Genomic DNA, 72089 nt, shown 5'->3' with positions numbered 1-72089 from the left:
TGGAAGCAGATGTAGATAGCAGCATCACCTCAGAGCTCTTGCCCACTACCCACTTCTTTGCAATGTGAAGCAGATATAAAGTAATTGGGTAGAGCAAAAGCACAGATGAAGGATTTGGACCAGTAAGAGAGATTTCTGTGAGCCCAACATCAGTGGTAGGCAGTAAGTAGTCTGAGAAATGTATGTCATACATTTTCACAATAAGTGAACCAGAGTCTTCAGTTTAGCCACCCCACACACACCAGTGAATTCCCTGCCTAGGTAGGTTAAGGAAGACAGTCCCGACTGTTTAAATGAAGTAAATAAAGATGGATGTGATTTGAGAGGGAGTCATTATAAAAAAGAAGTTCATGAAGGTTTGGAAAGAGTGACTGATCCATGAGTGAATAAAAGGAAGAAGAAGCAAGAAACAGGTCTTTAGAAAGAAGGACAAAAAGAGCTGGACTTGAGGAAATCCACATAGAGAGAACACCTGGCAATGAGGAAAGACAATTAATGATGAGATCCCAGGAAGAGGAAAGGGAAAGTAGAAATCAAGTAGAGTCTTCCTTTCTCTCTCTCAATCTCTCTCTTTTTCTGCCAGTGAGCAGTTTTTTTTCTATAGTGAGGAAGAGAATCGTGAACTGTGAGTTTGGAATAATACCAAGGTGAGTTGGGGCAGACAGATATTAACAAAGATACAAATGGAAAACTGATTTCTTGGAGGAAGACTAAATGTGTAGATGGACTGAGGGATTGACATAATATTTCTTGGGAGCTAGAGTGATCAATAGCCAAACCCTCAGAGATACCTTGTGTAGCCCTCTTTCTATACTCAGTCCCCTGCCTCCAACCTTTGGCTGGAAAAGGATCTGGACAGTAGTTTTTATAAAAAGATAATGCCAGATGCTAAGGATGACTTTCTCATGGATGATATGTGTGGGCTTATAAAGGTGAAGTATAAGCAGGTGTTAACTCTGCAACCTGAGCACCAAGAGGCCTTCAACAGATGGCTTGTTTGTAAGATGTTCCAGATCTCTGCCCTACAGCCTGTTTATCCAGCAAATGAAGTCATTTCCATCCACTAACCTTTCCCAAAGTGGAATGGGATTCTAGGATATGGAGTCAGTTTCTCATATGTGGGAATGTGCAAGCAAGGCCTTATTAATGAACAATTGTGAAGCACATTTAAAAATTAGAAAAAAACTTTAGTTCATGTTTAGCTTTGGCAACTTGTTGGCTCTCAGTTACCCCTTCTGAATCTAAATTTCTTTATCTGTGCAATGAGGCTCAATGATGTCAACTTCCTACTATGATATGATAATGAAACCAGAAAATGTTGTCCCAGGTCTCTACCAGCTATCTCTTTGTCCCCTTAAAATAAAGAACACTCAGATCACTAAAGGAATAGTTAACTTTATGGAAGATTTAATTAACCAAATATTTTATTTTGGTGGTCATAAATTTTAATTAGGACATTGTATCTACTTTCTAATATTCTGGAGCCTGGTATTAAACACCGTCTGTGTTATGATGGGCTGAATTGACACTGACATTACAAGCCTCATGTTTTCACTTTTATTCTGTCTATAAACTGAGACATATTTCCTCATGAAGCATAGAGTTTCTCACGCTGGAAGCCTCCTAATTGAGATTGGCCCCATCAGGAACTTAATGGAGTAAGTCAGAGATTGTCTTTGATGCCATATATAATTCTGAAAGTCCGTGATTGTATATATATACTAAGCACTCACTTGATGCATCTTGGACTTAAATGATGTGACTGTATTCAGCCTTTTAAAGACTGAATTAGAAACAGCCAATGGGGGAAACGGACTTGGTGCAGTGGTTAGGGTGTCCACCTACCACATGGGAGGTCTGCAGTTCAAACCCCGGGCCTCCTTCACCTGTGTGGAGGTGGCCCATGCACAGTGCTGATGCGCGCAAGGAGTCCCGTGGCACGCAGGGGTGTCCCCCACATGGGGGAACCCCACGTTCAAGGAGTGCACCCATAAGGAAAGCCGCCCAGCGCGAAGGAGGGTGCAGCCTGCCCAGGAATGGCACCGCACACAATTCCCGTGCTGCTGACAACAACAGAAGCGGACAAAGAAACAAGACGCAGCAAATGGACACAGAGAACAGACAACCGGGGGGGGGGATTAAATAAATAAATAAATAAATAAATAAATAAATAAATAAATAAATAAATAAATAAATCTTTAAAGAAAGAAACAGCCAATGGAAAATAATCATTAAATAAATATATAGACCTTTCAGAAATCACTGATATGCTTCCTGTTGAAAGTTTAACAATGTATCCAGATCAATACTTAGATAAGTAAAAAGTAGAATGTGATTAATACTGTAAGAAAGAAGTAAGAATTAGGATGTTAAGTAGATCTTCTCCTGATACAGTGATTTTTGGAGATGGTTAGATTACTTTACCCATCTGGATTTTATGACACTTCCAAGAAATAAAATTATATTTTTTTCTTGAAGTGGGCAATTATTCCTTATGATATTGTTTTTTAAAGATAATATTATATTTATAGGATACATTGGTGGTATTGGAATTTCTCAGAAAAAGGTTATCATACATTCAAAATATGGGGGGGGGACTAGGTTTCCTTATTTGTAACTGAGAGACTTTACTCCCTGATATTGTGTACAATTATTGGTGTGTGAGGGCATGTCGCTGATTTATATATCCTTATATTAAATCTTAAAAGATTTGTTTAAGATACAAAATGTACCTTACACTTTATGATTTTTGTGGGTTTGACATTTTGAATAATTATTTTCCCATAAAGGAATCTCAAAATAAGGTTAGTAAATGTTTACGAGAAGACTTTTTCCACATAGAGTTTGGGGAAATTATTTTCATCTTATAAATGAATGCACATGAAATCCTTTTACATTTTTCTTTTATTCATGTAAATGAGACACCCTTCATGTTCAACTTAGCTTGACTAAATTTATAAAGCCCATGTAATTGACATACCCCTGGGCCTTTCCCTAATGTCTTCCAGTATTTTTCCACTAGCTTGCTCTTGTCCCAAAAAACTCTTTTGATCTGTGAATAAGGTCATTCTTGCATATTTAAAAAAAATTATTTCAATTTTATTTGACATAATATATTATTACTTCTTTTTTTAAAGATGTATTTATGTATTTATTTCTCCCCTCTTCTCCCCCACCCCAGTTGTCTGTTCTCTGTGTCTATTTGCTGTGTGTTCTTCTTTGTCCACTTCTGTTGTTGTCAGCAGTACAGGAATCTGTTTCTTTTTGTTGCGTCATCTTGTTGTGCCAGCTCTGTGTGTGTGCAGTGCCATTCTTGGGCAGGCTGAACTTTCTTTTGTGCTGGGCGACTCTCCTTAAGGGATGCACTCCTTGCGTGTGGGGCTCCCCTATGCGGGGGCACCCCTGTGTGGCATTGCACTCCTTGCGTGCATCAGCATTGCACGTGGGCCAGCTCCACATGGGTCAAGGAGGCCCGGGGTTTGATCCATGGACCTTCCATGTGGTAGACGGACACCCTATCCACTGGGCCAAGTCCACTTCCCTTATTACTTCTTATTGTCCTACATTTTCTTGTCCATATTCTCCTCTTACTGCTTGACTGGACAATGAGATGAAAATGAAAAGGAGGTATAGTTTATCTAATATTTTCCATGCTTCAAAATAAATGCCATGTCATAAGATGGAGAAAAAAGATTAAAAAATAATTCTGATATATTGAAGATAGTTCTTCTACTTTCTAAAATTTTATCTTTTGAAGAAACATAAATCACAACAAATGTTACATTAAAAAATACAAGAGGTTTCCATATGTCTAACACCCCATTCCCCCACTCCTTCCACATCAACAACCTCTTTCATCATTGTGGCACATTCACTGCATTTGGTGAATACATTTTGGAGCACTGCTGCACCACATGAGTAACAGTTTACACTGCAGTTTACACTCTCCCCCAGCACATTCAGTGAGCTGTGGCAGGATATATAATGTCTAGCACCTGTCCCTGCCCTGCAATATCGAATAGTTACAAGTTAGGTCAGTTGTGTTTTGTTTAACACTGATTTCCAGAAGAAAATAAACTATCACTATGGTTTGTTGCAATTGTTTTTCTTCAAATTTTACTGCTTCAGGATGGAAGGACTGATGACATCTGAGGATTCTAACTTCTGATTGAAGATCCAAACTCAGTGGGTGTTTGGCACTAGATGTGCACAAAAGTATAGCGCTCTTTCCAACTCCTTCTCCCCAGTTAGGAATGTAATGGGAAAGGGCAGACCCAAAGTACAGAAGAGAGGATTTGATAGATCAAAGACTGAAGGGAGAGCAGTCTCCCCCTTTTTTTTTTTGTGATAGGAGAAAAGCAGCCTTGCAGATACCATGGTAACTTCTCTCCCATTTGCACAGTCTCTGCATCAGAGCCCTCAGTCTAGCCAGACAGAATGTGCCCTGGGAATGATGTGAAGAATACCCCGAACCTTCATCTGAAGGGATAGAAATAGGAAGAGATTTGAAATGGTAATAAGAAGGCATTTAGAGGTTAGGAAGCTATTCCTGAGTCTGGTATGCAGGAATGAGAGGAGTGATTAGGAATTCAATGACTGGGGATTAATGATGCAAGACCTAGAGACAAGGAAATCCACATCAAAAATAAATAAAAATAGAATAAAATTTAGAAAGGAAAAAGCCAATGTTAAGATATGAAACCCAGGGATTAAAAAAAGAAGGAAAAGGGTCTGCCATTGAGGAAATGGGTCCAGTGGCCATCGCACTTGTACTTAGTAGGGCATGAAGTGCTCTTGAATCTGCCTTAAGTTTCTGAGGGAGCAGAAGTGGGGGTTATAGGTGGGATGGGTAGCAACTGCCAGATTGAGGAGAGCATCATCATAGTGAAGGGCAACCCAGGTGTCAGTAAACCAGAACTAACTTAATTAACACACATTTTGCTTCACCTGAATTTAGATCCTAATGTCTTTGGAGCCTGAATCTTGTAAATAAGTTAATTTTAACTATATTTTTTAGAAAATTTTTTCTTTTTAAAAATGAGATAAATAGATCATGCAAAATGTTACATTAAAATACATAGAAGGTTCCCATATACCCCACTTACACACCCACCCTCACTCCTCCCACATCAACATCCCCTTACATCAGTAAGGCATATTCATTGCATTTGGTGAACATAATCTGGAGCACTGTGACACCACATGGACCATATTTTACATTGTAGTTCACACTCTCCCCCAGTACATTCAGTGGGTTATGGCAGGATATACAATGTCCTGCATCTGTCCCTGCAATATCATTCAAGAAACCTCCAAGTCCCAAAAATAGCCCTTTATCACACCTCTTCCTCCCTCTCCCAGCACTCAGCAACTCCTGTGGCCACTGTCTCCACATCAGTGATACAATTCCTTCCATTGCTAGAAACACAACAGTTCTAAAGTAGACTACCAACAAGTCCACTCCAATCCAGATTATATTCCTCCATCCTGTGGACCCTGGGATGGTGGTGTCCACTCCACCTCTAAATCAAGAGGGGGCTTTGATCCCACATGACTGATGAAGGTGATTCTTCTGCTTGCAGTTGTAGTTTCTTTTGTTTCCCTGGTGTAGTGGTTGACCATTCTCACCTCCCTATCAGCTGACCTGGGTAAGTCCAACTAACTGGAGAGTAGATGTTACAACCCTGCTGAAGTTCAGGGCCCAGGTGAAACATGGTCAGTCTAGAGATTAAAGTCTCCTCAGCATACACAAACCCCAGTGCCAATCACAGGTTCAGTAAAAGTGACAGAAGAGGCATGTGTTGAGCAGTCATATCTGACTCCAACTCTATCACACTCAGGAGCATAAATTCCAAAGTTGGGCACACTCACAAGGAACTGAACTCCAGAGCCCTCTGTCATGACTGTATAACCTCTGTGTCTCTGTATACTTCAGGATCACCACAACCTGAGTTTGTATCTACTTTGGCTATCTCTGAGATCCTACTGAGATGTGCATAAGCATGACCTCTCTGAAGACCTCTCAACTCATTTTGAAGGCTCTTAGCTGTATAAACTGATTTGTCTTTACCATTTCCCCACTTATTCAAGATCTTTTTCTAGTTGCATCACCAGCTGGTGATATGTAGCAATCCCTTGGCACCAGGGAGGCTCATCACTTGGAGTCATGTCCCATGCTGGGGGGAAGGTAATGCATTTACATACTGAGTTTGGCTTAGAGAGTGGCCACATTTGAGCAACATGGAGGCTCTCAGGAGGTAACTCTTAGGCAGCCTGCAAATCTAGGCCTAGTTGGAATTTTTCAAGCACACAGGCTCATAAGCATAGTCATCAGTATCAAGGGCCACCATTGGACCATCGTTCTTCACTGGTCTTTGCCCTTACACTTGGGGAATTGTTGCTGTTGTATTGGGGAATACAACAGAGCTGACCAGGATGGGAACTCAGTACTCCATCAGTTGTAAATGTTCTCAGTTTTTCTCATTTGATTCTTGCCCTGTATATGAGGTAAATTTTTAAATTGCAATTTTGTGCAATTGCTTAATGTCTTTTCTTCTTTGCAAACCATGATCTGCTCTGTTTGATTTTGTGAAGAATTTTCTCCCCAGCTCCTATGATTTATTTAAATTCTCTCCCTCATTTTTTCCTTATACATTGAGTTCTGGCATGCTATCTTATAGCATTTCAATTACCTGCCCCTTTTTTTTGTGGGGCTTTTCTGCCCCCCAATTTCTTACTCATTTTGGCAGCTTGCCCCATGGACCAAAACAGTACTTATCTAGAAAAGCCCATTTTGTGTTTAGGTGGCCCAGCTACCTAAGGTTGACTGAGTGTGTGTGCCTCTTGTCAAAATTTTTGTTGTGGTTTCTTTTTCTCTCTTTTTTGTTCATCTGGATGACCATTTTTATGTTGCACACATTGGATACATTGGATACTGGGTTTCTGAGGTATTGTGTCCCTGTGCCTGGATATGTAGGGGGTTCTCTGTTGCTGCTGTTCTCTGTTGCTGCATCCATGTCAAGGAGTGCCTGGGCCATACTGCTTTTATGTCTTTCCCAAACTGCTTGAGACCATGTGGGACTGAGGTGTTTGGACTGAAAGAGCTTGAACAGAAATATCCTAACTGATCTTGGAGATACTTTCACTTTTTCTTCAATTAAGTATTTGCACATTCTTTCTCCAGTCTTTATTATCTTTGCAGTTCCAAGCATGTCAAATTTGTCCTTTAATTACTTGAATGTGATGGTAAAAATTTTCAGAAGATATATTACCATAAGGAAGACATTTGCCAATGACTTTTGACAATTGTGCTAAATAAAAGCAGTAAGGAAATAATCATGTTTTCAAGAAATTGTATGGTAAAAACTGGATATCCACAAGCAGAAGAATGAAATCGAGATCTTAAACAAAAGAAAGAAAAATGTAAAATTATTAGATGATAACATTGGGGGAAATTTTCATGACCTGGCATAGTTATGATACTAAAAGAATGAGATACAAAGTAACAGAAATACATAAAATTGAATGCATTAAATCTAAAAACTTCAGTACCTCAATGGAAATTATCAATAAATTAAAAAATACAGGGAAACGGATTTGGCCCAGTGGTTAGGGTGTCCGTCTACCACATGGGAGGTCCGCGATTCAAACCCCGGGCCTCCTTGACCCATGAGGAGCTGGCCCACGCACAGTGCTGATGTGCGCAAGGAGTGCCCTGCCACACAGGGGTGTCCCCGCATATGGGAGCCCCATGCACAAGGAGTGCGCCACATAAGGAGAGCCGCCCAGCACAAAAGAAAGTGCAGCCTACCCAGGAAAGGCATTGCACATATGGAGAGCTGACACAGCAAGATGACACAACAAAAAGAGAGAGATTCCCCTGCCGCTGACAACAACAGAAGCAGAGAAAGAAGAACATGCAGCAAATAGACACAATGAACAGACAACTGGGGCAGGGGTGGCGGGGGGAAGGGGAGAGAAATAAATATTAAAAAATACAGCTTACAGAATGGGAGAAAAAGTTCTCAAGCCACACATATCTCATCTGTGTTTAATATTAATATACAAAGCATTTTTACAATGCAGTAAAACCAAATGATAAAGAACCCAATTTAAAAATGGCCAAAGTGCTTGAATAGGTATTTCTTCAAAGAAAACATGTTCAAGGCCAATAAGTACACAAAAAAAGAAGCTCAAAACATGTCTTGGGAAAATGAAAATTAAAGCTACAATGAGATACCACAAAGATAATTACTATCCAAAAATTGATAGTTTGCAGAGAAATTAGTGAATGTTTGTTAGGAATGAAAAAATATGTGGATATGGAAAGCAATATGGTCATTTTTTTCAAAAAATTAAATTGAGAATTACCATTGGGGCTAGCAATCCTATTTCTTTATATACCCAAACTGGGTCACAAATAGACGTTTGTACATCTATGTTTATAGTAGCATTATGCACAACACCCAATATCTGGAAACAACTCAAATGCTGATCAATGAATGAATGAATAAGCAAAATGTGTTGCATACACACAATGAAATATTATTTGGCAATAAGAAAAAATGAAGTTATGAGACATGTTGCAACATGGAACACACTTGAAAATATTATGCTCTGTGAAATAAGCCATACAACAAAGGACAACAATTTTATTGTATCACTTATAAGAGGTGACTAATCAGCAAATTTTCAGCAATGGAAAGCAGACAAGAGTTTATGGGGGAAGAGGTAATGGGAGAAGAAGGAATGTTTAAAAAATGAAATGCTCAAATACTGATGGGATATTTTTTTAAAATAAAATATGGTATATCTATATAATAGGAATGCTTCTCAAAAATGCTTAAAAACTGATCAATACTTCAAAAATACAAAATATGGTATATCAATAAAATGGGATACTACTCAAACATAAAAGAATGAAGTTCTCATGCATGCTGTGAGCTATAGCATAGATCAATCTTAAAAACATTATGCTAAGTGAACCAGACACCAAAAAACACATACTCTATGATTTACCTCATAGGAAATGTCTTGAATAAGCAAGTCCATGGAGATAGAGAATAGATTAGAGATTAGGAGGGTTAGGAATGGAGGAGGATTTACAGATTAGTAGATACAAAATTTCTGTTTTAGGTTATGAAAATGCGTTGTAAATGATGGTGGTGAGGGTAGAACAACACTAGAAATTAATGACACTGAATTATATCTTTAAAATGCTTACCATAGAAAATTTTATATTGTATATAATATATATAAACATTGTTATATGTGTATGAGAAAAGCATTAAAATGAATGTTAGCTGTTCTTAAGAACCTCCCTATGAAAACATTTGAGTGAATTTGAGCATCAAAAAATTTTGTTAATTTAATATATTATATCACTATGAATGAAAAAGAATCCTTAAATCCACTGTGATAATAAAAACAGTAAAGTTTGAAAGGGAAAACTCTCCTTTACCAAGGAATGTGAACTAATGCCTATAAAATGAACAGAACAATTCAAACTACCATATGATTGATTCAGGCAAATAATTATCAGTAAATGATAAAATAATTTGGTCTTTTGTTATGCAGTTAATAAGGCAATCTTGCTGAGATTCAGGGCTCAACTGTCATATGAACAGACTGAAGATTTAAAAATATGAGAAATATATTATTTATTAGGTACAGTAAAAACTGTAAGTTCAAATAAAATGAGTAGAATAATGATGATTAGAGAAATTATAAATGACCCTAAATCTGTTATATTGGGGAAACAGGTTATCATATATTTCAAAATAGGGTCCTCTTAGGAGATGTTGATTTCCTGTGAAGCTGTGTGCTTTGCCTACACTGTCCGGATTTCCCCCAAATAGGAGTACATTTGTCTGAGGCTTTAATTGTTGCAGTTAGTGAGATCTGGCTGAGACCTCCAGAATTACGTCCCAAATCTCTTAGATGTTAAAATTCTTTTGTATTTAATATTTCACCCTTTTGGCCAAGGTCTTTTACCAAATGCATTGCTGGTTGGCACTTGTTAATAATCACTTGGTGCCAAGGAGGCTCATCCCCAGGAGTCATTTCCTACTTCAGGAATTTGCTGAATTTGGCTTAGAAAGAGGCCACATTTGAGTAACAAGGAGATTTTCAGGAGGTAACTATTAGATATTAATTATAATTGAGCTAAGTTTCATTTTTACAGGAATTATGTCCTTAAGTACAAGCATTAAGACCAAGGACTTCCCATATTGGCCTGTTTACTTGTATTAGGTGCTGCATATATATATGTTTGGGAGATTTCTGCCACTTTATTGAGAAAGTATCAGTATTCCCCAGAATAGGAGTTTAAAATTTTCTTGGCTACTTTGTGGGTCTCTAGCAAGAAAACATTCATATGCCATAGGGATATGCACTAGGTGTATTTCTCCCCATATATCCCCACACTATGAACACACTGTACCAGTGACATATCTTCACCATAGACCTTGAAAGAATATTATGACCCCATATTCTTAACCACAATCCTCAGTATAGAAAAGTTCCACAAATTTAGTAACTTAAAATATCACCATTTATTTTCTCACAGTTGATATTTCAGAAGTCTCATGGACATAGCTGGTTCCTCTACTTAGAGCCTCACAAGTTTGAAATAAGCTTCAACCAGCTTAGGGTCTTATCTCTCTGCTCTCAGAAAATACCTCCATGATAATTCAGGTTGTTGGAAAAATTAATTTCCTTCTCAAAGATTCATGTGACCCCTTTTATCTTCAAAGCCAGCAAGAGCACATCAAATATGACTAATGCTTCAAATGTATGACTTTCCCTTCTGAGATATTTCTGAGACTTCTACTTTAATGGCTCATATGATTACATTGGGCCTGACAAGTTTATCCAGGAAAAGCTCCCTATTTTAAGGTCAGACAATTAGCAGCATAAATTATGTCTGCAAAGGATGCAACATAACATAAACATGGGGCAGCACCAGGTTTGAAGATCTGCATATGATATCATGAGACTATTGAAATTTTGGTCAAATTTATATATATAAATTTTATATGTATATCTGTTATATAAAAATTACATATATATTTGTTGTGCTAACAATTTTATTGTCTGGTTACTTCTTTGATGGTGTCTTTTAAGTAAAAAGCAAGTAGAAAACAATTAAAATTTGCAATGTATTATTTTCATATAATAAAGCATTTGATCTACTTTAAAAATATCACATTTAAAATTTTTTTTTTTTCAAATCAGTCTTGGAAAATTTAAGTAATTCATGACATATGCAGAGCTTGAGGAAAAAGACAGACTGTCACCTCTTTCTCATATTGAGTGTCAGATATCAGTCAACAGACTTTCCTGCCAAACCAGCTGTGGTCACAAATGTACCTGATATCCCAAGAGCAGAAAGGCTATGGAATCCAATATGCAAAATCCAATGTGCAGGCCTCTAATATATGCTCAGCTAAAGAGGTTTTAAGTATATTTAGGGCAAGCAAGGTTTTTACCTCATATACTGAAACTAGACTCTATCAATGAATATGATATTAAAAATGTGCATCAATGATGGTTAGAATGATTTAGTGACCACTGTCTGCCCCTGCAAATTTTATCCCCAACCTTCATGCCTTCTTTCCCTCCACAATTGTGATTTTTAGGCATTCCTTGAAGGTCCACCTGCCACCTCACCTCCATTAAGTTATTCTAGACTTCTTCATTGCTCCCTCAATGCCACCCTTTATCCTTTTTGATCTCCATCCCTCCAAGGTTCATATTCCAGAATTAGCCCAACCTTCTGAAGTTCCATTGCCTCCACAAACTTTGTCCTCCTGCCTTCCTTCTCCCCTACCCTATAATCTCAGTCTATTTCCTGTGTCTTTTGTTTCTGTTGCCCTCAAGCCCAAACCCTTGACCATAAGGCATCCTCAGGTCCCATATGAATACCATCCACAACCCTGCACCATTACTTCAATATTTAGAAGCCTAGTGTCTTCTCTAGGGACATTTAGGTCTATGATGCCAACTAGCTTCCCCACATCCTTTCATTGCCCTTTGCACATTTTGCATCCCCTTGTCATTGTTGCTCATAACCTCCATCTCCATTTTCCACCCTGTATCCTTCCCTTGAGCACCTGGTCTTCTTCCTAGCCCAAACATATTTCTCTTCTCCCAAATATGTTCTTTAACTCCTCAAAGCTATTAAATTTCTTGTTCCTCGTATTCATACTTGCCCTTTCCTATGCCTTTTATCTTTCGCTACTTTCTCTTTCCCTGCATTTTTTATCCTCCTGTGCCCCAGAATCTGTATCCATATATTATTCCTGTGTACCCTTTCCCCATGCACTTTTTGTTACCCTGTTCTATCACACGCCCCAGAAAAGTCATTCCCCTCAATGCTCCAGCTTTCCCACCAGGAAACCTTGATCTATAGTCTCAACACTCACATTTTTTAATGCTTTACATGCATTGTTGGTGACTGTAAGCTTGGGAAGATCAGAAATATGGAATAGGCACCTCCTAGACTTCAAGAGGAATGGAGATATCACTTTTCTTTCATACATGAGCATGTTACTGAGTTATGTATACACATGGTGACTGTGTGAGTGTGATTTTATGAGCGTGGGCATGACTGTATAAGTTTATATGAATGTGTATGATTGCGAGGGTGTTTTTACATGGTAAGTGTGTGCATGAGTGTGTGTGACTGAAATTGTGGGAGTGTGGATATGAAGATGTTTAAGTGAGAGGGTGGAGCAAGATGGCATCAGAGTACGTGCACCCATATCCTAACTCCTACAAAAAAATGGCTTAGTGGGGACAAACTTCTGCCTGTGTGAGCTGTTTTGGGAACCCACAAAGCAGGAGGCTGCTGGACATCCATCCAGAGATGGCATGACAAGGAGAGTGATAGCTCAAGGTAAAACCATGGGTTTCCATCTCTCCCCCAGGACAAGAAGCTTCTGGCTTTCCTGAACTTCGCAGGTCACACAGCCAGAAGAGACAGACTCTGAGAGTGGGAGGGTTCTGCTGAAGGGTGGAGAGGAGCCCTATGAGTGCAGGTTCTATTGTCTGGTCCCGTTTTTTTTTAGCTTTGATGAGCATGCAAGCTAGCTTGAGGAGAAACCAGGAAGTGGGGAGATGCAAATCTGCTGAGGCATCCGATTTACCTAAATGCTGTGGGATAGGGACCATTGGTCTGGGAGAAGGTGGAGCGAGGCAATTAACTAATTCTGTGCAACACACCCTAGGGAGGGGGACAGAAGGTAGGCTTCCAATAGCATATTTAGGGTTCCCGGCAAGGTGTGGTGGCCTCTCTCAAAAGACTGAGAGTAATTATTTTCCATGGTGATTTTGCTCACCAGGGTCCCATTTGAATTTTGGAGGGGAGTTCTAACATGGGCTTCCTGCTGCCCTGAGAGAGAAGGAAGTGAGAAAGGGAGAAAGAGGCAAGGACAGATTCCTAATTAGTTTATTCAATTGCAAAGAGTCCATCCTGCCCCCTGGAATGAGACTTTTTTTGAGGAGCAGTTTGACCATGAAGGAGGGTTTGGATCAGTGGAGGAGATTCAGCCTTGAATGTGCAAGATCTTTGGTTGAGTTCCCAGGTCCTCTTAGAGAAGTGACCCACTGGTGGGATATTAGCTGATACTTTGAGACAGGGAAACCATTGATACTATCCTTGTATTAGCTTCTATTGGGCCTCTTATTTTCCCTAAAAGAGCTTAAGAGGGAAGTCTGGTTTATTTATTTTGGTTTTTTTTTTTACTCCTTTCTTGAGGGCTTGTGTTTGTTTGTTTGTTTGTTTTTTGTCTTTTTATCTTCTCTTTCCTTCTTCCTCATCTCCCCACTTTTTTTTCTTTCTTTCTTTCTTTGTTTTTTTTTTCCTTTTTCAATTAGAAGCTGCCAGCTTGTTTATTGTTTGCTCTGCTTCCTTATCCTCAACCTCTGCTTTTCTGTGTGTACTGATTTTGGCTGCCAGTGCTCTTTTCCCTCCTACATCTTTCTATCTTCCACTTTCTATTGTTTCTCTTATAACCCTGCCTTTGTTTAGCTCCCAATTTTTCTGACATTTTATTTCTAATACTTCTATTCTGTTTTCAATGTTTTATTAACTCTTTATATTATTGCTCATTCTTTTCTCTTTCCCTATCTCTCCTGATAACAGTGATTTTTAATTCATACTACATTTTTCTCCATATTCAGTTTCCCATTTCATTGTAGGTACTCCACTCTCTTATTCCTATAACTATACTTGCTTACATGAGTTTAATAGTTATTCTCTTAGGTCTTATATGGCTCATCTGCTAACATTTACAACCAGTACTACTATTATACTTTTTCTTTTCTTACCTCTTTTGCTTTCCCTGACCCTAACCCTTTTCCTTCAAGATAACTTAGACAAAAAAGGTAATAGAATAAAGCAAAAATAAAGTCAAAGAGAAAAATTAACACATATACAAAAACAGGATCTAGAAAAATCTAAGACTAGAGGGAGAAGTTAATCAACTAAACAAGCCCACCAAGATAAAATGACCAGACAGCAGCAAAATAGTACAAACCAAACCAATAATCAAGAAGCCATAGTCCAGTCCAATGAACAGATTAAAAACCAGGGAGAAGGGCAGAACATCCAACAACTAATCAAAGCTCTCCAAACAAATATCATGGACAAACTTATGAAGTGAAGGAAAGATTAAGGATATTAAGAAAACACTTGGAGAGGAGGCAGGGCAAGATGGTGGCTGAGTGAGCTTACCTGATAATATCTCCTGTGAAGAAGCGGCTGGGCAGCATTGGAGGTTCTTTGGGACCAGGCTGTTTCAGGATTTTTGCAGGAACGGAGGTGTCTGGACATCAATTTGGTGGGAAGGTAACAGAGAAAATATGTCTATAAAATATACACGGAGGTCCCAGCTGCATGCAGAAAGCTCCCTCCTTGGGTGGGTTGAGCCCCGGCACCACGTGCTGTGCTGCCGCGGCTTTTTGTTTTGTTTTGTTTTTTGTAGTCTCTGCAGTACTGGGCAATTGATAAGCCCTGAGCAGCCTATTGGAGGGTTAATAAGACAGGAGGCGCTTGCAGACCGATTTGGGGAGACAAACGGGAGTTTTATTGCGAAGCGGGGGAATTTTTGATTGCGGACACAAAAAATAGCACTTCTGCCTAGAGCCCCACCCCCACCCCAAACCCAGCTGCTGATCTACAGTGGACTTAAATTGATAACAATAAAGAGACACCATCAGGGTCTGGCAGGGTGGGAGACGTTTGGAAGCTGATTAGGGGAATATTTTGTGAAGCATGTGAATTTCGGGTTTGGACTCTGTTATTACCATTTCTGGCTGGAGCCCCACCCCCGGGCCTGGCTATTCATCTGTGTCATTAAATTGGCTGCAGTGTAGAGGCGCCCCCACGTGGCCGTTCTGGGGGATCACAGGGTGGGAGGGGTCCTGAAGTCAATAGATGATGCATCCACAGAATAGACCCCAGTGAGTGAGTGAATTGTGGGGTGCAGACACACAGGATAGAGCTTGTGGATGTGACCTCACCCATAGGGCTAGCACCCAGCTGTGGGGATCCCTGAAGGCTGTGATGCACTGCATTGCTCCGAGGCTCCCTGTTAACCGGACTTGAGGTTGCCAGGTCTGAGTCGCCTAAACCCTGGTGGCCCACACCCCAGAGACTCACACCTCTTGAGTTTTCAATATCTCAGACTTTCCATCCCCAAATCCACCACACCCTGAGGTTCATCTGAGGTCCTTGAATATCTTACCCCTCAATGTTTGCATTTTTTCTCTTTTGTTTTGTTTTTATTTTTATTCTATTTTATTTTTTATTTTTTTTCTAATGTTCTGATTGCTAACATTGCATTATCCCCTAGTCTTTTCTCCCAGCGTATCCCCCAAAGACTTTTTTTTTTCAGTTATTTAGGTTTTTTTTTTTATTGGTATTGTGGCTGTTGTGGTTGGTGTATATCTTTTTTCTCTTTTCCTATCTTTTTCCCACCCATTACCGACCCACTTTTTCTTTCTTCCTTTCTTCTCTTTTTTTTTCTCTCTCTCTTGTCCCTCATCTTCTTCTTATTTTATTTTATCTTAACTATACAATAGGTGCTGCAGGAAACACCTCACATTTGCTGGGTTTCCTCATCCTCCACTGCCTCATTTCTGTGTGAATAGATTTTGGCTATCTACACTATCCCCTTTCCCCTACATCTTGAAGCCTCCATCATCTACAGTCTCTCCTATATTCAATCTCCCTTTCTTTGATCCACAAAGTGTCTAACTCTTAATTTCTAATACCTTTGTTTTCTGTCTTTGATCCACTTTTGAAACTATTGCCTTTCTTTTCTCTTTCCCTCTCTCATGAAAACAATAGCTTTATAATTCATACCATATTCCCCCCATATTCTGTCGACTACCTCATTATAGGTACTCTACCTACTGCTATAACTCTACACAATTTACATGAATCTAACATCCATCCTCCCAGACCTCATATTGTTGCTTTGTTAACATATATCACCAATAATTCTTTACACTTTTTCCTTGCTTACACAATTGCCTTTCCCCGGCCCTAATACTTTCCTTTAAAGTGAACTCAACCAGCAATAAGAAATTAGAATAAGAAGAACAAAGTGACAAAGAGAAGATATAACACTTACGCAAAAAAACCCAGCTAATTAATCTCCAAGACTAGACAAAGAAGCTAAGGAACTGATTAAACCCGTCAAGATAAAATGATGACCAGACAGCAACAAAAATCTACAAACCAAACCAGTAATCAGGAAAACATGGCTGAATCCAATGAAAAAACTAAAAATCAAGAAGGGGAGCAGAACTATGCACAAGTAATGAAAGATCTCAGAACATTTATCACTGACAAATTTAATGAAGTAAAGGAAGAGGTTAACAACATGAAGACAACACTTGGAGGGGAAATTGCAGACATATACAAAAAGATAACAGATATGATGGGAATGAATACCACAGTTCAAGAAATCAAAAATACACTTGCAGCAAATATCAGCAGACTACAACTGGCAGAGCAGAGAATTAGTGATGTGGAAGACAGTACATTGGAAATCAAACAGATAGTAGAAATGGTCGATCATAGATAGAAAAAATCCAGCTAGGACTTAGGGACCTGAATGATAATGCAAAACACTCAAACATACATATTATAGGCATTCCAGAAGGAGAAGAGAAGGGAAAGGGGTCAGAAGGAGTGTTGCAGGAAATAATGGCTGAAAACTTCCCAAATCTACTGAAAGAGACAGATGTACATATCCAAGAAGCACAACACACCCCACTGGTCATAAACCCCAACAGGCCCACCCCAAGACATATACTTGTCAAATTATCCAATGCTCAAGAAAAAGAGAAAATTCTAAAAGCAGCAAGAGAAAAGAAAACCATCACATACAAGGGAAGCTCCATAAGAATAAGTGCTGATTTCTCATCTGAAACCATGGAGGCAAGAAGTCAGTGGTATGATATAGTCAAGGTACTAAAGGAAAAAAATTTCCAACCAAGAATACTCTATCCAGCTAAACTAGCATTCAAAAATGAAGGAGAGTTCAAAACATTCGCAGATAAACAGAAACTGAAAGAGTATGCCAACAAGAAACCTCCCCTTCAAGAAATTCTAAAGGGAGTTCTGCAGGAAGAAAGGAAAAAATAGGACAGGCAGAGTTGGAGGAGAGTATAAGAGCAACAAAAAAGATGAAAAGAGAAGGAAAAAATGCAAGCAAAATATGGCAAACACAAATCCAATCAAAATATGGCTAACACAAATAATTCCTTGAAAGTAATAACACTGAATGTCAATGGATTAAACTCACCTATCAAAAGATTCAGAGTGGGACATTGGATAAGGAAATATGACCCATCTATATGCTGTCTACAAGAGACACATCTTAGACCCAGAGACTCATGGAGGTTGAAAGTGAATGGCTGGAAAACAATCATACAAGTAAACAATAACCAAAAAAAGGCAGGAGTAGCTATATTAATATCAGACAAAATAGACTTTAAATGTGAAACAATTGTGAGAGACAAAGAAGGATACTACATTTAGTGAAAGGGACAATCTGACAAGAAGATAGAACAATCATAAATATTTATGCTTCTAACAAGGACACCTCTAAATACATGAGGGAAATGCTGGAAAAACTAAGTGAAAAAATAGATGCATCTACAATTATAGTGGGGGATTTTAATACACCACTATCAATTCTTGACAGAACATTTCAAAAGAGAATCACTAAAGAAACAGAACATTTGAACAGTATATTAGAGGAACTGGATCTAATAGACATATATAGATCATTACACCCAAACACAGCAGGATATACATTTTTCTCAAGTGCACATGGATCATTCTCCAAGATAGACCACAGGCTAGGCAACAAAGAAAGACTTAATGAATTCAGAAAGATCGAAACCATACAAAACAATATCTCTGACCACAGTGGAGTGAAGTTGGAAATTTCCAAGGGAAAGAGCCCCAGATTTCACACCATGATTTGGAAATTAAACAGCACACTCTTAGAAGAACAGTGGGTCAAAGAGGAAATCTCAAAACAAATCACTGCCTACCTTGAAACAAATGATAATGATAACACAACATACCAAAATTTATGGAATGCAGAAAAAGCAGTACTGAGAGGGAAACTTATAGCCATAAATTCATATATCAAAAAAGAAGAAAGAGCAAAAATTGAAGAACTAACTGCACATTTGGAGGAATTAGAAAAAAAACAAAGTAATCCAATAGGAAGAAGGAAGGAAATAACAAAGACAAGAGGAGACCTAAATGAAATAGAAAATAAGAGAGTACTTGAAAAGAGAAACAAGACCAAAAGCTGGTTCTTTGAGAAGATCAACAAAATTGACAAACCTTTAGCAAGACTAATGAAGAAAAAAAGAAAGAAGATGCAAATACACAAAATAAGAAATGAGAAAGGCGATATCACCACTGACCCCACAGAAATAAAGACTATCATAAGAGGATACTTTGAAAAACTATATTACAACAAAAATGACAATCTAGAGGAAATGGACAAATTCCTAGAAACACATAAGCAGCCCATATTGACAAAAGAAGAAATTGATGATCTTAACAAACCAATCACAAGCAGAGAGATAGAATCAGTTATTAAAAATCTCCCAACTAAGAAGAGCCCAGGGCCAGATGGCTTCACAGGTGAATTCTACAAAACATTCCGGAAAGAACTGACACCAATCCTGCTGAAAATATTCCAAAAAATCAAAACAGAAAGAACATTACCCAACTCCTTCTATGATGCCAACATTACCCTAGTGCCAAAGCCAAACAAAGACATCACAAGAAAGGAAAATTACAGACCAATTTCTCTAATGAACCTAGACACAAAAATACTTAACAAAATACTTGCTAATCGTATTCAACAACACATTAAATGAATTATACACCATGACCAAGTGGGATTTATTCCAGGTATGCAAGGATAGTTCAATGTAAGAAAATCAGTGTAATACACCATATAAACAGATTGAAGGAAAAAATCACATGATTATATCTATAGATGTAGAAAAAGCATTTGACAAAATACAGCACCCTTTCTTGATAAAAAACACTCCAAAAGATCGGAATACAAGGAAGTTTTTGAACATGATAAAGAGAATATATGAAAAACCTACAGCCAACTTTGTTTACAATGGAGAATTCCTAAAATCCTTCCCTCTGAACTCAGGAACAAGACAAGGACGCTCATTGTCTCCCCTTCTATTTAACATTGTCTTAGAAGTACTTGCTCGAGCACTGAGGCAAGAACCAGATAAAAAAATGCATTCAAATTGGAAAGGAAGAAATCAAAATTTCATTATTTGCAGATGACATGATCCTATACATAGAAAACCCTAAGAGATCTACAACAAAGCTTCTAGAACTCATAAATGAGATTAGTAAAGTCGCAGGATTTAAGATCAATGGGCAAAAATCAGTAGCATTTCTGTACACTAATAATAAGCAAGATCAGGAAGAAATCAAGAAACAAATATGATTCACAATAGTAAATTAAAAAATCAAATACTTAGGAATAAATTTAACTAAAGAGTAAAAAACTTATACACCGAGAACTATACAAGACTGTTCAAGGAAATCAAAGAAGACCTAAATAAATGGAAGAATATTCCTTGTTCATGGATAGGAAGACTGAATATTATTAAGATATCTATCCTACCAAAACTGATCTACACATTCAATGCAATCCCAATAAAAATCAACACAGCCTTCTTTAAGGAACTAGAAAAACTAACTATGAAATTTATTTGGAAAGGAATGAGGCCCTGAATAGCTAAAGACACATTGAAAAAGAAAAACGAAATTGGAGGAATCACACTTCCTGACTTCAAAACATACTACAAAGCTACAGTAGTTAAAACAGCATGGTATTGGCATAAGGAGAGACACACAGACCAATGGAATTGAATTGAAAGTTCTGATATAGAACCTCATATATATAGCCATATAATATTCAATAAAGCCACCAAACTGTCTCAACTGGGAGAGAATGGCCTATTCAAAAATGGTGCCTGGAGAACTAGATAGCCATATGTAGAAGAATGAAAGAGGATTACCATCTCACACCTTATAAAAGATCAACTCAAGATGGATCAAAGACCTAAATATAAGAGCCAAGACCATAAAGAACTTGGAAAGCAGTGTAGGGAAACATCTACAGGACCTTGTACTAGGAAATGGCTTCATGAATATCACACCAAAAGCATGAGCAGCAAAAGAACAAATAGATAAATGGGACTTCCTCAAAATTAAAGCCTTCTGCTCCTCAAAGGAGTTTGTCAAGAAAGTAAAAAGGGACCCTACACAATGGGAGAAAATATTTGGCAACCATATATCTGATAAGAGACTTATAACTTGCATATATAAAGAACTCCTATATCTTGAAAATAAAAAGATAAACAACCCATTTAAAAAATGGGAAAAAGATTTAAACAGACACTTCTCCAAAGAAGAAATACAAATGGCTATAAAGCATATAAAAATGCTCCAAATCTCTAGCTATCAGGGAAATGCAAATCAAAACTACAATGAGATACCATCTTACTCCCATAAGAATGGCAGCTATGAAAAAAACAGAAGAATACAAATGCTGGAGAGGATATGAAGGAATGGGAACACTCATCCACTGCTGGTGGGAATGCAGAAGGATCCAACTATTCTGGAGGACGGTTTGGTGGTTTCTCAAAAAACTAACCATAGATTTGCCATATGACCCAGCAATACCACTGCTGGGTATATACCCAGAAGAACTGAAAACAAGGACACAAACCAATATATGCACACCAATGTTCATAGCAGCATTGTTCACTCTCACCAAAAGTTGGAATCAACCCAAATGCCCATCAACAGATGAGTGGATCAATAAAATGTGGTATATACACACAATGGAATACTACTCGGCTGTAAGAACAAATACACTACAAACACAAGTGATAACATGGATGAATCTTGAGAACCTTATGTTGAGTGAAGCAACCCAGGCATTGAAGGACAAATACTACATGACCTCAATGATATGAAATAAAGAAGCTGCCTCAGAGAGCTAGAGACTGGAAGATAGGCTTACAGGAAATCGGGGGGTGGAGGAAGGATGTGAGCTGACGTCTGCAGGGGTGGAATCTATGATGAGCTGGCGGTAAGTATGAGCACAAAGAAGAGATAAAATGGGGGCAAGGGATTGCCTTTGGGTGGGGCTTTGTGAGTTTGAGGGGGGCTGGGGATGGACGGATGGGTAATATTGCCCAAAAATTGGGGGGGGGGAGGGGCAATATACGAACATAGGAGAGTGTCAGGTGTTGGTTAAGAGTAAAATGCTGAGAAAATCGTATCAAAATACAATTAGGAAGGTTACCTGTTTAGGATGCTCGGAGGGGATGGTCTGATGCGGGACGGACTCCTGGGGAATGTCTGAATGCTCATTTTGCCAGGGTGGGTTGTACCATTGGGTAGAGACCCAAGTAGTTAGAGCTGGGGTGGACCCACATCCTGGGGAGGACTAATGCCATCAAATAGAGGGAACTGTATCTCTCGAGAGAAAGGGTGGCTCTGAGGGCATTAGGGCAGTTGAGCAAGTCAGACCCTGAACACTGTTGCAAGTATCTCTGGACGTGGCTCCTTAGGAAATGGAGATTGGCTGTCACTGTGGTCCCCAAGGGGAGGGGAAAACGGATGTTGAATGGATGGAACCAAGGTAAATGTGGGGGCAAGAGAGGAGTTTCATGAGAGTACACGAGGATGAATATAAAACATGTAATATTACACCAAAAATATATAGGGGATGACAGACTAATAATGTAAACCATAATGTAAAACATAGGATAACTAAAAAATTTGGAAAACTGTATATCCTAAAGTATGGACCACAATATAAGCACAGATGTCACCTTGTTTGAAAGCTATTGTTTCGGAGTCTGTACATCAGTTTAAGTAAATATGATATGAATAAGTTTAAAGATTATCACTGTGGAAGGGAAAAGATTTTATGGTGGATGTGTGGGAGTACTGTATATTGTATATATGAATTACTGTGATCTAAGACTCTTGTGAAGAGAAGCTCAATAATTAGGAAAAAAGAAAAGAAAAAGTTAGGATGTAGAATTTTTCCAAATCAATACATATTCTATATCTAACCTTTAAACTCATTGCTATATTCCATTTTACTAGTAAGGGAACCTGATATTATATTGGGCTTCGCTTTTCAGGAAGTTTTGGATCACAGGGGGGTTCAACAATGGCGGTGGAGGAATACTGATATGGGATATTATGGACAGGCTATATATGGTTGACAGGTAATTAGTTATACAGGGCATATGTCCAGGGTGCATGGTAATGTTTGGATATACTCATAGTGGAAACAATTAAAAAGAACAGCTGGGGGGTACTGGGTTCCTGGCCAGGGGTGATCTGTCATGGTCCCTAGGGGAGCAGCAGCAGTCCCCCAGGTGCAACAGTAAGAACCAGGAAGGAATGAGGGTCCAACAGTAGGCTCCTGATACAAATGACTATGCTTGTGAGCCTATACGCCTGAAATAAGAACAAGGCCTAGAGCAGCACTGTGCCTTGGAGTTCCTCCTGACAGCCTTCATGTTACTCAAATGTGGCCAGTCTTGAAGCCAAACTCAGCATGTAGATGCAATGCATTTTCCCCAGTGTGGGACATGACACCCGGGGATGAGCCTCCCTGGCACCAAGGGATCACTACCAAATACCAGCTTATGATGCAACTAGAAAATGACCTTGAATTAAAGGTTCAAAGCAGATCAGCAGAATATCCCTGTCTACCTATAATAACAGGAGTTTAAAATGCTGTTTGACCTATTGTAAGGGGGAAATGGAAAGGAGAAATGAGTTTATAAGGCTATGAGTCTCTAAAAAAGAGTCTGGAGGTTGTCAGAAGGATTGCCCTTATGCACACCTGAGCAGAGTCTCAGAGACAGATAAAGTAGATACAACCCCAGGTATTGGTTCTTTTGAGGGCTAAAGAGACCCACGGGTTCTATGGTCATGGCAGATGGGGTTCAATGCCATGTCAGTTGGCCCTTCTTTGGAGCTGGTGTTTCTGCGTGATGGAACTGGACTCAGATGGGATCTCTTTTCAAAAGACTTTCATGCTACTTTACTGGAATTGTAGTTGGTGTTGGGGTTTCAGATATATCTAGGGGATTTGAATCTCTGGACTGGCAATATGATAGCCACGCCCTGAACTTCAACAGACTTCAGCTCCTACACTCTGATTTATTGAACTTACCCCACTCAGCTAACATGGAGTTGAAGAATGTCAACCACCACACCATGGAGCCTAGAGTGCCTACAACTGAAAGCAGGAGGATTGCATCCAGTATCCATGTGGAATCTAAACCTCCTCTTGACATAGATGTGCAATGGACACAACCAATCCAATGTCCACAGAGAAAATGCAGCATTGATGTGGGAAGGGTGGCCAAGGTGGCTGCTGGGTGCGGGGAACGGGAGGAAGAGATGAGTTGTGGAGGTGTTTTCAGGACTTGGAGTTGTCCTGGCTGGTGCTTCATGGAGAATTACGGGACATTGTAGATCCCCCCAGGGCCCACTGGATGGAACGTGGGAGAGTGTGGGCTATGATGTGGATCATTAACCATGAGGGCCAGCGATGCCCAGAGATGTACTTACCAAATGCAATGGATGTGTCATGATGATGGGAGAGAGTGTTGCTGTGGGGGGAGTGGGGGGTGTGGGAGGTGGGGTTGAATGGGACTTCATATTTTTTAATGTAATATTTTTTACAAAATGAATAAAAAAAAGAAAACACTTGGAGAACATACTGAAGAAAGTGTAAACATATGCGAAAAGATAATGGATATGATGGCGATGAATCGCATGATTCAAGAAATCAAAAATACATTCTCAACAAATAGCAGATAAGAAGCAGGGGAAAGAATTAGTAATGTGGAAGACAGTACATCTGAAATCAAACAGATTATAGAATGGATAGATAAAAAGATAGAAAAAGCCCAGCAGGGACTTAGGGATTTGAATGATAACACTCAATGCACAAACATATGCATTATAGGCACCCCAGAAGAAGAAGAGAAGGGAAGGGGGACAAAAGAGCTTTTGGAGGAAATAATGGCTGAAAATATCCAAAACCTATTAAGCTAGAAGGATGTATGTATTCAGCAAGGGCAGTGCACCTCAAATTGTATAAATCCCAATAGGCCAAAACCAAGACATATACTTGTAAAATTATTCAATGCTCAAGACAAAGAGAAAATACTGAAGGCAGCCAAAGAAAAAAGAACCATTACATACAAAGGAAGTTCAATTTGATTAAGTGCTGATTTCTCACCTGTAAACATGGAGGCAAGAAGGCAGTATTGTGACATAGCGCAGGTACTAAAAGGAAAACTTTCTGGCCAAGAATACTCTATCTAGCAAAGCTGACATTGAAAAATGATGGAGAGTTCAAAATATTCACAGATAAACGGAAACTAAGAGAGTATGCCAACAAAAAACCTGTACTTCAAGAAATACTACAGGGAGTTCTGAAGGAGGAAAGAAAAAAACAGGAAAGACAGAGTTGGAGGAAAGTGTAAGAAAAACCAAAAAGACATAAAAGGAAATAAAAACAACATATGACATACACAAATCCAAATAAAATATCGCTAATGTATGTACTTCCTTGAGAGTAATACCAGTGAATGTGACTGGATAAAACTCACCTGTCAAGAGACACAGGTGGCAGAATGGATAAGAAAATATGACCCATCCACATGCTGTCTTTGTGTAAGGCAAATTAGACCTAGGGATTCAAGGAGGTTTAAAGTGAACAGCTGGAAAGCAATCTTGCAAGCAAACAATAACCAAAAAAGGGAAGGAGTAGCTGTACTAATATCGAACAAAATAGGCTTTAAATGCAAAACTATTTTGAGAGATAAAGATGGACACTACATATTAGTAAAACTGTTAATCTTTCAAGTAGGAATAACAATCATAAACATTTACACACCTAATCAGGACACCTCAAAATACATTTGGCAACACTGGATAAACTAAGTGAAGGAATAGATGTCTCTACAATTATAGTAGGAGAATTTAATGCACCATTATCACCATTAGACAGAACATCACAACAGAGAATCAATAAAGAAATAAAGTGTTTGAATAATATATTAGAGGATCTGGTCCTAATAAACATATACAGAACACTACACCCAAATACAGCAGGATATACATTCTTCTCAAGTGCACATGATCATTCTCCAAGATAGACCATATGCTAAGCCACAGAGAAAGTCTCAATGAATTTAAAAATATTGAAATCATACAAAATTATTCCTCTAACCACATTGGAATGAAGCCTGGAAATCTGAAGTGACAGAGACCCAGATTAGTCACCAAGATATGGAAGTTAAGCAACACACTCTTAGACAAACAGTGGGCCGAGGAGGAAAACTCAAAAGAAACAAACAAGTACCTTGAAACTAATGAAAATGACAACACAACATATCAAAACTTATGAGATGCAACAAAAGTACTGAGAAAGAAATCCATAGCCATAAAATTCATACATCAAAAAAGAAGAAAGATCGAAGACCTAACTGCACTCTTGGAGGAATTATAAAAAAAACAAACAAACAAAAAAAAAACCAGAAACACACAACAAACTAACACCAAAGGAAGAAGAAAGAAAGAAATAGCAAACATCAGTGCAGAATTAAATGAAATAGAAAATAAGAAAGCACTAGAAAAAAATAAAACAAAGAGTTGATTTTTGAAGTCAATAAGATTGACAAACCCTTAGCTAGACTAACAAAGAAAAAAAGAGAGAAGATGCAAATGTGTAAAATAAGAAATGAGAAAGGGGATATCACCACTGACCCCACAGAAATAAAAACTATCATAAGAGGATACTTTGAAAAACTATGTGCCAACAAGGACAATTTAGAGGAAATGGACAAATTCCTAGAAACACATAAGCAGCCTACATTGATGAAAGAAGAAATTGATGATCTCAAGAAACCAGTCACAAATAAAGAGATAAAAACAGTCAATAAAAACGTATCAACTAAGAAAAGCCTCATGCCAGACGGATTCATAAGTGAATTCTACCAACATTCCAGAAAGAACAAACACCAATCTTGCTTAAACTCTTCCAAAAATTCAAAAAAGAAGGAATATTGCCTAAATCATTCTGTGATGCCAACATTATGCTAATAGTAAAACCAAACAAAGACAACACAAGAAAGGAAAATTACAGACCAATCTCTGTAATGAATCTGAATGTAAAAATCCTCAACAAAATATTTGCTAATCATATTCAACAGCACATCAAACGAATTATACACCATGATCAAATGGGTTTCATCCCTGGTGTGCAAGGAAGATTCAACAAAAGAAAATCAATCAATGTAATACTCCACATAAACAGATTAAAAGAAAAAAATCACATGATCATATCTATAGATGCAGAAAAAGCACTTGATAAAATACAGCAAACTTTCTGATAAAAACACCGCAAAAGATAGGAATAGAAGGAAAATTTCTGAAAAATGATCAAGGGTATATATGAAGAACACACAGCTAACATCATTTACAAAGGTGAATTCCTAAAATACTTCCCTCTAAGATCAGGAACAAGTTAAGGAAGCCCACTATCACTGCTCCTTTTTAAAATTTTGTTAGAATTACTTGCTCTAGCACAAAGGCAAGAAACAGAAAAGTCAGCCGAATTGGAAAGGAAGAATTCAAAATTTCACTGTTTGCAGATGACATGATCCTATACATGGAAAGCCCTGAGAAATCTACAACAAAACTTCTAGAACTTATAAATGAGTTCAGTAAAGTCACAGGTTTTAAGATCAATGTGTAAAAATCAGTAGCATTTCTGTACAGCAATAAGAAGCAATGTGAGGAGTAACTCAAGGAAAAAAACCACTTACCATAGTAAATAAAAAAGTCAAATGCATTGGAATAAATTTAACTAAGAAAGTAAAAGATGTAAAAGATACACAGAAAGCTACACAACACTGTTAAAGGAAGTCTAAGAAGACTTACATAAATGGAAGAATATTCCCTGTTTACAGATAGGAAGACTAAATATCATTAAGATGCCTATCACGCCAAAATTGATCTACAGATTTAAAGCAAACCCAATAAAAAAACAACAAATCTTTCTTTACTGAGCATGGAAAACTAACTATGAAATTTATTTGGAGGGGAAAAAAGACCTGAATAGCTAAAGACATATTGAAAAAGAAAAATGAAATTTGAGGAATCACACTATCTGATGTATAAACATACTACAACGCTATAGTGGTTAAAATGCCATGGTGTTGGCCCAAGGGTGGACATACTGACCAATGGAACTGAACTGAGAGTTTGGATATAGATATTTGCATATACAGTCATCCAATATTTGACAAGGACACAAAGACCACTCAATTGGGAGAGAATGGATTCTTCAACAAATGGACCTTGGAGAACTGGTTACCCATATGCAAAAAAATGAGAGAGGATTGTCATCGCACACCTTATACAAAAATCAACTCAAAATGGATCAAAGATCTAAATATAAGACCAAGACCATAAAGATCTTGGAAGACAATGTAAGAAGAATCTACAGGACCTTGTAATAGGAAATGACTTCATGAGCTTCACACCTAAAGCAAGAGCAGCAAAAGAAAAAAAAATAGGTAAATGGGGCTTTCTCAAAATTAAAGCATTTTGACCCCAAAGGAGTTCATCAAGAAAGTGAAAAGACAGCCTACCCAATGGAAGAAAATATTTGGTAACCATACATCTAATAGGCTAATATCAAACATATATAAAGAAATCTGGGAAACGGACTTTGGCCCAGTGGTTAGGGCGTCTGTCTACCATATGCGAGGTCCGTGGTTCAAACCCCGGGGCCTCCTTGACCCGTGTGGAGCTGGCCATGTGCAGTGCTGATGCGTGCAAGGAGTGCCGTGCCACGCAAGGGTGTCCCCCACGTGGGTAAGACCCATGCGCAAGGAGTGTGCCTGTGAGGAAAGCCGCGCAGCATGAAAAGAAAGTGCAGCCCACCCAGGAATGGCGCCGCCCACACTTCCCGTGCCACTGATGACAACAGAAGCGGACAAAGAAACAAGACGCAGCAAACAGACACCAAGAACAGACAACCAGGGGAGGGGGGGGGGGAATTAAATAAATAAATAAATCTTTTAAAAAAAAACATATATAAAGAAATCCTATATCTTGAAAATATAAAGACAAACAACCCATGCAAAAAATGGGCAAGAGATTGAACAGAGGCTTCTCCAAAGAAGAAATGCAAATGGATAAAAAGCACTTGAAAAGATGCTCAACATCACTAGTTTTTAAGGAAATGCAAATCAAAATTATGAGATACCATCTTATACCCTTTAGACTGGTGGCTGTTAAAAAAACAGAGGGCTACAAATGTTGGAGAGTATGCGGAGGAATGGGAACTCCCATCCACTGCTGGTGGGACTGTAGAAAAATCCAGCCATTCTGGAGACCAGTTTGGTGGTCCCTCAAAAAATTAGTCATAGATTTCCATATGACTCAGCAATTCAATTGCTGGGTATATACCCAGAATAACTGAAAACAAGAACATGAGGCAGTATATGCACACCAGTATTCATAGCAGCATTATTCACTATTACCAAAAGGTGGATTCCTTTTTGGAGACTCATAGTGCAGCAGTGCTCCAAAATATATTTTAAAATGTAGTAAAAAAAATGCAATGAAAGTGCCATGATGAAAGAGGTTGTTAATGTGGGAAAAGTGGGGTCAGGGGGCTGGGGGCGTAGATGGGGACTTCATATTATTTGAATGTAACATTTTTTAAAAAATAAAGAAGGGGAAAAAAGTTGGAATCCACTCAAATGCCCATCAACAGATGAATGGATAAACAAATGTGATATATAAATACAATGGGGTACTACTCAGCTGTAAGATGGAATAGAGTACTAACACATGGGATAACATAGATGAATCTTGAGGACTTTATTTTGAGTAAAGCAAGCCAGACATTGAAGGAGAAATACTACATAATTTCTCTAGTATGAATTAAGCAAATCAACCTGTCTCAGAGAGCTAGAGCCTCTGGGGGGGGCGGGTGGAGAACGGTTGTGAGCTGACACCCTCATGGGCAAAATCTATGATAAAGTGGAGGTAAGTAGTTGCGCAGTATAAGACAGGGGCATAGGGATACTATTGGGTGGGCTTGCAGGCTTGAGGGGAGCTAGAGTTAGAAGGATGGGTCAAATGGCCCATGGAATGGGGAAAGGGTTTGGGGGAGCAGGTGAACATGGGAGATTGTTGAGTATGTGATTGAAACTATAATGTGAAAACACTTTAGAATATATAATAAGGAAGGGTTACCTGTTAAAGTGGTTTGGCGGTGGGCATCTCACAGAGCTTGCACCTCTGGCAATCTCAAAGGGAGTGTGTGAATGCTCTTCTTGTCATATTGTTTTAAATCAGTTGGGGAAGACACATACAGTGAGCAGGAAAGTGTTGCACCCACATCCTAGGGAGGTCTGATGTTATCAAGGAGAGGGGGTCTCTCAAGAGATTGGGTGGGTCCCAATGGGGTAGGACAGACTAGAGTGTCAAACCTTCAGCATTGTTGTAAATATCTATGAATCTAGTCCTTCAAGCAGTGAAGCTGGCTTGTCAATTTGGACCCTGAGAGGAGGGGGAGAGATGAATAGAAAAAATGGAAGAGTGTGTAACTGGGGGCAATGGAAGTGTTCTACAAGATCGTGCAATGATGGATATAAGCCATGTTAAATTTCACCAAAAATTTATAAAAGTATATTGTCTAAAATGTAAACCATAATGTAAACAATAAAGCAACAAAAATTTAGGAAAGGGTACAGCCTAAAATATAAACCATAACATAAGGCACAATGGAAGAATGGTCAGTAGTTATGTTTCAATATCTGTACATCAGCTGTAACAAATATAACATCCATGTGTAAAAAGATCCTTGCTGGGAAAGGGGGAAAAGGGTTTAATGTTGTATATATGGGAGTCCCCTATATTGCATATGTGACTTTACTGTGATCTAAAACTCTTTAGAAGACAAAATTTTTTTAAAAAAGGGATGTAGACACTGAGGAAGGAATGGAAGAGATTGCCTTGTCACCGCACATGCAGGGCAACTCCTATTACAGTGATGAAAGGCAAAATGTCAAAAACAAAGTTTTATGATATTTTTTCATTTTTTAATACCCCAATTTATTTTTTACTTTCTTTTAGGTTTTCTAAATTATTATGTATTCTATTTCTAATCTTTAAACTTGTCAATACTATTTCATTTTCCTACTAATGGAATTTGGCAAAATATTAGGCTTCATTTTTGAAGATGTTTTTGATCACAGATGGGTTCAACTATAGCAGGGGAGGAGCACTGATGTGGGATGTCATTGCTGGGGGATATATAGGTGGGAGATCTTAAGGGGATGCATATAGGGTATATAGATATGTTCAGTTGTTCATCGGGTATTGTCATAGTGGTTAGATTTACACATGACAACTGAAAGAGTGCTGAGTTCCCATCTTGGGGAGCTCTGTTGCTTTCCCCAGTGGAACAGCAACAATCCCCCAAACCCAATGGCAAAGACCAGTCAAGAAGGATGATCCAATGATGGGCCAGTGATCCTGATGATTGTGCTTATGTGCCTGTGTGAGTGAAATTTCAACTATGCCTAGAGCTGCAGGGTGTCTAAGAGTTACCTCCCAAGAGTTTCCATGTTGCTCAAATGTGGCCACTCTCTGAGTAACATTCAGTATGTAAATACATTACCTTCCCCCCAGCATGGGACATGATTCCTGGGGATGAGACTTCCTGGTGATGATAATAATCCTCAGCCAGTGATGCCACTAGGAAAAGACCTTGAAAAAAAGGCAGAAATGGTAAAGACAAGTGAGTTTATATGGCTAAGAGACCTCAAAATGGGTTAGGAGCTCATCAGAGGGGTCACGCTTATGCAAGTCTCAGCAGGATCCCAGAGACAGCCCAAGTAGATACATCCCAAGGTACTGGTGCTCTTGAGGGCTATGGAGATGCACAGGTTCTACAGTCATTGCAGATTGTTCTGGAGTTCATTGTCTTGCCAGTGGGCCCTACTTTGGAATTTGTGCCCCTGACTGTGATGGAGTTGAACTCAGATGTGTACTCTCTACACAGGCCTCTTCTGTCACTTTACTGAAACTGTGGTTGGTGCTGGGGTTTGCTTATTATCAGGGAACTTGAATCTCTGGACTGTCTATGTGCCAGCAGGGCCTTAGCCTCAGTACAGTTTCAACACCTACTCTCTGGTTCATTGGATGTACCCAGGTCAGCTGATGAGGAGATGAGAATGGTTAACCTCCACACCAGGGAACCAAGAGTGTCTACAATTGCAAGCAGGAAAATCACCTCCACCAGCCATGTGAGATCTAAGCCCCTCTCGATTTAGAGGTGGAGTGGACATCACCATCCTAGGGTCCACAGGATGGAGGAATATAATATGGATTGAATTGAACTTCCTGGTATTCTATTATAGAACTGCTGTGACTGCCAATAGAAGAAATTGTATCCTTGATGGTGAGATGGTGGCAATGGGAGTTGCTGAGGACAGGTAGAGGGAGGAAGAGGTGTCATATGGGGCATTTGAGGACTTGGAGTTGTCCTGAATGATATTGCTGGGACAGATGCAGGACAAAGTATTTCCTGCCGTAACCCACTGAATGGGCTCGGGAGAGGGTGAACTACAATGTAAAGTATGGTCCACGCAGTGTGGCAGTGCTCCAGGGTATATTCACCAAATGCAGTGAATGTGACTTTATGATGAAAGGGGATGTTGATGTGGGTGGAGCAGGGCAGGGTGTGGGGTATATGGGAACCTCTTATGGTTTTTAATGTAACATTTTGTGTGATCTATTTATGTAAAAATAAAGACAAAAGTTTGCTAAAAAATAAAAAAAAGATGTTTAATTAAGTATATGGGTTTTGGGATTATGAGTGACAATGTGTGTGTGTCTGCATCTGTGTGAAAAGTATAAATTTGTATTTGTGTATGTTTGTAATGTATGGGTTGTACATCAGTTTATAATTCCTGACCTGTAAAATGAGGCAGAGGGATTGAATAGTGGCCAGGATCAAATTGTTTTTTGTGAAAATAAATGGTTGATTGGTACAATTGTATATTAGGTTTCTTCATTAATGACAAAATCAATGAATTCTTATAATTGAAAATTTTGCAAAAAATAATAGAAATTGAGTAAGTAGCTTTGACTTATCTGTTAAAAGAATGGTAGATCTGCCTTTAAAAACCTGATCCTGGTTGTTTTATTTTTGAGGGAAACTTATATAAACTTTTCTCTTTTTTCTCTCAATGTTGTTCTAATTATTTATTACTAGTGTGGGACAATATTACAAAAATATGTTTTCTCAAAAAATTCCATGTTGTTAGACATTGATTTGTGCAAATGATCTACTGATTTCTAAAAGTAAATTATTAGAAGCATGTTTTCCTTTTCTCATAGCTCTTTGAAAATCCTTCTCAGTTATATTGTCTGATTCCATATATGCTCATAAATTAAGTGGTGTTAGCCTAAATGGTATGAAGATTACGAAAGAACTCACTTTGTAGTATAAAAGCTTCTTAGGAAGCAGAGAATAAAGTGACTTGATGCCTGTCCCTCATGGCTCAGACATGAACATTTTCTTTGCATCCCTCTTTGCCTCCAGAGATTATGGGAAAGAAAGAGCCTTGTGCAAACACTCCAATGGTCTCTTATGAGATCCTGATTAGAAACTTGTAATTGTTTTTGGTAATTAGCAACTGCAAAAATATTTTTCAGAAATATTCTCAGTTCCCCATGATGGCACTCTCATGATACAAGTAATATTATAATTGTTCTGCAGGGAGGTGAGGTCACAAAATCACAAAACCCTATTTCAGGATCTTATTTCCCCTCTACCACACACTATTTGCAATTATAATCAACTCACAGGGACCAGAGTATCGGGAGTGAGAAGCTGGGTAAGTATTTCCTATATCAATTGGAAATGCAAAATCATAAGAGAAAGAGGCCTATCAATAGTCAGGAAAAGTGATAATATTATAAAAATGAACTCTTCAGGGTTTGAAACTGTTCCAGAATAAAAAATACACAGATGAGAAGAATAATTTCTGAGGTATAAGCAAAGCAGGTAAAGAAAAATGCGGGTCCTAGATCCAATACCAATCCCTGGTGTTTCATAGTGTAATTTGGTTAATTCCTCATTGATGGTAATTGTTAGTGTTTAGTCCAAGTGATAATGAAAACTCTGATTTTTAGAATGATTAAGGACTGCAGTTCTGAAATTAATCTGCTGTTTAGTCAGTCCACCTTACAGGAATCATAGAGAAAATTTTCAGGATTAATATAGGTGTGCATGTAACCCCCATCCATGTTTGTAATAATGAACAGGATGTATCAACAGGAATCATCCAATCCTGTGCAGAAATTGTGTATCTGAATAGCAGCTGATGGAAAAGAAATGTTTTCTTTAAGTCAGGGGTTATGAATTGCTTCATGGAGCCAGTAAATGTGACATTACTGAAAACTGTGGTCTATTGATTATGGTAAGACTGTTTTGCCCCTTGATATTAGGGAATGAACAATTAAGGATGATGCAATTCTATTAGTATGCCTTTCAGAAAGAGTCTGTCAGGCTCAAATGTATCTTTCTGTATTTTCTATGGTTTAAAAACATACTATCAAACATAGGTTTTAGCATTTCTATTTAAACAGTACAGAAGATTTCACAGTTTACAGACTATTTCTCATACATCCTGTACTTTAGACTCTATTTCTCATACATCCTGTACTTTAATATCTTTCACAAATCTCATCTTATTGCAAACTCAATTTAGATATTAATAGGTAAATATGATTCAAAATTAGTAATGATTTCATTTCAATTCCTAGTATTTCATTATGCTTTAGTATCTCATGTCCCTCATTTTAGAGCATGGCCTAATGTTGTTAAATACATCCAGTGAGAGATGTCATTATACATTTATTCCATTATAAAGGCAAAGTTATCTTTCTGTTGCCATCCTAAAACAGAATTTATCTTGTATTTACTAAATCCTTCTTGTCATAGGATAGGTTTATGTAGTAATATGCTGCAATCAGGGCATCTACATTTTACTGTGATCAAAATGATTATTCATATTTGATATTGGGCTATGTAATAACTTTTACACCTACCTGGAAAACTTTAAAATAAAATAAAATCAATTTAAAATGAAATGACAGCAGATGAGAACAAAATATAGAGAGATTATTTGAATAATATAGCTAGGTATCTTCCTTAGTATAGCATGTGTTGTTAAATCTACCTAGGGTGTAAATTTTGACAAATCATTTAACTTCTTTGTACCTAAATTATCCTCAACTTTATGATTAAAATATCAGTGTCTGTATCATGGATTTGTGAAGAAAACAGAAGTTACTATATGTAGACTTGATAGCAATGGTACATACATGGTAATTTCTCTTTAATGATTATTTATTCAATGCTTAGAAATCTCTTAATGAAAGAAAAACTAATATGTCTTTAAATGCAATCTAATGGTAAGTGGAGAATCTTCTTTTTAATTGACATGATAAATTTAGCCCATGTGTTATGTTCCCACTGCAGTATCTTCTGGCTCTGAAATAAACAGAATGACCTCCAGGGATTCGGCAATGGGAGTGATAGTCTTATTACTAACCATATTTGGAATGCTGGGGAATTTCTCTTTTCTTTACCATTATATCTTCCTTTCCTTCACTGGGTGCCGATTAAGGTCCATAGATTTGATTATCAAGCACCTGATAGTAGCCAACTCATTGATCCTTCTCTGTAAAGGAATACCACAATCAATGGCAGCATTTGGTTTGAAATATTTGTTCAATGATTTCATATGCAAAGTTGTTTTCTATCTTCACAGATTGGGCAGGGGGGTGTCCATTGGAGCCACCTGTCTCTTGAGTATCTTCCAAGCCATCATGGTCAGTCCCAGGAATGCCAGGTGGGCAGAGTTGAAATTAAAAGCCTCAAAGTATATTGGCTTTTCCCTTTTCCTGTGCTGGATTGTCTACATGCTGGTAAATATTATTTTTGTTATATATATGACAGGCAGTCAGAGTACGAAAAACACCACAAACAAAAAAAATTTTGGATATTGTACTTCTGTACGTCATGACAAAATCTCAGACTCACTCTATGCAGTGTTGTTATCAGTCCCTGATGCTTTATGTCTGGGGCTCATGCTCTGGGCCAATGGCTCAATGGTTTACATCTTGTACAGGCACAAGCAGAGGGTCCAATATATTCATAGGAAAAATGTCTCCCCCAAATCCTCCCCTGAGTCCAGAGCTACCCACACCATCCTTGTATTAGTGAGCACTTTTGTAACTTTTTATACCCTCTCCTGCATATTTCATGTTTGTATCATTCTTTTAAATAATCCTAGTTGGTGGCTGGTAAACACCTCTGCACTTATAAATTCATGTTTCCCAGCTCTCAGCCCATTTATTCTCATGTTTCGTGACCCCAGTGTTTTCAGGCTCCACTCTGTCAAGTAAGGCATGCAGAATTCCCCATCTTATCAGAAATACACAAGTGTATGTTTCTGTACAATGTTCAGTTATGATTTACACATCTTCTAGTCTATCATAAGAACTATTATGAAAAGTCACACTGCAAGTGCAGGGAAAGCTGCACTTGCCACAAGAATAAACAGTAAATGATAACAGTTGAAAATGAAATATTATGCAATTACTATTTAAGTACATGTTGGAGTATGTAAGTTTTTACCTGATATAGTATATTTTTCCAAAAATTCACTACACATGAAATTGTTGCAAAAGTTACATAATAAAGGAAGAGATTGTGTGTGGGGTGGGTGGTGATTCAGAATACTTAAAAGAAAACATCCCCATGGAATAATGAAGTAGCATGTTGGGAAAACTGAATACAGATTCAGAATCAGAGAGTAGAATCATTGGGGACAAGTTATGATTTTTAAATTTTATGTACTTAGAGAGATGGTAGTCATTTGAAATATGCTGCTAAAAAGAGAGATTAGTATCTTTAAAATATTATAGTGTAGAAATGTCCACATAGAACTGAAGTAGATCAAACAAGAATGTGAAAAAGATATTTTTGCTCTTTTTTAGAGATGTGTTTGAGAATCTGAAAAAATCTGGTTAACTGATAGAAAATTTAATGGATTTTTATACTGTAGATGGAAGTGTGTGTGTGTTTTGTTTGTTTGGTATGTGAACATTCCTACTGGGGATTTTGTCAAGAAAAATTTTGGGAAGAGCACCCTCATTTCTTTAAGTTTAAGGGCATAAGATTTTAGTTGAGACTTTCGTTAACCTTGGAGCAGTAGAGGAATAGCCATTTGAAAGAAGAAATCATGTATCCGTTTTTTGTTCGTAATGTAGAGTTAATAACTTATTGGATTCTGAAGTATCCTAATAATGTTTCCTCAACTTTAAGAAACATTTTCTTATAGCTTTCTATATATTTACATTATAAAGCAGATGTAAAGTAGTAAATTCATAAAAATTTTAAACAGCAGCATCACTTTGTCCTAATGAATATACATTGAATATTATGCCAAAATATAGAGAAACACATTTTTAGCTCCCACAAGACACATAAATTATTTATATTTACATATATACATATATTAACATTTCCATGTACATATGTATGTGCATATATATGAAACTAGACTATGTTTGATATGCAGTAATATTGAAAAAGTATAAATTGAGGAATTAAAATAACAACAAATTTTGTTTAACTGTGAAGTATATTTAAGCTGATGATTTATAACACCAGGCTTGTTACTTTGTTAAAATTATAACTGTGTGCATGTATATATACTGAAATAGTTAATTAACTGAACTAATGAGAAACTTTTTAATTTTCCTCATTTTCTGTTATGCTAATTGTTTAATTGATTAAAATGATATGAAATGTAATGAAAATTAGGTAAAAACTTTTCTACTTTAATTCAAATTATGTATTAATAATATCTCTTTAAAAATATCCAATTTAATATATGCATTGCTTGATATTAATAGCAATAATATAATTATGATCAATATAATGATGCATATATTTGGGATTGTATGTACCAATTTGATGCATAATCTTCATTACATCGCACTTAGTTTTTATTTTTTGTATCGTCTATTTGTTTTTCAAATTCTGGATATTGCCTCTTTTCTTTGGAAGTTGTATACTCACTCCGTTTCTCTTAGTTTATAACCTAGACATTAAAGCATATTTTTCAAAATTAATCAGAGGGTAAAGTTATCCAATATGTTCAACTGCCTTACTGAAAATATAAAGACAAGGTCACACTAATCTACAAGTTAAATTTGTTTTATTGTACTTTGCCTCATCGCATTTTGCAGATATTGCATTTTTTCACAAATAGAAGGTTAGCGGCAACCCCGCATTGGGCAAGTCCATCAGCACCATTTTTCCAAAAGCATGTACTTGTTTCTGTCTCTGTGTCATATTTTGCTAGTTATACTAATATTTCAAATGTTTACTTTATTATTATGTATGTTAGGTTATCTGTGTTTTTTGGCACTACTGTTGTAATTGTTTTGGGGAACAACATGATCACATAAGATGGCAAATTTTATAAATGCATGACCTGACTGCTCCACTGGACAATTGTTCCCCGATAAACTAAATTGAAATTGGGCCAGTTAGTAACCCTGTAATGGCCTCTATGTGGTCAAATGAAGAATTGCACATCTCTTACTTTAAATCAAACCTTGAAATTATTAAGCTTAATGAGGAAGGCATGTTGAAAGCTGAGATAGGCCAAAAGTTTGGCCTCTTGTGCCAAGTTAGCCAAGTGGTGAAAGTAAAGGAAAAGTTCTTGAAGGAAATTAAAAGTACTACTCCAATAGGCACCCAAATGATAAGAAAACATAAAACCCATATTGCTGATGTAAAGAAAATTATAGTGATCAAACCAACCACAACATTCCATTGAAGCCAAAGTCTAATCTGGAGCAAGGACCAGCTCTCTGCAATTCTATGGAGGCTGAAAGGAACACAGAAGCTGAGAAAGAAAAACTTAAGTTAGCATAGGTCACTGCATGAGATCTAAGGAAATAAGTCACTTCCAAAACATAAAAGTGCAATGTGAAGCAGCAAGTGCTGAAATAAATGCTGCAGCAAGTTATCCAGAATATGTAGCTAAGTGCAGATTGAAGGATTTTTTATGTAGAGGAAACAACCTTCTATTGGAAGAAATTTCCATGTAGTACTTTCATAGCTGAAGAAGAGAAGGCAACTTGATTTGACTTAATGCTTGAAAGCACAGGCTGACTCTAATATTAGGTGAAAATAAAGCTGCTGACTTTAGGTTGAAGCCAGTGCCATTTACCACACTGAAAATCTTAGGGCCCTTAAGAATTATGCTAAAACTACTCTAAACTACTGTGCTCTATAAATGGAATAACAAAGCCTGGTTGACAGCAAATCTGTTTATAACATGATTCACTGAATATTTTAAGCCCATTGTTGAGACCTACTGCTCAGAATAAAAAAAATCCATTCTAAATATCACAGCTCATTGACAACACACCTGTTCACCCAAGAGCACTGATGAGCATGTGCAATGAAATTCATGACTTTGCCACAACATCCATTTGCAGTGCATGTATCAAGGAGTTCATTTTGATTTTCAAGGGTTATTATTGAAGAAATAGATTTTGTAAGCCATAACTGCCATAAACAGATTCCTCATATGGATCAGGGAAAAGTACATTGAAAACTTTCTGGAAAGGATTACTTATTTTGGATGCCACAAAGAACAAACATGGATCATGGGAGGAGATCAAAATATCAACATCAAAAGTCATCCAACCCTCATGGATGACTTTGAGGCATTGAAGATATTAGGGAAGGATGTCACAGCAGATATGGAAATAGTAAGATTACTAGAATTAAACATGCAATTTCATATTAAAACTTGAATGGATAAGGAGTTGCTTTTTATGTGTGAGGAAAGAAAGAGGTTTCTTGAGATAGAATTATTTTCTGGTGAAGATGCTGTGAACATTACTGAAATGACAAGAGATTTGGAAGATTATACCAACTTCACTGATAAAGTAGCAACAGGGTTTGAAAGGATTGATTCCAATTTTGAAATAATGTCTACTGGATGTAAAATGCTATCAGACAGCATGGATACTACAGAAAAATCTGTTGTGAAAACGTCAATGTGGCAAAAGTAATTGTCTTTTTTTTTTTTAGATTTATTTTTTATTTATTTCTCTCCCCTCCCCCAGTTGTCTCCTCTCTATTGTCCAGTTGTCTTATTTTAATAAATTGTTACAGCCAATCCAAACTTCAGCAACCTCCATTGTTATCATTCAGCAGCCGTTTACTTATAGGAAAGACCTTCTACCAGGAAAAAGATTGACTTGTTGAAGAATCAGATGATGGTGAGCATTTGTTTTAGCAATAAAGAGTTTTTAAATTAAGGTATGTACATTTTTTTAGACATAAGGCTATTGCACACTTCATAGACTATAGTACAGCATAAACATAGTTTATAATCCCTGGGTAACCAAAAACTTTGTTTGATCACTGTATTGTGATATTAATTTTATTGTGGTGGTCTGGAATCAAAACCACAAAATCTCTAACTTGCATCTGTAGTTACCTTCTACCAACTTTTTACATTACTTATACGTATTTAAGACTATATATAAGATGTATGTACTGATGTTACATGGAGAACTCAATGATCTTCCAAAACTTGAGCAAACCAATTGTATTAGTCTGCCAATGAAGTGTTAATGCAAAATACCAGAAATCTTTTGGTTTTTGTAAAAGGTATTTACTTGGGGTAAAAGCTTACTGTCACAAGGCCCTAAAGAGTTCAACTCAAGGTTGATTTCCCACCAAAGTCAGTTGCCAAGTGTTGAAGCAAGCTGGTCACTGATCTCTCCAAGTATCCAGTCTTCCCCTCTGTTCTTCCTCTCTCTCAGCTGCAGGCTGGCATAAGGCCTGTCTCTCAGGGCTTCCTCTCTCTCTCAACATAGAGCTCATTTATTTCTGGGCCTTCTATACAGGCTCAGCTCTATGGTTCTCTTCCCAAGATCAGCTGCAAAATCTCAGACGAATGGCTCATCTCTCCCTGCAGCCCCAGGATAAACTTTGACAGAGCTCTCTCTCTTCCCAATGTTTCTTCTTGAGTGTCAATTTATATTGACCCACCAGGAGAAAAGTCAAGCTTTTCTCACATGGTAGAATCAAAAACCTACTCTTAAGAGGTAAATTAATTAAGGGTCCCTCAAATGAATCTAATATAATCAAAGGATAACCCACCCAGAAAAATAGAATAGTTTACAAACATAATATTTCTCTTTCTGGGGTTCATAGAAATGATTGCGAACTGTTACATTACTCAAAAGTCAGAATATTGATATGCTGTAGTATCCTTTTATGTTTCCTCCATGCCACTATCCACATTAGTAACAGTAGTCTGACCGCTATTACCATTGAACAGTTCCTTCTGCATTTTACTTTATATAAATGGAATCATTTAGCAATAAAACCTTTGTATGTTGAGTTTCCATTCCATATGTTGTTTGTATCTTGATCTGTACAGTTACAAGTTATTGTGGCTCATTCATTAGCATTGTTGTATAAGATTCCATTGTGTCATTATAAAATATTTAATATAATAATTCCATTGTTTATGTGCATTTAATTTTCACTACAGAGCTATGATCATTAGTGTAGGTATTCAAATGGCAGAATTTGTGTTTCGGTGAAATGTATGAATTTTTGTTGCATATATGTGTATTGCTGAAATTATTCATCATGTTTACATCCTTTCCAACACAGATGATGCTGCCAAACTGTTTTACTATAATTTTGTAAGAATTTTCACACCAACCATCAGTGTATGATATTTCTTATTTAACCACATAATTGCTCATATATGATTTTTTTCCCCATTTTTGTTTTAGCCTTCTGGTTGTTGTGTCATGCTATGCTAATGGTTTACTAAAGGAGTTGAACATGTTTTCACATGTTTATCAGCCATTTTCTGACTCTTTTTGGGAAATGCCTGTTCATTTACTCTGTTCATTTTTTCTTGATTGAATTGTCTGTCATTCTCTTATCGGTTTGTAAACATTCTTTATGAATTCTGAAAACAAGTGCTTAACTTCCCTGTCCCCACATCTCTTTCTCTCTCTGATTAACTCTTAATTCCACTACAATCTAATTTGCCTTTACCCCTCTAATTTATTTGTTCCTCTGTGAATATTTTCCTGTTCTAAGACCACAAAAATATTCTCCTTTGTTTTCTAATAAATATTTCATTTTTGGTTTTTAAAATTTCAATCAGCCATTCAATTGATTTTTTATGTGGTAGGAGTATGGATTGATGTTTTTCCAAAAACAACTGAAAACTCAGTGTATTCTGAAAGTGAATCATAATTTGATTTCATTTGCTCTCACTTGCTATTTTGTCATATAGATTAACATCTCCCCATCCTTGGAGCTGTTTATTCTTACCATTTCTACCTATCATCTTAATTTTTAGCAATCCCATTTGCCACACCAGAAAGATGAAACTTAAAGAAAAAATCCTCAAACATTTTTGATCATGGGATTGATTTTTCCCATCTTTTAAAGTGAAAGGTGTCCCTATTGGGATATATTTCTCAGTGGGTACCTCAAATTTCTAACATCTGTATCAGCTTTATTTCAATATAAATTGCTTTCTTTCTTTCTTTCTTTCTTTCTTTCTTTCTTTCTTTCTTTCTTTCTTTCTTCTTTCTTTTCTTTTCTTCTTTCTTCTTTCTCTTTCTTTCTTTCTTTCCTTCTTTCTTCCTTTCTTCTTTCTCTTTCTTTCTTTCTTTCTTTCTTTTCTTTTCTTTCTTTCTTTCCTTTCTTTCTTTTCTTTCTTTTCTTTCTTACCTCCTTTCTTTCTTTCTTCTTTCTTTCTTTTCTTATTTCTTTCTTCTCATTCAAAAAATATAAGAGGCCCCCATATACCCCCCACCCCCCTCACCCTACTCCTCCCACATCAACAACCTCTTAAAGATCTTGTACTGCAAGACAGCCTTCAAGAGGGTATTAATTTATATTTCTGGGGCAAATGTCATTATAATTACCTGATGACTGTAATATAGGTAAATCCTTCTGCTGAGGAAAAACTATTGCAAACTTGATAGTAATAGAGTTAAAATTTGGGGGATTCTTATGCCCAAGCTTCCTCACATGTGGCACAAATCTATTTTTTGTGCAGCATATACCTGAGTCCCTTTGTGTTAACATCATGGAGCTTGCAGGAGACAGGGAGGCTCATCCCCAGAAGTCATGTCCCACATCAGGGGAAATGTAATGCATTTATATGCTGAGTTTGGCTTATAGAGAGGCCATATTTGAGCAACAAGGAGGATCTCAGGAGATAACTCTTAGACACCCAATAATACTAGACATAGTTTCAATTTCAAAAGTAAAGTTCATAAGTATAGTCATCAATATCAAGAGCCTATCAATGGTGCATCCTCCTTCAATAGTTACTGCTCCTGGATTCATGGGATTCCTGCTGTCCGATTAAAGAATGTGGCAGAGTTCCCCAGGGTGAGAAATCAATATTCTTACTATGCAAATCTCCACCCACCGTGACAATGCTCCACAAACACTTGAACACATTCATATGCCTTATAAGTATGCCCCAGGTGACCATCTTCCCATGCATCCCCTATCATTGACAACTTACAACAATGATCCTCCCCTGCCACATTTTAACTCCTCTGTGATCCAAAAACTTCTTCAAATATGAAACCGGCAGGGAAGATTTGCCTCAAAGGATTGAGCTTCCATCTATGACATGGGAGGCCCCAGGTTTGGTTCCTATGGCCTCCATGGTAAACTGGCATGACAGGCAGGTGTGGTGAGCTGATGCAGGAAGAAGATGCAACAAAGAGACCTAGAGGAAAGACAATGAGATACACAACAAACCAGGTAACTGAGGTGGCTCAAGTAATTGAATGCCTCTTTCCCACATCAGAAGTCCCATGATCACTTTCCAGTGCCTCCTAAAGAGCAGACTAGCAGATACAGAGAGCACACAGCAAATGGACAGAGAGAGCAAACCCCAAGCAAAGAAACAACAAGGGGAGCGGAATAAATAACGGAATAAAATAAATCTTAAAAAAATGAAGCCAGGAAAATAACCAAATGAAATTAATACAAAAAAGAAAGAATTATGATAGTTTTAAAAATAACAAATAAATGCAAATAATGTTTAAAAACATTATTGACTAATAAAAATAAATAAAAACATAAAATTAAAATAACTTCTTGACATTATGTCTCTCATCACTCTAAGATATGTTGTTTTGTATGTGTGCTAAGTTTTTTCTGTTTATTCCCCTGCCGTCTTATTTTTTTCATATGGTCTTCAAAGAACATTTAGGTTACAGAAAAGTCACATACAGATTATAGGGGATTCACTTACAGCTGTTTTCCCCTTTCCCCTATTAAAAACATTTTACATGGGGGTGGTACACTTGTTACAACTTATGTACAAATATTGAAACATTGTTTTGAACCATGGTCAATGATTCTATTATGGTTTACATTTTGGACCATGCACTTTTATAATTTTTTTAATTTAAATTTTTCACTATCTTTTTTTAAAGAAACATAGATCACAAAAACTTTTACATTAAAAAATATAAGAGGTTCCCCTACATCCCACACCCTTCTCCCACACTCCTCCCACATCAACTACCTCGTTCATCATTGTGGCATATTCATTGCTGTTGGAGATTTGTACCTGAAGGGTATCGGGAATGAAAGAAAGAGAAAAGGGAGAAAGAAACAAGGAGAAAGAAGGAGAGAGCTGGGATCAGCGGGTCTGCGAGTAATGACTCCTCAGACAACTTTATTGATTACAAGGGGCTCTTATATACCCCAGTGTACGTGCCTGTACACACAAACACTAGCCTACATGATTAAGCATAAACATTAGCATTATCAAAGCATACTTGACATTAAGGAGCAACACTATTAACTATCAGCATTACCCATTGTCTAAGGAATTTTAAAAAATCTTATCTCAAGGTACAAAGTCTAAGTGTTCTATACATTACAGAAGATAGGAGCTCATCTTTTCTTTCAGCCTTTAACAGTTTCAACCCATTTGCCAGGAATTCCCAATCACCGCATTCCTTAGGTTGCAAGCATAGTCATGGAGACAGCACCAGCAAGGAGACAGCACGTCTCTCCTTGAGAGGCCACTGCGCCTCAGTTTCCAACACATTGCATTTGGTGAGTGCATTTTGGAGGACTGTTGTACTGCATGGATTATAATTTACATTGCAGTTGACACTCTCCCCCAGTCCATTCAGTGGGTTATAGCAGGATATATAATGTCCAATATCTGTCCCTGCACTATCATTTAGGAAACACCAAGTCCTGATAATGGCTCCATATCATTTCTCTTCTTCCCTCTCCCTGCCCTCAGCAACTACTGTGACCACTGTCTCCACATCAATGATACAATTTCTTTCATTGTTAGAGTCACAATAGTTCTATAGTAGAATATCAGTAAGTCCACTCTAGTCCATATTTTATTCCTCCTTCCTGTGGACCCTGGGATGATGATGTTCACTCCACCTAACATGGCCTGTATCCATCATTGTGAGATCATGTTGAACAATTCTGTCAACATTCAAATCCACATGTTCCAATACAATTATTTCTTCCTCTCTCTCCCCTCAAAACCCATGACAACCACCAGCTTCATTACTACTTGCAACAACTTTGAGGGCTTGACCTACTGGTCCATCTTTCCCCATTAGGCACTGCCTATGCTCCTATGAAAATCCAGCCCCATTATTTGAGAACATAGAAGGACTCATCAGTATGGGAATCCAACAAATTCCTACTCACTCTGTGGGCCTCCACACAGAGATACAGCAAACTCTGACAAGGTAAACTTTCACATACTCCCTAATAGCCTGCCCCAGGGGTGCCCAGTCCTGCATGCCACACATATCCCCATCCTAAACCAGTAATCCTCCCCTGCAATATTTCTCAAAAGAATATTCCCAATGTCATTTCAACCATGTACCCACAAATCCCCAGAGATCACCTGTTCCCTCCCCTATCTCTCCTCTCAGTTTCATGGACAACCCAACCCACCTTCCCACACTAACTCCCTCAAACTCTAGCACTTCCCTACCCAAAATCATCACTGTACCACTATACCACTTTCATGCCCATCCACTGCACAGTAGCTTTCCACATTATCATAAATTTTGCCCATCTGGGCATTGGCTCACAAACTGATTCTCCCTTTCTATCTCCTGGTACCTATTTTCCAGACTCTATCTCTGTGAGTCAGCTCAACTGCCTTAATTCATATTAGTGATGTCATGTAATATTCGTCTTTCAGTGACTGGCTTGCTTCACTCATTATAAGGTCTTCAAGATTCATCCATGTAATTCTGTGTGTTAACACTGCATTCCTTCTTACAGCTGAGTAATATACCACTGTGTGTATATACCAATATTTGTTTATCCCTTCATCTGTTGATTGACATTTGTGTTAGTTTCCAACTTTTGGCAAAAGTGAATAATGCTGCTTTGAACGTTGGTGTGCCTTTAACTCTTCTTGTTCCTGCTTTAATTCTTTTGGATATATACCCAGCAGTGGGATTGCTGGATCATATGGCAGTTCTATAGTAGTTTTCCTGTGGAACTTCCAAACTGTCCTCCATGATGGCAGCAACATTCTACATTTCCACTAGTAGTGGATAACTGTTCCCATTCCTCAACACCTTCTCCAACACTTGTAGTTCTCTGTTTTTTTTGATAACCACCTAATGGGTGTAAGATGATATCTCCTTGTAGTTTTTATTTTCATTTCCCTAATAGCTAGTGATTTGGAGCATCTTTTCATGTGCTTTTAGCAATTAGAATTTCTTCTTTAGAAGTGTGTATTCAAATCACTTACCCATTTTTAAATAGCTTTTCTGTCTTTTTATTTTTGAGGTGTAGGGTTTTTTATATGTGCTGATATTAGACCTCCATCAGATATATGGTTACCAAATATTTTCTTCCATGGAGTATGCTGCCTTTTCACTTTCTTGACAAACTACTTAGAGGTGCAAAGCTTTTTAATTTTAAAGAAGTCCAATTTTTTTTCATTTATTGATAATGCTTTGTGTATAAAGTTCATGAAACCATTTCCTACAATTTGATCTTGTAGATGATTCCCTACATTATCTTTCAAGAGATTTATGTTCTCATTCTTATATTTCAATCTTTTATTCAACTTGAGTTAATTATTGTATGAATTGTGAGATGGGGTTCCTTTCTCAATCTTTTGGTTCTGGATATCCAGTTCTCCCAGCTGCATTTGTCAAAGAGGCCATTCTTACCTAGTTTAGTAGGCTTGCTGGGCTTGTCCAATATCAGTTGACAGTGTATGTGAGGATCTATATCAGAACTCTCAATTAGATTCCATTGGTCAGTATGACTATCCTTATGTCAATACTGTGCAGTTTTGACCTCTATTGCCTTTTAGTATGTTTTAAAGTGATTCCTCTGATTTTATTTTTTTATTTTTCAATATGTCTTTGGCTATTTGGATCCCCTTGCTTTTCCAAATAAATTTCAAAGTTTGCTTTCCCAATTCAGTTAAAAATTTCTGTGGTAAATTTTATTGCAATAGTGTTTAATCTGTAAATCATTTTGCATAAGATAGACATCTTAATGATGTTTAGTCTTCCTCTCCAGGAACAGGGAATATTCTTCCATTTTTTTTAATGCCTTCTTTGATTTCCTTTAACAGTGCTGTGTAGTTTTCTGCATATAAGTATGTTACATCTTTAGGTAAATTTATCCCTATTATTTGATTCTTATAATTGCTATTATAAATGAGATTTTTAAAAATTTCCTCCTCAGGTTGTTCATTATTGGTGAATGAAAATGCTACTTACTACATTAATGCTACTTTACTGAACTCATTTATTGTAGATTTCCCTGGGCTTTCAATATAAACAATCATGATATTTGTAAATAGGGAAATTTTTACTTCTTCCTTTCCTGTTTGGATGACTTTTACATATTTTTCTTACTTAAGTGCTTGAGCAAGTATATCTAACATAGTGTTAAATAAGAGTAGCAACAGTGTGCATCCTTATTTTTTTTCCCAGATATTAGAGGGAAAGATTTTAGGAATTCACCTTTGAATATGATGTTAGATGTCTTTTATATATATATATACCCTTTATCATGTTAAGAAAGCTTCCTTCTGTTCGTACCTTTTGTTATGTTTTTATCATAAAAAGGTTCTTTATTTTGCAAAATGCTTTTTCTGCATCTTTTAAGATGATCATGTGGGGTTTTTTTTCAATCTGTTTATATGGTGTATTCCATTGATTGATTCTTATGTTGAGACATCCTTGAATATCAGGGATGAAATCCACTTTGTCATATAGTATAATTCACTTGATGTGCAGTTAAATATGTTTAGCAAGTATTTTGTTGAGGACATTAGCATCTAAGCTCATTGGAGAGACTGGTCCATAGTTTTCCTTTCTCTTGGCATCTTTGTTTGCCTTGTTATTAGGGTGATGTTGACATCCTAGAATGAGTTAGGCAATGTTACCTCCATGTCTTTTTTTGGTGTTAGTTCTTTACTGATGTTTGGTATAATTCATCTGTGAACCCAGGGGTCCTACACTCTTCTTCTTATTGAGTGGTTTTTCATGACTGATTCTATCTTGCTACTTGTGATTGGTTTGTTGAGTTCATCAATTTCTCCTTTTGTTAATGTAGGCTGCTTGTGTGCATCAAGGAAGTTTTTCCTTTCCTAAAATTATCCATGTTATTGGCATACAACTTTTGAAGGTATCCTCTTATGATACTCTAGTTCTATGGGGTCGGTGATCACATCCCCTTCCTCATTTCTTATTTTATTTATCTACATCTTCTTTCCTTTTCTTTCTTTGTTAGTCCAGCTAAGGTTTTGTCAACTTTATTAATCTTCTCAAAGAACCAGCTTTTGGTTTTGCTTATTTTTTCTAGCACTTTCTTATTTTCTATTTCATTTAGCTCTGCTCTAATCTATGTTATTTCCTTCTTTCTACTTGCTTTGCAGTTAGTTTGTTGTTCTTTTCTAATTCCTCCAAGTGTGCATTTAGGACTTTCATTTCATCTCTTTTGTCTTTTTAAATACAGGCATCTATATCTATGAATTTTCCTCTCTGTACAGCTTGTGCTGCATCCCTCAGGTTTTGATAATTTGTGTTGTAATTTTTTTAATTATTTATTTATTTTTTAAAATTACATTAAAAAAATATGAGGTCCCACTCAACCCCACCACCCCTACCCCCCACTCCCCCCACAGCAACACTCTTTCCCATCATCGTGACACACCCATTGCACCTGGTAAGTACATCTCTGAGCATCACTGCACCCCATAGTCAATGGTCCACATCATAGCCCACACTCTCCCACGTTCCATCCAGTGGGCCCTGGGGGGATCTACAATGTCCCGTAATTGTCCATGAAGCACCACCTAGGACAGCTCCATGTCCCGAAAATGCCTCCACATCTCATCTCTTCCTCCCATTCCCCAAACCCAGCAGCCACCATGGCTACCCTTCCCACACCCTTTCCACATTTTCTCTGTGGACATTGGATTGGTTGTGTCCATTGCACATCTATGTCAAGTGGGGGCTTAGGTTCCACATGGATACTGGATGCACTCCTCCTGCTTCCAGTTGTAGACACTCTAGGCTCCATGGTGTGGTGGTTGACCTTCTTCAACTCAGTGTTAGCTGAGTGGGGTAAGTCCAATAAATCAAAGTGTAGGAGCTGAAGTCTGTTGAGGCTCTGGGCCTGGGTGTCATATTATCAGTCCAGAGATTCAAATCCCCTAAATATATCTAAAACCCCAGCTGTGTTGTAATTTTTGATCATCACTAGATGGTTTCTTATTTCTTTTGCAATTTCATCCTTTTCTAACAGATTGTTGAAGAGTGTGTTTTTTACTTCCCTATCTTTGTGACTAATCTGCTTCTCTGCCCCTTACTGATTCATTCCCTTGAGGTCAGAGAAGTTATTTGTATAATTTAAATCTTTCTGAATACACTGTTGTTCTGTGGTCAAACATGGGGTTTATCCTGAACAATGATCCACGTGCACTCAAGAAGAATGTCTGTCCAACTGTATTGGGGTGTAATGTTCTGTATATGTCTATTAGGTCCAGCTCCTCTAATGTAATATTCAAGGTCTCTGTTTCTTACTGATCCTCTGTTGAGATGATCTGTCTAATGGTGTTAATGGTGTATTAAAGATCCACACTGTAATTGTAGAGGCATCTATTTCTCCACTTACTTTTATCAAGGTTTGCCTCATGTCTTTTTAGGTGCCCTCATTAGGTGCATAAATGTTTATGATTCTTTTTTCTTCTTGATAGAGTACCCTTTTATTAACATATAGTGTTCTTTTTTCTTACAATAGTCTTGCATTTAAATTCTATTATGTCTGGTATTAATATAGCTACTCTCAGCCTTTTTTGATTATTGTTTGCTTTTAAAATTGTTTTCTAACCATTCACTTTAAGCCCCCTCAAGTCCCTGGGCCTAAGATGGGTTTCTTATAAACAGCATATACAAGGGGCATATTTCCTTATCCATTCTGTCAATCTATGGCTCTTTATTGGAGAGTTTAATCATTATATTAAAAGTCACTACTGCCAAGGAATTACTTACATTCACCATATTTCATTAATTTTATGTATGCCAAGTGATGCTTTTATTTCTCTTTTTATCTTTTTTTTTAAATTTTTTTTAATATTTATTTATTATTATTATTTTTTAATTACATTAAAAAATATATATGAGGTTCCATTCAACCCCACCGCCCCCGCCCCCCACTCCCCCCACAGCAACACTCTCTCCCATCATCGTGATACATCCATTGCACCTGGTAAGTTCATCTCTGAGCATCACTGCACCCCATAGTCAATGGTCCACATCATAGCCCAGACTCTCTCACGTTCCATCCAGTGGGCCCTGGGGGGATCTACAGTGTCCCGTAATTGTCCGTGAAGCACTATCCAGGACAACTCCACGTCCCGAAAACGCCTCCACATCTCATCTCTTCCTCCCGTTCCCCACACCCAGCAGCCACCATGGCTACCGTTCCCACACCCATTTCACATTTCCTCTGTGGACATTGGATTGGTTGTGTCCATTGCACACCTATGTCAAGTGAGGGCTTAGATTCCACATGGGTACTGGATGCACTCTTCCCGCTTCTAGTTGTAGACACTCTAGGCTCCATGCTGTGGTGGTTGACCTTCTTCAACTCCATGTTAGCTGAGTGGAGTAAGTCCAATAAGTCAAAGTGTAGGAGCTGAAGTCTGTTGAGGCTCTGGGCCTGGGTGTCATATTATCAGTCCAGAGATTCAAATCCCCTACATATATCTTAAACCCCAGCACCAACTACAATTCCAATAAAGTAGCATGCAAGTCTTGTGAAAAGAGATCCCCTCTGAGTCCATTTCCATCACGCAGAAACACCAGCTCCAAAGAAGGGCCATCTGTCATGGCAGTGAACCCCTTCTGCCATGACCATAGAACCCGTGGGTCTCTTTATCCCTCAAAAGAACCAATACCTGGGGTTGTATCTCCCTTATCTGTCTCTTAGACTCTGTTCAGTTGTACATAGGGGTATTCCTTCTGACAACCTCCAGACTCTTTTTTAGAGACTCACAGCCTTATAATCTCATTTCTCCTTTCCATTTCCCCCTTACATTAGGTCAAACCGCTTCCCGAAGTCATGTTATTATATGTAGACAGGTATATTCTGCTGTTCCGCATTGAATCTTTAATTCAAGGTCATTTTCTAGTTGCTTCTTCAGCTGGTATGTGGTAGTGATCCCTCGGTGCCAGGGAGGCTCATCCCCGGGTGTCGTGTCCTACGCTGGGGGGAATGCATCACATCTACACGCTGAGTTTGGCTGTGAGAGTGGCCACATTTGAGTAACATGAAGGCTGTCAGGAGGAAACCCCCAGGCACAATGCTACTCTAGGCCTTGTTCTTATTGCAGGTGCATAGGCTCAAAAGTGCAGCCATTAATATCAAGGGCCCACTGTTGGGCCCTCCTTCCTTCCTGGTTCTTGCCATTGCACCTGGAGGATTGCCGCTGCTCTCCCAGGGCCCACAACAGTGACCCCCCGGCCAGGAGCCCAGTACCCCCCCAGCTGTTGTTTTTAATTGTTTCCACTATGAGTATATATAGACATTACCATATACCCTGGGCATATGCCCTGTATAACTCCCTGTCAACCATATATATCCTGTCAATAACATCCCATATCAGTATTCCTCCGCTGCCATTGTTGAACCACTCTGTGATCCAAAACTTCCCGTAAAGTGAATCCCAACATAATGTCAGCTTCAGAAGAGTCTTAGATCACCAAAATTCATATATACAATATACAGTATTTCCCCAGATCCACCATAAAACCTTTTCCCTTCCACAGCAATAATCTTTTAACTTATTCATATCATATTTCCTGAAACTGATGTACAGATTCCGAAACTATAGTTTTCAAACAAGGTAACATTTGTGCTTACTATGTGGTCCATACTTTAGGTTGTACAGTTTTCTAAATTTTTTAGTTATCCTATGTTTTGTCTTATGGTTTTCATTATTAGTCTGTCGTCCCCTATATGTTTTTGGTGTAATATTAGCTGTTTTATATTCATCCTCGTGTACTCTCACATAACTCCTCTTTTGCCCCCTTATTTACCTTTGTTCTATCCATTGCACGTCCATTTTCCCCTCCCCTTAGGGCCCACAACGCCTGCCAATCTAATGCCCTGGGAGCCGTCCTTTCTCACGAGAGATACAGTTCTCTCTATTCGACGGCATTAGTCTTCCCCAGGATATGGGTCCACCCCACCCAATGGTAGAAACCACCTTGGCAAAATGAGCCTTCAGCTATTCCCTCTGGGGTCCATCCCGCATCAGACCATACCCCTGAGCGTCCTAACCAGGTGACCCTCCTACTTATACTTTGATACGTTTTACTCAACATTTAGTTCTCAACAAACTTCTGGCACTCTCCCATGTTTGTACGTTGCCCCTCCCTCCCACCTATTTCTTGGACCATATTACCCCTCTTCCCATCCCCAGCCCCCCTCAAACCCAGAAAACCCCACCCGAAGGTAACCCCTTGCCCCCATTTTGTCCCTTCTTTGTGCTCATACTTACCCCCAGCTCATCACAGATTCCACCCCTACAGACATTAACTCACATCCTTCCTCCACCCCCGGATTTCCAGTAAGCCACTTTTCCAGACTCTAGCTCTCTGAGGCAGTTAACTTATTTCATATCATTGAGGTCATATAGTATTTGTCCTTCAGTGCCTGGGTTGCTTCACTTAACATAAGATTCTCAAGGTTCATCCATGTTATCACGTGCGATTGTAGTGTATTGGTTCTTACAGCTGAGTAGTATTCCATTGTGTGTATATACCACATTTTATTGATCCACTCATCTGTTGATGGACTTTTGGATTGATTCCAACTTTTGGCGATGGTGAACAATGCTGCTATGAACATTGGTGTACATATATCGGTTTGTGTCCTTGTTTTCAGATCTGATGGGTATATACCCAGCAGTGGTATTGCTGGGTCATATGGCAAATCTATGGATAATTTTTTGAGAAACTGCCAAACTGTCCTCCAGAATGGTTGGATCCTTCTGCATTCCCACCAGCAATGGATGAGTGTTCCCCTTTCTTCACATCCTCTCCAGCATTTGTATTCTACTGTTTTTTTCATGGCTGCCATTCTTATGGGAGTAAGATGGTATCTCATTGTAGTTTTGATTTGCATTTCCCTGATAGCTAGGGATTTGGAGCATTTTTTCATGTGCTTTTTAGCCATTTGTATTTCTTCTTTGGAGAAGTGTCTGTTTAAATCTTTTTCCCATTTTTTAAATGGGTTGTTTATCTTTTTGTTTTCGAGATATATGAGTTCTTTATATATGCAAGTTATAAGTCTCTTATCAGATATATGGTTGCCAAATATTTTCTCCCATTGTGTGGGTTCCCTTTTTACTTTCTTGACAAACTCCTTTGAGGTGCAGAAGGCTTTAATTTTGAGGTAGTCCCATTTATCTATTTGTTCTTTTGCTGCTCGTGCTTTTGGTGTGATATTCATGAAGCCATTTCCTATTACAAGGTCCTGTAGATGTTTCCCTACACTGCTTTCTAAGGTCTTTATGGTCTTGGCTCTTATATTTAGGTCTTTGATCCATCTAGAGTTGATCTTTGTATAAGGTGTGAGATGGTAATCCTCTTTCATTCTTCTACATATGGCTATCCAGTTCTCCAGGCACCATTTGTTGAATAGGCCATTCTCTCCCAGTTGAGAGGGTTTGGTGGCTTTATCGAATATTATATGGCTATATACATGAGGTTCTATATCTGAACTTTCAATTTGATTCCATTGGTCTGTGTGTCTCTCCTTATGCCAGTACCATGCTGTTTTCACTACTGTAGCTTTGTAGTATGTTTTGAAGTCAGGAAGTGTGATTCCTCCTATTTCGTTTTTCTTTTTCAATATGTCTTTGGCTATTCAGGGCCTCTTTTTATTCCAAATAAATTTCATAGTTAGTTTTTCTAGTTCCTTAAAGAAGGCTGTGTTGATTTTTATTGGGATTGCATTGAATGTGTAGATCAGTTTTGGTAGGATAGACATCTTAATAATATTCAGTCTTCCTATCCATGAACAGGGAATATTCTTCCATTTATTTAGGTCTTCTTTGATTTCCTTGAACAATCTTGTATAGTTCTCAATGTATAAGTTTTTTACGTCTTTAGTTAAATTTATTCCTAAGTATTTGATTTTTTTATTTACTATTGTGAATGGTATTTGTTTCTTGATTTCCTCCTGATCTTGCTCATTATTGGTGTATAGAAATGCTACTGATTTTTGCGCATTGATCTTATAACCTGCGACTTTGCTAAACTCATTTATGAGTTCTAGGAGCTTTGTTGAAGATCTCTCAGGGTTTTCTATATATAGGATCATGTCATCTGCAAATAATGAAATTTTGACTTCTTCCCTTCCAATTTGAATGCCTTTTATATCTGGTTCTTGTCTCAGTGCTCGAGCCAGTACTTCCAAGACAATGTTAAATAGGAGCGGAGACAATGGGCATCCTTGTCTTGTTCCTGATTTTAGAGGGAAGGATTTCAGGACTTCGCCATTGTAAACAATGTTGGCTTTAGGTTTTTCATATATACTCTTTATCATGTTCAAAAAGTTTCCTTGTATTCCGATCTTTTGCAGTGTTTTTATCAGGAAGGGGTGCTGTATTTTGTCAAATGCCTTTTCTGCATCTATAGATATAATCATGTGGTTTTTTTCTCTCAATCTGTTTATATGGTGTATTACATTGATTGATTTTCTTATGTTGAACCATCCTTGCATACCTGGGATAAATCCCACTTGGTCATGGTGTATAATTCGTTTAATGTGTTGTTGAATATGATTAGCAAGTATTTTGTTAAGTATTTTTGCGTCTAGGTTCATTAGAGAAATTGGTCTGTAATTTTCCTTTCTTGTGGTGTCTTTGTTTGGCTTTGGTACTAGGGTAATTTTGGCATCATAGAAGGAATTAGGCAGTGTTCCTTCTGTTTCGATTTTTTGGAATAGTTTCAACAGGATTGGTGTTAGTTCTTTCCGGAATGTTTTGTAGAATTCACCTGTGAAGCCGTCTGGCCCTGGGCTCTTCTTAGTTGGGAGATTTTTAATGACTGATTCTATCTCTTTGCTTGTGATTGGTTTGTTAAGATCATCAATTTCTTCTTTCGTCAGTATGGGCTGCTTATGAGTTTCTAGGAATTTGTCCATTTCCTCTAGATTGTCATTTTTGTTGGAATATAGTTTTTCAAAATATCCTCTTAATATAGTCTTTATTTCTGTGGGGTCAGTGGTGATATCACCTTTCTCATTTCTTATTTTGTGTATTTGCATCTTTTCTCTTTTTTTCTTTGTTAGTCTCGCTAAAGGTTTGTCAATTTTGTTGATCTTCTCAAAAAACCAGCTCTTGGTCTTGTTTATTTTTTCAAGTGCTTTCTTATTTTCTATTTCATTTAGTTCTGCTCTTATCTTTGTTATTTCCTTCCTTCTTCTTCCTGTTGGGTTACTTTGTTGTTGTTTTTCTAATTCCTTCAAATGTGCAGTTAATTCTTCAATTTCTGCTCTTTCTTCTTTTTTGATATATGAATTTATGGCTATAAATTTCCCTCTCAGTACCGCTTTTGCTGCATCCCATAAATTTTGGTATGTGGTGTTATCATTATCATTTGTTTCAAGGTAGTCATTGATTTCTTTTGAGATTTCCTCTTTGACCCACTGTTTTTCTAAGAGTGTGCTGTTTAATTTCCAAATTGTTGTGTGAAGTCTGGGTCTCTGTCCCTTGCAAATTTCCAGCTTGACTCCACTGTGGTCAGAGATATTGTTTTGTATGATTTCGATCTTTCTGAATTCATTAAGCCTTTCTTTGTGGCCTAGCATATGGTCAATCTTGGAGAATGTTCCATGTGCGCTTGAGAAAAATGTATATCCTGCTGTGTTTGGGTGTAATGATCTATATATGTCTATTAGATCCAGCTCTTCTAATATACTGTTCAAATGTTTTGTTTCTTTAGTGATTCTCTTTTGAGATGTTCTGTCCAGAGTTGATAGTGGTGTATTAAAATCCCCCACTATAATTGTAGATGCATCTATTCTTTCACTTAGTTTTTCCAGCGTTTGCCTCACATATTTAGAGGCGCCCTTGTTAGGAGCATAAATATTTATGATTGTTCGATCTTCTTGACAAATTGTCCCTTTCACTAAAATATAGTATCCTTCTTTGTCTCTCACAATTGTTTCGCATTTAAAGTCTATTTTGTCTGATATTAATATAGCTACTCCTGCCTTTTTTTGGTTGTTGTTTGCTTGTATGATTGTTTTCCAGCCATTCACTTTCAACCTCCATGAGTCTCTGGGTCTAAGATGTGTCTGTTGTAGGCAGCATATAGATGGGTCATATTTCCTTATCCAGTGTCCCAGTCTGAATCTTTTGATAGGTGAGTTTAATCCGTTGACATTCAGTGTTATTACGTTTAGAGAGTTATTTATGGTAGCCATATTTTGGTTGGATTTGTGTTTGTTATATTTTGTTTGTATTATTTTATTTTCCCCTTCTATTTTTGTCTTTCTTGTTGCTTTTACACTCTCCTCCATCTCTGACTGTCCTGTTTTTTCCTTTCTTCCTGCAGAATTCCCTTAAGAATTTCTTGAAGGGGAGGTTTCTTGTTGATATACTCTTTCAGTTTCTGTTTATCTGTGAATATTTTGAACTCTCCATCATTTTTGAATGCTAGTTTAGCTGGATAGAGTATTCTTGGTTGGAGATTTTTTTCCTTTAGTACCTTGACTATATCATACCACTGCCTTCTTGCCTCCATCGTTTCAGATGAGAAATCAGCACTTAATCTTATGGAGTTTCCCTTGTATGTGATGGTTTTCTTTTCTTTTGCTGCTTTTAGAATTTTTTCTTTGTCTTGAGCATTGGATAATTTGACAAGTATATGTCTTGGGGTGGGCCTGTTGGGGTTTATGACCAGTGGAGTGCGCTGTGCTTCTTGGATATGTACATCTGTCTCTTTCAGTAGATTTGGGAAGTTTTCATTCATTATTTCCTGCAACACTCCTTCTGACCCCTTTCCCTTCTCTTCTCCTTCTGGAATGCCTATAATACGTATGTTTGAGCGTTTTGCATTATCATTCAGGTCCCTAAGTCCTATCTGGATTTTTTCTACCTTTTTATTGACCACTTCTACTATCTGTTTGATTTCCAATGCACTGTCTTCCACATCACTAATTCTCTGCTCTGCCTCTTCTAGTCTGCTATTTGCTGCAAGTGTATTTTTGATTTCTTGAATTGTGGTGTTCATTTCCATCATATCTGTTATTTTTTTGCGCATGTCTGCAATTTCCCCTCCAAGTGTTGTCTTCACACTGTTAACCTCTTTCATTACTTCATCAAATTTGTCGGTGATAAATGTTCTGAGATCTTTCATTGCTTGTGCGAAGTCCTGCCCCCCTTCCTGATTTTCAGTTTGTTGATTGGATTCAGCCATGTTTTCCTGATTACTGGTTTGGTTTGTAGATTTTTGTTGCTGTCTTGTCAACATTTTGTCTTGACGGGTTAATCAGTTCCTTAGCTTCTTTGTCTAGTCTTGGAGATTAATTAGCTGTTGTTTTTGCGTAAGTGTTATATCTTCTCTTTGTCACTTTGTTCTTCTTATTCCAATTTCTTATTGCTAGTTAAGCTCACTTTAAAGGAAAGTATTAGTGCTGGGGAAAGTCAATTGTGTAAGGAAGGAAAAAGTGTGAAGTAGTATTGGTGATATATGTTTACAAAGCAACAATATGAGTTCTGGGAGGATGGAGGTTAGATCATGTAAATTGTGTAGAGTTATAGTAGTAGGAAAGTACCTATAATGAGGTAGACGACTGAATATGGGAGGAATGTGGTACGTACTAAGAGGCTATTGTTTTCGTGAGAGAGGGAAAGAGAAAAGAAAGGTAATAGTTTCAGGGATGAATACCAGATGGAAAACTAAACAAAGGTATTAGAAATTAAGAGTTAGACACTTTGTGGATCAAAGAAAGGGAGATGGAATATAGGAGAGATAGCAGATGGTGGAGGATATCAAGTTGTAGGGGAAAGGGGATAGTGTAGATAGGCTAAATCTATTCACAGAGAAATGAGGCAGTGGAGGGTGAGGAAACCCAGCAAATGTGAGGTATTTCCTGTAGGACCTATTGTATTGTTAAGGTAAAATAGTATAAGAAGAATATTGGGGACAAGAAAGAGAGGATTGAAAAAAAAAAAAAGAACAACAAGAACAACAACAACAACAAAAAATAAAAAATAAAAAAAAAATAAAAAAACAAAACAAAACAAAGAATAGAAACCCCGCCGCCAGGCTCGGCTGGGCTCAGCTGGGCTCCGGTCCCCCGCCCGCCGCCCGCCATGGCTCGGCTGGGCTCGGCTGAGCTCGGCTTTCCCGCCTGCTGCCCGGCGCGGCGTGGCTGGGCTTGGCCCCCCCGCCCGCTGCGGCTTAGCCAGGCTCGGCCAGACTCGGCCGGACTCGGCTTCCCCGCCCACCGCCCGCCGCCGCGGCGCAGCGCGGCTCAGCTCTCCCACCCGCCGCCCGCCGCAGCACGGCTAGGCTCGGCTGGGCTTGTCTCCTTCGCCCGCCGCCCGCCGCGGCATAGCGCGGCTCGGCTCTCCCGCCCGCCACCCGCCGCGGTGCTAGCTGCCTCGGCTCCGCCTACCCAAGGAGGGAGTCCTCCACACGTAGCTGGGATCTCCGTGTATATTTCACAGATGGATCCTCTCTGTTACCTTCCCTCCAAATCGATGTCCAGACACCTCCGGACCAGGAAAAATCCCGAGACAGCCGGTCCCAAAGCGTCTCCGACGCCTCCCAGCCGATTCCCCCCAGGAGCTAGTAACCGGGAAGTTCACTCAGCCGCCATCTTGCCTCCCCCTCCTGAAAAGTCCCAAATTATATCTTATAGACCAGTCCTTTCCGTTACCTTCCCACCAAATTGATGTCCAGACACTTCCTGCCCTGAAAAAATCCTGAAAAAGCCTGGTCCCGGAGAACCTCCAGCGGTGCCCAGCTGCCTCTTCCCAGGAGAGAAGGCAAGGCAAGCTCACTCAGCCACCATCTTGCCGGAAGTCCCCTCTCTTTTTATCTTTTGGTTTGTTCTTACACTCTCATCCAACTCTCTAGCTCCTCTTTTTCTTTTCCCATTCAACTGGCTGAGCGCCCTTTAATATTGTTTGAAGGGCATATTTCTTATAGACAAGCTCTCTTATTTTTTGTTTATCTGTGAATATTTGGAAATATCTCTCATTTTTGAATGCCCACTTTGCAAAATAGAGAACCGTTGGCTAGAAGCTTTTTCTTTTAGTACTTTATGCCATACCATTTCATGCTTCCATGGTTTTAGGTGAGAAATCAACACTTAATCTTATCAAGCTTCCATTGTATGTGATGTATCTCCTTTCTCTTGCTGCTTTCAATATTCTATCTTTGTCTTGAACATTGGGCAATTTGATAAATACATGTCTTGAGGTAGACCTATTAAGATGTATACAGTTTGGTGTGTGCTGTGATTTTCCTTCAGGCTAGTTTGACTTCTGTTGGTTTGTTGATTGCCATCCCTGGCTTCACTCTCCAGGACTATTAAGTGCCTGTCAGTCTACCCTCTCACTGACCCAGTTTCTCTCTCTTCCAGGACGGGTAGGTATGACAACCTTTCCCTCTCTCTGAAGCCATTCGGCTCTGGCCAGGTTGTGTCTTTCCTCTTTTTGCCCCTCTCTGGACTGCCTATCCTGCCTCCTACATCCCTACTCTTCTCTCCGCGAGTTGGCTGACTGCTGGTCCCAAACTCTTTGCTGGGCAGCTCCCCCACTTCAAGAGCCCATTGGGTAACTGGATGCTTCCTTGGCTGCCTGAGGGCTTCCTTCACTCTTTGGCTTGCTGAGCACTGGTCTTCCAGCCAGTAAACCTCTAGCTTCCTTGGCATTATGAGCCATCTGTCTGCTGGTTTGAGTTCCCTTTGTTCTTCACCTTCCCTTTAGCCTGGGCATCTGGGCCCACTTGCTAGTTGTATTCTCCAATTGCTCCCATGATTCCATGACTTTCCTTCTACTAGGTAAAACTGCCTACCTTCCTGCAGTTTTTGGATTAACAGCTGTCATTTCCTACTCTACCATTTTGCATCTTATTGCAAATGTTTTGTGATGAGTCTTGTGAGGGAACTGATAAACTTATCTATAGATTTTGGTTGAGAGTAAGTATAAGTAGTTATGCCTTAAATTCATAAAAATTCAAGCCAAGGGATGGGATTCCATTAAGACAGACTCATTATTCCTTTGGCCCTTGGGTGTCTGCATATTGCTTCCACACTTATGTCCTTTCCCACAAAAAACATGTAACCTCTATAATATTGAAATCAGAACTTCACAATTAAATCATTAGTTACTTGAGAGAATAAAGATTAAAATAGAACAAGTTCTATATGAGTAAAATCATCATTAATAGTATATCCAACAAATACATGTGTAATCAGCTGTAGTATTGTAGGAATGAGCCAGAAGATAAGGACATCTCAAGGAAGAAGAGACTAGGCATGCAATATATTTTACTATACTATGGTACAATGCTCCTAGAACAATAACAATATTTTATTCTGAAACATTGGAAACAGAGATTTGTTTCACTCTTATATTGTCTTATTTCAAATTAAAACTGAAATAATTAATCAAATTATTTAATTCATTCCAGAAGCAGAGGTCATAAGCAATGAGAAATTTCACAGTATAAATTTTTGAAACGTGGATAGAAACTAATATTTCATAGATTCTATTAACATAATGATGACTAATAAATTGCTTTAGACAGCTAAGGAAAAGTTTTTAAAAATTCAGAATGGGCATTTATTAAATGCCTCTAATCAGTGATAGGGGTTTGAAATGATTATGTTCAGTTATTGAACACCTATGCTACCTAATGTAACATGCTAGATGCACTCGTGGGCATTGCTAAATTAAGTAGAAATTGAACCTGACTTTAGAAAACTCACTGACCAAATTAGAATAGAAGAAAATATATTACAATTGTCATGATGGGGAAAAAGAATTTTAAGAGATGAGGAAGGAAAATAGTATTTAAAGTTACTGTAGGGAGTGTGTGAGTGCTCAGTTTGCCATAGTGGGTTATATCATTGGATAGAGACCCATATAATGAGAGTGAAGGTATACCCACATCCTGGGGAGGACTGATGTTCTCAAATAGAGGAAATTGTATCTCTCGAGAGAAATGATGGCTCCCAATGAATTAGGGCAATGGAGCATGTCAAGCCCTCAACACTGTTGCAAGTATCTCTGAACATGGCCCTTCAAGCAATGAAGATTGACTGTCACTGTGGGCCCTGAGGGGAGGGGAAAGAGGTATTGAATAGATGGAATCAATGGAACTGGGAACTGTGTGGGCAATAGAAGTGTTCCACAAGATTACACAAGGATGGATATGACATGTCAAATTACACCAAAAATGTATAGGGGCTGATGGGCTAAAATGTAATCATAATGTAAAATATAAGATAATGTAAAATATAAGATAACTAAAAATTTAGAAAATTGTATAGTCTAAAATATAAACCACAATGTAAGCCCAAATGTTACCTTGTTTGAAAGCTATTGTCTCAATATCTGTACATCAGTTTCAGTAAATATAGTATGATGTAAAAAGATTATTGCTGTGGAAGGGAAAAGGATTTTATGTTGGATATGTGAGAGTACTGTATATTGTATATATGAAATACTGTGATCTAAAACTTTTGTGAAGACAAGCTTCATCATTAGGGGAAAAAAGAAAGAAAAATAAAGGATGTAGACACTGAGGAAAAAGTGGAAGAAGTTGCCTTGCAAATTCGCATACAGGGCAACATTTACTGCAATGATGGAAGGCAGAACATCAAAAACAAAGCTTTTGCATTTTTAAATTTTTTGATACCCCAATTTATTTTTATTTTAATTTTTCTAAATTAATATGTATTCTATATCTAACCTTTAAAGTTACCACTATATTCCATTTTACTATTAATGGAACCTGGCAATATATTGGGCTTCATTTTTGAAGAAGTTTTGGATCACAGAGAGTTTCAACAATGGCAAGGGAGGAATACTGGTGTGGGATGTTATTGACAGGGGACACATGGTTGGCAGGGAGTTCTACAGGGCATGTATCCAGGGTACATAAAAATGTTTGGATATTTTTAGAGTGGAAACAATTAAAAACAACAACTGAGGGAGTGCTGAGTTCCTAGCTAGAGGAGGTCTATCACAGTCCCTAAAGGAATGCAACAATCCCCCAAGTGCAATGGCAAAGACCAAAAAAGAAGGAAGGTCCAACAATGAGCCCTTGATACTAATGACTATGCTTGTGAGCCTGTGCACCTGAAATAAGAACAAGGCCTAGAGCTTCAGGGTGTCTAAGAGTTACCTCCTGAGAGCCTCCGTGTTGCTCAAATGTGGCCATTCTTGAAGCCAAACTCAACATGTAAATGTGTTGCCTTCCCCCCAGCGTGGGACATGACTCCCAGGGATGAGCCTGCCAGGTGCTGATGGATTACTACCAAGTACCAGCTGATGATGTAACTAGAAAATGACCTTGAATAAAAGGGTCAACTCGGACCAGCAGAATATCTACACGTAATACCAGGAGTTAAAAGTTGCTTTTTGACCTGAATAAAAGGGGGAAATGGAAAGAACAAATGAATTTATATGGCTATGATCTCCAAAAAGAGCTGGGAGGTTCTCACAGGGGTTGTCCTTATGCACACCTCAGCAGAGTCCCAGAGACAGATAAAGTAGATACAACCCCAGGTATTGGTTCTTCTGAGGGCTACAAAGACCCACAGGTTCTATGGTCATGGCAGATGGAGTCCAGTGCCATGTCAGTTGACCCTATTTTGGAGTTTGTGTTTCTGTGTGATGGAGCTGGACTCTGATGTGATCTTTGTCCACAAGCCTCTCCTGTTACTTTTACTGGATCTGTAGTTGGTTCTGGGGTTTAGTGTATACCCAGGGACCTGAATCTCTGGACTGATCATGTGATAGCCAGGCTCTGAGCTTCAACAGACTTCAGTGCCAATGGTTTCTTAATCACCTATGTTATGTGAGTATGGCTTGGCACTATGAGCCCCAGAAAAATGTTCTTAATCCATTCATCTATGTGTGGACCCATTGGAAATATGATCTTTTCAAGATGTTACTTCAGATAAAATAACATCTTGAGTGGCTCAACTCGCTCAGGATGGGTCTTAATCCTATTCCTGGAGTCATTTATAAGTAAATTGAAATTCAGACAGAGAGGTAGCAAGAGCTGAGGGTTAATGGAACCAGGAAGGGAAAGAGAGATCCAGAGAGATAGCCCTGTGCATTGCCATTTGACAGAAAAGTCCAGGGCCAAGGATCACTGGCAGCCATCCCCAGAATGCCCATCTTCAGAAGGAAACCACTGACTGATGACACCTTGATTTGGACTTTTCCTAGCCTCAAAACTGTGAGCTAATAAATTCCCATTGTTTAATCCAATCTGTTGCATGGTATTTGCCTAAGCAGCCAAAGAAACTGAAACATTATGAAAGACTTTCCTAGACTTCTGTTGAAACAGGTCGGACTAGGAAAGGGTTTTTTTTTACATATTTTAAGACATCTTAAAATATACAAGTATCCGGGAATTTATTGTCTGGGAGCATGATTCTATTTGATGGTTTTTTATTTATAGTCATTAGACCTTACATAGAAAAAAAGAAAAATAGTCCAAGAATACCAATGTGTCATGAATGTGATTTAAAGATTTTTGAGTGTAATAAATGTCTTTATTCTAATGAAAGACAAAGGAGGAGAATTGTAATCTTGAAATATTCTGTGGCTTGGGGATATATTTTATCCATGTGTTGCTTATCATCAGCATTTCTTAATAGGATTTTTAAAAATTACAATAACTCCTGGAATTTTAATAATCTAATCATTGTTAGTAACACCATAATTGAAAGTAGCCAAATGAATGGTTTAAGTTCCAACATCAAAATTCAGATATCTCTTTGTATTTGTAAGGATCTCTAAAAAAATACAGACTGAGATCTGACAGATTTAAGGGTAGTTTTTTCTTCTTTATTTCTTCTATTACATAACCTTGCCCATGAATTATAGCTATTTTTGTAAATTTCCTTTTCATGGTAAATTCATCATTTTTAATAAAATGTACTTCATGTGTGGCACTTTAACCATAGTTGCTGTCACCATGGCAACCTGTTGTTGTCATTAACAATGCCAGATTAATGGCTTTTATTCCCAGAATTGACTCGTTAATATTACGTATTTCATGATTCCAAGTACACCCCAGCGAATGTATCCTAGGTGTATGTTTCAACAGAAACTATAAGAGGCATTATAAATGGATCCACCCACTCTATCCATGGGATTTAGAGTACATACTCCAAAGTGTGGTCTGCCAATCTCTGCCTATAAATCCTGGAAGTGCTGTTAAAAATGCAGATGTAGGAGTCACAAAGACAACCTGCCTAATAAGAATCTCTGGTAGTCCCAGAAATTGCATATCAAACAAGCATGTCAAATATAGTCTGCTCATTGTGGGAGAAGAAAAATAAGATATCTTTTCTTATGGAGGTCAGCAGATTATTATTAAATCTATTAGTGATAAATAGCCAACCATTCAAATGCTTCCTTCAAATCCCAATGGCTTCCTAATTACCTGTGGAGTAAAGACAGTCCTCGACTTTTAATGGAGTAGTTCTGATTGGTAAAGGGGATACCTTTCTATGGTCCAGTCAAATAGGGAAAATGGTATAAATGAAATGGTCTGTTTAATTAACAGCCCATCAAGTAGGCATAAATAGCCATATTTATTTTACTTTCCTTGATTCTGTTATTTTTTACTAATATTACCCAATTGAAAGTGGTGTTGTATGTGGAAAAAAATTGGAATGAGTGAGAAAATATATAAGTGAGAGTCAGTCCAGGAATCAGAGTAAAACTCATGAGTTATGAGTTACTATTTCTTTTGTATAGCAGGCTAGACAAGTGCTAGGTATATCTAAACAAGTAATAATATCTGGCATTTACATATAGTTTCATCTTTCTTTGAGGATACATTTTCATTGTAGTTATATGGTTATTACCTCTTGGGGGCAGTGTCTGCAAAAATAAATATACATAATTTCATTTCTGTTCAGCCTTTTACAAAGTAACCAAATGATATGACAACATACAAACATTTAGTAATTGTCTATTAAGCATATCCTAGACACTGATAGTAACTTAGTAGGTTTCAAAATATGCTTTACACTAAAGAAGTTAATATTATTGAAAGAAAGATGGAAGTTTGCCTCAGGGCATTTGACTTCTTAGGATTAAGATGAAAACTTAGATTTTTCTGAAGCCAAACAATACTATGGGATTGTTTTCTGATAGAAAACATACCCATTAAACAGTGCTTTCTGGAACTGAAATTCAGACACTTTAACAAAAACATATTGACCTTTCTATTCTTTTTTATGCAAATGAGAGCAGTAGGCAATGAACAGATTATAAATCCAACAAGTACACAATATGCACATAGATTTCATAACTCTTTTGAAATTGAAGACCAGGGGAGGTCATTGCTTTGGCACTTCCAGTCACATAAAATATTCTCTTCTTTTTATTTTCATCCATTTAGAACTCTTGATTTTAGACAAATGTGCAGAGGATTCTGCTAAATTATAAGGGTGGCTCATTTTAAAGGTTAAAGGATGAGATGCAATTAGCCTCTAAATTCAGACCTGATTATTGAAGTCAGTTTATCCTTTGGTTTGGAACAATGTAACTAGACATTTCAATGCATAAATGTGTCCACTAGTGGACAATTAGAGCTGTCAGTTTAAGTAGTCCATTGAAGAGGCAGGTTAAACTAAAATTGGTAGTGTCTCTGAGACGTTGTGCTTAGAAATGTTTCTCTGGAAATACAGTCATAAGCTTTGAAATGGTGAGGAAATTTGCAGAATCGAATAATCACTAAAGTACTAATGCTTTCATATACATCACAAATAACTGACCCATGAAAGGATGGCTTTTGCATGGATATTCTAGAAAGGCAGCAATAACTGGTATTCAGGTAACCAAGAGGAGCAAGCAAATTTTGTAGACTACTATGATTTTGAAATAGAGTCTTAATCAGTGCTAGAAAAAACAACAAAAGAAAATTCTATTGAGAGTTTTTGGTAAAAACTGTTACCTTACATTTATTCCTCTCCTCCATTTTATGTGCAGGTATATGAAATCTGGAAGGAGAATTGTGATTCTCACCTGAGCATGAAAATAGCAGCTTCCTATCTGATGGTTAATTAGTCATTTTTAATGATATTTACTGACTCTGAGGTTCTTTGTCCAAAGTGCCTGCCACCATGGCAACCAGTTATCTGGAAAATGCCTTAAGCTAAAAGCAAACATTTGTGTGGGAGCAAAACTACTTTTTCCTCATTCATATTTTTTAATTGTGTGAGTGTTAGTGAGAGGTGAGATGGGAGATAATTAACCCATACAATCAAGACTTTCTCAGAGCTGAGACCTGGGTTGAACATCCCTAGTCTAACTTTAGTCTGAAAATAGCAGCTGGGGGAATGTTAACTCCAAGGCAAGAAAGAGAACAAAGGCAGGGGCTTTAAATAGGTGTGGCCATCCAATTTAGGGAAGAAAAAAATGTCAACATTTTGATCCATATTCTGGATAAGATTAACTGTAATATGTTTTTTTTTCAGAAGACAATATTATTCTTAGTAATCACATGTCACAATAGCATTTGATTTTGCACCTTTAAGGAATTTTGTATGTTCCTAAGATTAAGGCAAATGTGAAAATGGTACAAAGGGAATATTTATAAGGATGGATAGGTTCATTAATAGTACTTTAAATAGTATTCTTTATCCCCTTTTCTTTTTCCACAAGATATTATATTTTGTTTCTTTACAACCTTTAATATAGCAATTCTCTACTACCATGTAAAGTTAAGTCCAAATCAGAAAGTTAAACTAGGTCAAGGCAACAGTTACCTAGTAACTAATCCATACTTTGCCAAAATTGACAGTAAGTAATGTAATTTCTTGGATTGAGTAACATATTTAGCTCTTTATCTCCTCTAATTTCTCTCCTACATTAATACCTAATAAATATTTAGGAAATTCAAAATAAATGTTTACTTTTATTTTTATGTGAAGTCGATTTATAAACTAATAATTGGACCACATGTTACAGATGTTATTTTTCCAGATTTTATTATAAGGGAATCAAAAAATCTACCAGAGAAGAGAATTATATATCTTTAGACATTTCCCATTGCATTTAGGCTCTATGTTAGGTAATATTTTGTCAAAAGATGAAGTTGCAAGAAATAAGTATTTAGACCAAAAAAAAAAGACAGCTAGGTTGTGTAGGTACTTCATTAAAGTGGCATTTTATAAAACTTTAGCAAGTTAGATTGCCAAGGAGAGGGTTATGCTGCTTAGTTGAATTTTCTGAAAATGAATCAGAAGGCCATTTTGTTTGTTTACATTTTTGTTGTTAAAGAGTTTCAAATTCAAATTTCCTCCAACTTTTTCTTAAAATGCACTAATGTAATTTTTAATTACATTCTTTGGTAAATGACGTTCTTCTATGGGTAGGGTATCATAATTCTGAACAGTAATTTTCATTGTACACTAAAGAAGTAAATGACCAAGAGTTTGGTGACAGATGTAGTCTGATCCCTGAACTTCAGCATACCAAACTGGTGGCCACATCTTCCCAAGGTATGCCTGATTCTATAGCCTTGTCTGCAGGACATATATTTCTTACGTTGCGAGTATAAACAATTCCCTAATTGTTAATGAATTCGCTTTAAGTGTTGCTGAATTCATTGTAACATGGTCATGACATTTCCCCTTAGATAGCTGCTTAAAAGTATAACACCTAATAAATGTGAGGAAAACAGTGAAGTGATAACAATTGATATCATGACTAATGTATATTGACTGTTATCAATAAGTCAGATACTTTTCTATGCATTTATATGTATTATGTTATTTAAATTCTCATTAACTCTATGAGACAGCTAATTTCAACACCATTTTACAAGTGGAGAAAATGAGACACAGATTAATTATCTAGTCCAAGTTCGTATTGCTAGGAGCAAGGAGATAGTTATACATTAAAAAAATATATAGGCCTTCCAGGGGAAGGGCAAGATGACATTGGGGTAAGCACATACTCATCATCTATTACAAAAAAAAAAATGGGTGAGTGGGGGCAAAATCCTGCCCAAGCGAGCTGTTTTGGGAACCCACAAAGCAGTAGGCTTCAGGACATCAATCTGGAGAGTGCGCAACAGAAAGATTGATTGCTCAGGGTAAAACCCTGAGTTTCTGGCGCTTGAGCCTGGAACTGTGGGACAGCTAAGCCCCACCCTAAGGGAAGGACTCTGCAGCGAGCCCCAACTCTCACTGGTCACCCAGCCTGAGGAGGCATACTCTGAGAGTGGGAGGGTATGGTGAAGGGTGGAGAGGAGTTTCCCCTTTGGGGGTTCAATTGCCTGGACCCCCTTTTCTGAGCTTTGAGAAACATACCAGCTGGCTTGAGGTGCCACCAGGGAGAGGGGAGAGGTGGATCTGCTGAGGCAGCCTGATTTACCTAATTGCCCTGGAATAGGGAAAATTGGTCTGGGAAAAAGCCAAAAAGCTGAGTAGGGCAATTAACTAGTCAGGAGGTGAAAAATACCAAAATTTCAACTCCCATAAGGGAGGGGGACATTAGGAAGGGCTTAATAAACTTCTAAGGGCTTAATAAACTTCTAAAAGCACTCCCTGTGAGGAGTGGGTGCTATTGAAGGTGGCTGAGAGTCATTTTTTCTTTGGTGAGTTAAATCATCACAGTCTCATTTAAATTTCAAAAGGGAACTCTCATACAGGCTATTGCATCCTCTGCCCTGGGAGAGAAAGCCAAAAGAAAGAAAGGGGGCAAGGACAGATTCCTAATCAAGAGGAATTCATCCAATTGCAAAGAGTTAAACCTGCCCGAAGGAAAGGGACTAGACAGCTTTCTGAAGAGCTAATGTACCCAACAAGGAAATTTAACTCAGTGGAGAAGTTTCTGCCTTAAATATGCACAATCCCTAGTTCGATTCCTGACTCCTCTTGGTGGCAACCCACGAGAATATTAAACATCCAGCTTATACTTTAGGATAGGGAAAACATAGACATTATTGACATTCCTGTATTAGCTTCTTTTGGGTCTCTTATTTTTCCTAAAAATAAAAAAGGTGACTTTTGTTTTATAATTTAACTTAGTTTATTTGCTTAAACCCACTTCAAATCTGCAGTGGGAAGGCTGCAGGGTAATTGATAAACACCGACAGCCTGAGAAGCTCCACAGGGGTTTAAGGGGGAAGGCTGTTTTGCCTTAGTGTTTGTTTGACTGCTTGCTTGTTGGTTTGTCATTTTGTTTTCTTGTCTTTCTTTCCTCTTTCTTCCTCCTCCTCTTTTTTTCTCTTTTTTTAATTATGTGCCACTGACTTGTTTCTTGTTTGCTGTGTTTCCTCTTCCTCAATTTTCTCTTTTCTGCATATACTGGTTTTGGCTACCAATGCCCTTTTTCCTCCTACATCTGTCTATCTTCTGCTTTCTGTTGTTCAACTTACATTCTACCTCTCTTTGTTTAGTCCCCAATTTTTCTATTTTTTTAAAAATTTCTAACCCTTCTATTCTGTTTTCTATCTTTTATTAATTCTTTTTCTTTTTGTCCTTTCTTTTCTCTCTCTTATCACTCTGGCCTTCTAATTCATTCTATATACTTTTCCATATTCAGGTTCCTATTTCATTGTAGGTACTTCACTTTTTTATTCCTATTACTCTACACTACTTACATGAGTTAAATATTCATTTTCCTAGGTCTAATGCAGTTCCTCTGCTATCTTTTACTATTATTATTACTATTATCCTTTTTCTTACCTCTTCTGCTTTCTCTGGCCCTAATCTTTTTCCTTCAAGGGAACTTAGACAACAAGGAAACAGAATAAGAAGAACAAAGTGTCAAAGAGAAAACTTAACACATTACACAAAAACAACAACTAAATAAAACCCCAGACTAGAGGGAGAAGATAAACAATTGAATAAACCCATAAAGGTGAAAGATAGCCAGACAAGAACAAAAAAAATTACAAACCATACCAAGAAACAGGAAGACATGGTCCAGTCCAGAGAACAAACTAAAAACCAAGAAGAGAAGCAGAAAATTGAACAAATCAAAGATGTCCAAACAAATATCATGGACCAACTTAATGAAGTGAAGGAAGGGATTAAATATTAAGGAAACCTTGGGAGAGCATACTGAAGAAATTGTAATACACATAAAAAGATAACAAATATGATGGCGATAAATGGCAAAATCCAAGAAATAAAAAAAAAGTCAGCAAATTACAGCAGATTTGAACAAGCAGAGAAAATAATTAGTGATGTGAAAGACACTGCATCTAAAATAAGACAGATAATAGAACAGATCGATACAAAAAGAGAAAAAATCCAGCAAGGACTTAAGGATTTGAATGACAACACAAAATGCATAAATATTCACATTATAGGCAACTGAGAAGGAGAAGAAAAGGTTTGACAGAATGGGTTTGGAGGAAATGCTGGCTGAAAACTTCCCAACCCTATTGAGGGAGATGGATATACATGTCCAGGAAGTGCAGTGCACCCCATGCAGTAAAAATCTTAACAGGCCTCCTCAAAGACATATACTTGTCAAACTCTCCAATGCTCAAGACAGAGAAAATGCTGAAAGAGGGAAGAGAAAACACACCCATCACATACAAGGGGAGGTCAATAAGATTAAGTGCAAGAATTCTCTATTCAACAAAACTGGCATTCAAAAATGATGAAGAGATCAATATTCACAGAAAAATAGAAACTAAGAGAGTATGCCATTAAGAAAACTGCCCTTCAAGAAACACTAAAGGGAATTCTGCAGGCTGAAAGGAAAAAACAGGAGAGAGAGAGAGTTGGAGGAGATTGTAAGAGAAACTAAAAAGACAAAAAGAAATAAAATCAACATCTGACATACACAAATCCAAAGAAAATGTGGCTAATTTGTAGTTCCTTGAGAATAATAACATTGAATGTTAATGGATTAAACTCACCAGTCAAGAGACACAGATTGGCAGAATGGATAAGGAAATATGACCCATTTATATTCTGTCTAAAAGAAACCCACCTAAGATCCAGGAATTCACAGCAATTGAAGGAAATGACTGGAAAACAATCTTACAATCAACAATTACCAAAAAAGAGTGGGAATAGCTATACCAAAAAAGAGTGGGAATAGCTATACTAATATTGGACAAAATAGACTTTAAATGGAAAAGTATTGTAAGATACAAAGATGGACAGTACATATTAGTAAAAATCTTTCAAATGAAAGAACAATCATAAACACTTATGCACCTAACCAGGGAGCCTCAAAATATATGAGGCAAACATTGGAAAACCTAAGTGGAGAAAGAGATGCCTCTACAATTATAGTGTGGGACTTTAATACACCATTATCACCATTAGACAGAACATCTCGACAGAGAATCAATAAAGAAACAAAGACTCTGAATGATCTGGACCTAAAAGACGTATACAGAACATTACACCCAAATACAGCACAGGATATAAATTTCTTCTCAAGTGTACATGGATCATTCTCCAAGATAGACCACATGATAGGCCACAGAGAAATTCTTAATGAACTCAGAAAGATTGAAATCA

General features: G+C 37.8%; 1 protein-coding gene across 1 annotated transcript; it reads left to right on the top strand.

The window, feature by feature from the left end:
* The first annotated feature begins 35233 nt into the window (after positions 1-35233).
* LOC131276569 (vomeronasal type-1 receptor 4-like) lies at positions 35234-36136 on the top strand. The gene has a single exon (XM_058289916.1). The coding sequence runs from the start codon at positions 35234-35236 to the stop codon at positions 36134-36136; it is 903 nt and encodes a 300-aa protein (XP_058145899.1).
* The last annotated feature ends 35953 nt before the right edge of the window (positions 36137-72089 follow it).

This window comes from Dasypus novemcinctus, chromosome 29 (assembly GCF_030445035.2).
Source record: "Dasypus novemcinctus isolate mDasNov1 chromosome 29, mDasNov1.1.hap2, whole genome shotgun sequence".
Taxonomy (NCBI): Eukaryota; Metazoa; Chordata; class Mammalia; order Cingulata; family Dasypodidae; genus Dasypus; species Dasypus novemcinctus.
The sequence above is the reverse complement of the archived record's forward strand: the minus strand, read 5'-3'. Positions and strand labels throughout refer to the sequence as shown.

Bases quoted from the DNA above. Each gene is read 5' to 3' on its own strand.
- LOC131276569 (XM_058289916.1), top strand. From the start codon at position 35,234: ATGACCTCCAGGGATTCGGCAATGGGAGTGATAGTCTTATTACTAACC.